The 68,473-nt window shown below is 46.1% G+C and overlaps 2 protein-coding genes across 2 annotated transcripts in view; one reads left to right on the top strand and one right to left on the bottom strand.

Moving 5' to 3' along the window:
- TRMT10B (tRNA methyltransferase 10B) overlaps positions 1–5,729 on the top strand; it is an 11,521-nt gene extending 5,792 nt beyond the window's left edge. The window contains exons 6-9 of the mRNA XM_019555361.1: positions 1,019–1,097; positions 2,251–2,318; positions 3,670–3,793; positions 5,251–5,729. Of these exons, the coding sequence (XP_019410906.1) occupies positions 1,019–1,097; positions 2,251–2,318; positions 3,670–3,793; positions 5,251–5,357 (378 nt within the window). The 3' untranslated portion in view covers positions 5,358–5,729. The remainder of the gene's footprint in view (positions 1–1,018; positions 1,098–2,250; positions 2,319–3,669; positions 3,794–5,250) is intronic.
- A 2,078-nt stretch (positions 5,730–7,807) lies between these two features.
- Positions 7,808–41,277, bottom strand: FRMPD1 (FERM and PDZ domain containing 1). The gene is made up of 15 exons (XM_019555418.1): positions 41,102–41,277; positions 39,644–39,801; positions 35,927–36,029; positions 35,057–35,102; positions 31,774–31,881; positions 28,605–28,700; positions 27,171–27,296; positions 25,818–25,937; positions 24,719–24,855; positions 23,126–23,252; positions 21,707–21,802; positions 18,734–18,916; positions 18,015–18,156; positions 14,093–14,908; positions 7,808–11,898 (listed from the first exon to the last, which is right to left on the bottom strand). The coding sequence occupies exons 1-15, from the start codon at positions 41,200–41,202 to the stop codon at positions 9,428–9,430; spliced, it is 4,830 nt and encodes a 1,609-aa protein (XP_019410963.1). The 5' UTR covers positions 41,203–41,277; the 3' UTR covers positions 7,808–9,427.
- Positions 41,278–68,473: the final 27,196 nt, after the last annotated feature.

The following is a 68,473-nucleotide window of genomic DNA, read 5'->3' as shown; positions in this document are numbered from 1 at the left end:
CTGCTTGTTTCCCATACTACGAGCATTTGTGTAGAGGCATTTGAGGCCTCCTGTGGATGTGTGTACTGGCCCCCTACTTTCAGCATTACTCTGGCTCCTGTCACTTACCTGTGTATATGTTTCGCTCATTGGTCTAGGCTGGGCTGTACTTGTGGGTGTTGCTTGGTCCGGTAGTCCGATGATTCCTCCACCCTCGTCTTCCCCTTCTCCCAACAAGCCTAGTTTAAAGCCCGCCGAAGGAGGTCCACCACCCTAGAAGAAAACACGCACTTACCTTTAGGGGAAAGGTGGAGCCCATCCCATCTGAGCATGTCTCTTGTCGTGATGTGCCCGTCTCGGTTGAGGAAGCCAAAGCCCACCTCGAGACGCCATCCTTATTGCGACCTCTGTTACTCCTGCAAAACGCTGTTGCCATCAGTGGAACTGCAGAGGTGCAGCTGACCTAAACTTTGTTACCGAAATGACTTCCTGTACAGATTGCCACACAGCTGATTGGCTGGACTAGAATTCACATTCTCTTGTCCAGGGAATTGAACCCACCCACAGTACTCTGTAATCTTTTTTGAGCCATGACCATCTCTTCTGTGTTTGTGCAGTGTCTGACTCAGGGAAGATCGCGTCCAAGGCAGGACTGAAAAAAAATTACTTTCGTTCCTACTGAAACCTTTGGAGAGAAGGGGTCGGGGGTGGAATATGAAACTGAGAGTTCCAGCTCGGATGATATTCTAATTATTGGCATGCAGTATTTTTTGTTGTTAAGATTACTGCTGAGACCTTTCCCTCAATACATACCTGCTAATATTGGTCAGGAAAGGACAGGGGAATTATGTGAAAATAGGGAAGCAATCTTGGGACATTATTACCACGGGCATATACGTATAACTAACATTGTTTAGTTTCTTCTGACAAACAATCTTAATCTCAGTTTAAATGACCAAGGGCATTGCCAGTTTTGATACCTTGTCTGCCTCCTATGGCAGTTGAACTTTAGCTGTTTCCCCTATCTTATATTTTCCAGATGGATACAACTCAGGAAAGTTACCTTGATCTGTTTCCTTTAGAGACAATTGTTTTTCTTACTCCAGACTCTGAGACTGGTAATTATTTTGCTTGTTCTTAAAATCTGTAATTAATGTAAGAAAATGCCATGGTTTAAAGCTGTTCTTAAATCGGGTTTTAAACTACTTCAGACAAATCAGTTTCTAACCAGTATAGCTGAGGTCTCAGTTCATAACCCATTTCCAATAATCAGTATTTAAGATATCTGAGCAGTGAATTAAACATCAGAATTAAGGTGCCACATGCTCTTTGTCTAACTCAAGTTACATTTTATGCTATGCATTTTGGAGCAACAGACTCTCTAACCAGCTGTCCTATAATGGTTTAACATGTTAGGTTTTATTGAATTGAATGAGAAATTAACAAACTTGTTCAACAGAACAAGGAGCAATGGTCTCAAGTTTCAGCGAGGGAAGTTTAAGGAAGATAAAAGGAAAAACTTTTTCACTAGGAGGGTAGGAAAGCACTGGAGCAGGTTACCCAGAGAGACTGTAGAATTTCCATCCTTGCAGGTTTTTAAAACCTGATTAGACAAAGGCTAGGCTGGGATGATCTAGTTGGGGATGGTCCTGCATTTAGAGGGAGTTGGATTAGATAACCTCCTGAGGTCCTTTCCAACCCTAATTTTCTGTGATTCCAATACAGTCACGGCAACATCCACTGTGTTAGGTACCTTGATATCAGATTGAAATGTGCTGCAGAATTTTGTATTGAAAATACAGAACTGATTTACAAACATTGAGGAGTGAAGGGGGATGTAGGTTTTGTCAGTGAACAGAGGAAGCTTGAGCTTGGGACTTGTGATCTGAGAAGTGCCATGGGAAGGAGGCTGGAATTGTAGGGTAAGTGAACTAACCCCTTATCAAATCCATCAGCAGTGAAATGGTTAACAACCATGCTATTGTGGCTTCTATAGATTTCTTCATTTTTGGACAACTTTTGAATTACTCTTTCAGGCTCTCTGAAGACTCGGGCAGACTTTAACGTCACACCCTGCTCCCCACCAAAGCAATCTTAGATTTTTGGAGCACAGGTTTGAAGCAGGGGGTTGACTACAAGAATAGTATGCAGTATTAGCCACAGCTTGAGGTCGCACATTTGAGTACTGCAGCTTCACTACTTCCAGGCGGGTTTGGGGTGTATCTTCCTGTGGCACTTGCCTTACCTATCTGTGCTTCATTTTGCTTCTAGTCCTTGAGGATGTCAATTCAAGTAAAGTGTACATCCTTGGGGGGCTAGTGGATGAAAGCATTCAGAAGGTAAGTGTACCTGAGACTTTCCAAATTCTGTCTCTTCAGAGCCTTTTCCTAATCAAGTGCTGCTGGAGCTGTTGGGGACAATATTGCATGCAGCCTGGCCATTTTCTTTTCTTTGCTTGCAGCATGATCAGATCATTGAATGCATCTTGCTCTTTTACCCTTGAATTTCTAAGTGACCAACTTTTTATCTGGTATGTTGCCATGAAACCTGTGGGGCCCATTAATGGTGTCATACAAGGAGGATGGTTTGCCTGAGCCCACATGGAGGAACTAACTTGGTTGAAGCTGCTTGAGAGGAAGGAGCCAGATTCCCTTGAGATCCTCTCCATCCATTCCCAAAACATTTTTTGACAGAATTGTCCAACTCTCTTAGACTACTGATATCTTAGGGCATTTTTACATGTGCTGTGGGATGAGGTGCTGAGCATTTTAATTAGCCCACACATCATGTGTGTCAGTGTCCTTGCACATCCCCGTGCTGAAAAAATGGCGGTGAGGCACTTTGAACTAAAGCTCATTGAACGTGTTGTATTTCAGTGTACCCCACTGCTATTTTTTCAGCGCAGAGATGCTCTGGGATGCTGATACACATGATGTGGAAGGCTGCTGGAGCATGTCAATTTGTGTGCTCCAGTGGACTCAATTAATTGACTCTACTCCGATGCACTGGATTTCCAGCACCTCAGGCAAGCTCTGTGCACATGTATAGAAGCCCTTAGACTTGTGAGTCACTAAGCACATCATACCAATTGAGTCCTTGTGGTATATTCATGCTGAAATGTAGATTGAGATCAAAGCCTTATAAACTCAAGTGCAGTAGGAATTCATCCCTTTCCACTTATTTACCTTAACCCTAATGAGAAGGGGTTGGGAGTGAGAGTAGTTGGCAAGTATTCTCTGTACTGTCTGTGTGTGTGTGTGGGGGGGCCTCATTGCTGTATGTTAAAGCATGACTGGTTGGCAGCTTCCCTCAAAGTTCTGGAAGAGATATATTAAATGCTCCAGGGCACAAGCCAGCTTCTATTCAGTGGGGGACAGGAAAAAATATTCCTTATGAGTACATTTTTCTATAGCTTCTTGTCACAGACTGTGGGTACCAGGCATTGTCAGAGACCATGCCAGACCTGTGGGTTAATCTGGTAGGATGGTTCCTATCGTGAATGGAGGTGTGTAGGACTTTTGACAGGGATGGCTCTGGTGTCTCTATTATCTTCGGCCAGATACAAAGGGCGTAAGTCCATCTCCCAAGCTATGTGTGCATATGTAATGCCCCAGTGTGCAAACAACTGTATTAGCAAGCTGTATGACTGCACAGAAGTGTTTATGTGTGATAATTTATTTCTCCTTGTAGAAGCTGACCTTGCGGAAGGCACAAGAACATTCTTTGCAGACAGCCCGGCTACCCATCCGAGAGTACATGGTGAAGAACATTAATGAGAAGAACTATCATTCTGAGATATTGGCCATCAATCAGGGTAAGGGGCCAAACTGTCCAGTGCAGTTGTGTGGCAACACCATTGCAGGATGTGGGGCCAGCAGAGTTCTGATTATAGCCCAGGGTTGCCCCATTTCCAGAAGCTAGAGGAACTTTTGTTCCCAGTGAACTGCTGGGCTGGGGTGTGCAGTCTCTGTGGGCTCCACCTCTTTACTAGAACTTTTCCACACTCCTAAGCAGCAGCCTTCTGCCCCTTGACCTTCCTAAGAGGCTTGGGGTCCCATGTTTAATTCCTGGTGAGCACTTGGTCTGCAGTGGGGTGGAGGAATGGGAAAGTAATGACTACCTGGTGACTGGTCAGCTGTCTGGACAGACAACTGGCTGCAAATGGAGGTGGCAGATTTGGGCTAGATTAAAGCAAGAAGCAGAATGGAGCACTTACAGCACTTGTTGCTGGTGGAAAAATGGTTTAGCTAAGAATTAGGCTAATGCCAAATTTGAGAGACCTGGGCTAGCACATAGGAACAATACATTGGTTGCCTCAAGTCTGCCTGGTACCCAAACTGGGGTACTGATGGTCAAGGACACACTGTCCAGGAACAGTCTTTTATGACTGCAGAGTGCCACTAGTATTATAGCCACTGTCCAGGTGGTTACAGTGTCTGAAATTCCCCTGCCCAGATGCAGAACAGGGTGCAAAACTGCTTTACTGAGCCCAGCGGGGAGGATTGGTTTGAAGGAAAGAGCTGCTGCTGTCTTACAGGGGTGGTGAGGATGAAGGTTAGTCGACATGGCACCGGGCACAGAGACCTTGACCAAGGTGTGAATATATTACCTTGTGCACAGGAGCCTACATGGCACAGAAGCAGTATAGCTGCAGATGCTTAGGCTAATGCCTCAGTACTATATTGGGTAATCTCTGCATGGCACTACCTTGAGTACCTCTGACTCAGGTGCCTAAGGTGAGTGTAGTGGAAGCTAGGTGCAGGCAGGTGTATATGCAGGCTCCATTGCTTTTATGTGCCTCTCTTCAGAAACCCAGGTTTGAAAACAATGGCCTGGGTTTATGACTGAACATTTTCATGTTTCAAAAGTGTTGGGCAGCAAGGAAACACTAACATGGTGTTGTGGCAGCTAGTGGAAACAGACTGGTATGTTCTTTGATGGTTCTCAGGAGGCCCTGGTTGTTCTGATCTGTGGTGGGTTGCCAGAATGGCAATGTGGCCTTCACTTGGATGTCAGAGTTTCCCAAAGCTGCTGGTTTATGGCAGTGAAACACCTTTGAGACTATGGGGTTGGGGAAGCGATGGACAATGCAAGTTCCTTAAGATGTCCATTCACCAGATCCAAACAAAGGCCAATGCAAAACCCATGGTCACCATGCTGGCAATAGCTTATACTTTTTTCTGACATGATTTTTTTCAAACCAGTGAAAAATGAACCCAGTTTTCCAGTTATCTCTGTATTTGGACTGACCTTTATCACTGTTTTTGACAGTCTTTGATACCTTATCAACCTACTATGAGACCAAAAGTTGGCCAGAAGCCTTGAAAGCTGGAGTTCCTCTTGGAAAAGGTTATATTCTTCCAGATGCTGATAAATGACTGAAACCACATCTGCTTGGCAGTGCACAAGAAGATTCTTTATTCTGTGATGTTAACGGGCTGTACAGACAAGAGGCAAACTCTACCTTGATTATTTCAAGCAGAGGCACCAGCATAAATTTTGTGTACAGGAAAATGCAGCACAATCTAAACCTCTTTAGTTGGATACATTCTACCTCTTTGGTGTATTGCTGGAAAATGACTTTACCTACACCCTGGGACTCAAATGAAGACCAGCTGGGACTCAAAGACCAACTGGAACTTAGTTTTACTTCTTGGTGAGGCTTGTTAGACTATTTTGTAAATGGCTCTCCATTCTGTGCTTGTTCTTTTGTGGAGTCTGGAGAAGATATAAAAACCTTAAGGGACTTATTTGCTTTACTCATGGTTAAATGTAAGCAATGCACGTTTGCAAGGTATAGTTTACAGAACACAGTAGCAAAAGTAATGGTGTCCCTTAATAAAGCACCATGCTGTTCCTGTTTAGGAACACAAAGCTGGAAGGGACTGTCCTAGGCTCACTGATATCACTGTCCTGACACACCACAAGCAACAACATCATCTCATCTTTTTCCTAAACTGGCCAAGTGCTTAGGAAGGCTTTGCTTGTACTCCTGCATGTGTGCTTCCAGGGAAGACACCCCAGGTTGGTATTTTCTCCCCTCTCCAATTCCTATCCTGCAGGCTGAGCAGGCAGGAATGCACCATCAGGAAGTTTTAGAAGCAAAAGGGAAGGTTTTCGTTTGAGCTACAATAGAACATCCAGTGCTGTTGTAGCCCAAATACATTTTTCCCACTTAAATGGAAAAGAAACCCCCTAAACAAATTAGTAGATTGACAATTGGGTATTTTCATTCTCACTAGGGTCTCCTCACTCAGCCAGAGTGCTGTACAGGAGATTCCACTTTACCTTACAACCTTTACACACAAATCAGACCAGTGTATGTAACAGAACTGACATAACAAGCAGCACCTATGTTCTGCAAAGAGCTGGAGGGTTCCCCCTCCCTTCACCTTAAATTCTAGTACTTTTCCTCCACAAATTGCACTTTTATGCTTGCCAGTGGATTTGGAGGCACCTATTGATTCTCATTTAAAATAGAGGGGGAGTTCTTATTTTTAAGGATAGTGTTCCTTCCCACCCAGAAGTGTCACCCACTGCAGCTTTGCTGACTGTGAAATCTGTTTGTTGGGTTTGGGTTTAGATTTATGTTAAGAAACTTTCATATTAGATTTCAGCTGTATCAGATGCAGTCTTTTAAGCAAAGGCCACAGCCAGTCTGCAGTGCTTAAACTGCTGTCAAACTTTGCTCTGAGCTGGTCCATAAGGTCCTGCTCCATTGGGCACTACAGGGTGTGGGGTGAATTGAAGGAAAGATACTATGCATCAGTTGTTACACTATCACTGTTGAAATGGCCCCACTGTAGCTCACAAATGATTGCTAAATCCCTATTGGTTTACAGTGCAATGGTTCTAGGATGCTGTTGCCTTTAACAGTGAAAGTCCTGTAAGGTTGCAGTACCCTATATGGCTGCCTAGGACTACTTTTTTTACCCAGAGTGTTTTCCCAAGACGGCCCTAAGTACAGAGCATGTGCTTGGATTGTGCTGCCTTGCTATAGGTTAGGGGTGTACAAAGTTCAGGTGCTGATTTTGTTTTGGGGGAGATTTCGCCCGATTTTTGGCAGCTGAATCTCCAAATCTGAATCTAATCAGGAGACCAGTTAAAAAGTCCCAATTGGTTTCAAGTTCTCCAAATCGATTTGGAAATTATTTGGAGATTTGGGCAGTCCCTCCTCGCTGCCGCAGAGAGCTGGACCCGGACACCATGCTGGTAAGTAGGGGCGAAGGAGGGGGAGAGGGGACTGGGGGGACCCCTGCCAGGCCCCATCCCCTGCCTGCATACCTCCCAACCCCCACCCCTATGGCTGCCCTGCCCAGCCTGTCATCCCAGCTCTTTTTTTTTTTAAAAAGCCTCGCACTCACTGGATGCTGCAGCAGCTGTCAGGGCTTCCGGGAGCTAGTGGCAGAGCCTCCCTCACAGCACATGGCAGTGGGTATTGCCCCCTGCCTGGCGGGAGCTGGTGAGTGGGGGCTTTAATTTTTTTTTTTTTTTTAAAAGAGCCGGAAGAGCAGGCAGGGGATGGGGGCTCATGATAGCCCCCCACGCAGTGTGGGGCAGTGGGGGCAGTGGGGATTGCCCTGCTGCAACCCCCCCCCCCAAACTTGGCAGCAGCTGGCAAGCGCTGGGCTCTTTTTTTAAAAAAAAAAAGAGACGGGAGCTGGCGCCAGTTGGGGCAGCCATTGACAGGGCTGAGAGAACAGGCGGGGGATGGGGGAGATTTGGCCGATTTGGCATTGGCCGAATCTCCGACTTGGATCTGGCTGAATCGATTCAGGACAGTGATTTGAGTTGCCAGATTGAATCTCTGTCCCCCAAACAGGCTGAATCCAAAGTGACTATTAGCCACTTCGCACAGGCCTACTATAGGTGTCCCACTAGTTCTATATGCTCCTCCTTTGCTTTGGGTTTCAGCTGGAGTTTCATTGATTGCAAAAGCAAAGCTGCCAGTTAGTAAATGTGAAGTCACTACTCTGATTAGCCTGCTGCTTCTTCAGTCATACAGCACTGGGAGGTTGGCCTCTAGAAGGCACTGTTTGTTCACTTCAAGAAACTCCCCAAGCAATACCATGTGGGGATTTAAGCTTGCCACACAGCCCCTTCCATATGATATAAACCTCAACCTAATAAGTTGTGACAGCAGGTGATATAAAGCCTTCACTTCCTCCTCCATAAGATCAAAACTTGTCCGCTGATGACATACTTTGATGTGAGGCACCAAGGGGAGCAGGGATGTCTGCATGGACACAGCCCGGGTCCTGGGCACAGCCATGTCTTCCTCTGTGACCTGGAGGAAGGCAATACCCCATTTTGTCAGATATAGATATCCAAATTGGTGGGCTTTATTGGGGCATTTTCATAGATGCTGACAACGATGACAACTGCAGGTGCTAAAGACTTGTAAAAACCAAGGCCCATAAAGGTACTTCTGCATGTGTCAGCCTTTCCTGTTCCCTGATCATCTTCACTGTAGACTGAGAAAATGATCCCTTATCTCATGGGGATGCTGCAAGGGTGCATTTGTCAACTGATGAGATGGAGATGAAAGGCACCCTTCAGGGCAAATCTGTTGCATGTACAGTTACCCTGTTAGGGAATTGGAGCTATTGGAACAGACTGAGGAATAGTTTTGCATCTCTTTTGGGTGCACTAACAGTCGCACTGAGTCCTTTCTTCTTATCAGTTGGGGTAAAAGCAGCAATACAGTCCCCTTGAAGACTCCTTTTTTGTTTTTACTGGCCATTTTCAATACCACACTTACATGGGTAGGTGAAGTTTCATTACTGACTTCTTTCATAGAGCAATAGTGAAGGCCTGGAGACAAGATTCCCCTGGAATGAGTTAGCTGGCACTGCAATGCCATCCAGAGGGCCTGTTAGGATGGCAAGGACCAAAGCTTTTGCACCCACATCCTCAGGAGAACCTTCCTAGCACTGGAAGCCCTTAGAGAAAGCATGTGGAAATTTGTTTCCACTGCTACTCCTGCATCTCCCTCTCCCCTCATTAAGGACTGGGGACTCCAAATGTACTCAGTACGCTGAAAATTCTGCTAGGTTTCATGTCTTTTTACAAGATCTCAAATATAAAGTAATTTCGATAAGGCAGGAAAAGACTTCAAGATATAAGGGAACCAGATCCCAGGCAAGAGACCTGAGGCCAAGCTAGTAAGCCACTCAATAGCTGCTGTAATCAAGATCATTATTTTTTAAATACAGAATTAAAAAGAACTGAGTGGGTGGGTTGTCTGTGCACCTCCTGACAAGCCAATAAATGCATTTGAGTCTTGTATGGGCTCATTCATTAAAATGTGAGACCGAACCTCTGAATGACTTGACTCATCTGGCTTTTAGACTTAAGATTTTTATTGTGGTAATAGGTTAAAGAGTAAACATTTGTTAGGTGAAACATATGCGAGCGTAACAGAGTCAGCATAATGGAGCTGCCATCTTCACACTAATAGCAGTGCCCTAAAGTGCTGCATGAGGCAGAACACAGCTGCCGTGAGGGCTGTGCACTGGTGTGCCAGCAGTTTTGCACTTAAATCATGGCAGTTTTTTTCACCCAGCTGTTGTGCAGCATGAACAAACTCCTGATAGCTGCAGACCACATCCTTCAGATTGACTGTCAGCTCTCTGTGCCTTTTTGTGCATAGCCCACAGTTTGTGAACTGGAAACACGTAGCTGTCAGTTGGAGGAGGTCTTGGAAAGTCTCCTGCAATGCTTCTTGCAGCTCTTCAGAAGGCAGGTCCGTTTTTAAGACTTCCTGGCAATGGGACATCAGCTTTTGAGATGCTAAACTAAGGGCATTCTTGTTTTCAGAAAACTGTTCTGCACATATCTCTTGAGGATGTCTCATCCTGTTTCCTGAGAACTTCTCAACCAACTCTTGGAGCTTTGTGGTGTTGTCCAGTAAGTGTGAGAACTTTGCTGGTGACTTTTGTGTGCTCTCTCTCAACTGAGCCAGAGCTTCAGTGTGAGAATGCAGACCCTCCCCATCTTCACTTTCCTTGGGTTTAATGTCAGCATCGTGACCACCTTCTGTGGTCTTGAAAGAGTTCTGGCCCACAGACGACAGGCTTCCTGCAGAGGGTGGTCTGGTTAAAGGCCCTGAGGAAATGGTACGTGCAGAACCAATGCACTCATTATCTACTTCGCTTTGGAGCCCACTGAAACAGCTGACATAAGAGAGCCGACAGCTGCACTTGTCTACCTCGGTTTTTGGCAGGTGGGTGTCCTTAACGCTGGCAAAATCCAAAGTAGTATCTGTGCTGCCACTTGGAGATGCTTGTCTATCTCTCTCATGGTTAAAACACAGGAACGATGGATTTGAACCAATGTTTTCTTCTGGATCCTCTGAAACCTCACAGTTGTCTATGGTTGAGGGAGGAGTAGCTGCAGGGTTTAAGTCTAAGGTGCAATCTTGTCTTTGCTCTGTAGCCTCCTCTGTGAGAAGTGTCAGACTGGCCTGGGGCTGCTCGTAGCTACAACCCACATGCGGTACCCTGTTACTGGGTTCTTTTCCTTCCACCCGCAGGTCACCAGCCATCTCTGATGGAGGGCACTCTTTCTGGGAAGCTGCCCAGCTTGAGGAGAAAGGTGTTTCCTTGCTTGGGATGCCAATGCCTGCACACACACCGTTAGCAGAACCTTGACTGCTACTCTGAAGGTCTTGGCCCAGAGCTGTGGGGTGACTTTCCATCATCCCACCTGATTGGCTGCTTGCTTCTTGACAAGGTGTTGTCTGGTCTGTCCTTGTTCCCAATGAAAGCAACGAGAAGCGAGTTATTATCCCAGAGGCCCCATCAAAGTCTGAAAGCAGCTCAGTGGCATTTGAGAAACCTAAGTGATTTTTATCTTCAGCTTTCCTTGAGGATTCTTCATTTACCATCTTGCTGGCTTCCTCCTGAAGTAAAACTTCAGCAGGCTGGCTTACTGCCTTATGGGCAAAATCAGTTGTTGTTTGGTCCAAGGTAGATGATACAAGCTCTTTGCCCATTTCTTCCTGCTCAATAGTGGAAGGAAGATCTGGTTCTGATGGGGCAGCACCTGAGGATAGTTCATCTCTGTAGCATGGTACTGCATGTTCAGTGCAAGAACTGATCAGTCCTTGGCCATGATGTTCAGAGCCAGTGTTGCCTTCACTCTGGGTTTTCAGTGGCTCCAGTGTGCGCTCTGATATTGGCTGGTCATGCTGTGCTGCACATGTTACGTCATCATACTCTGTTTTTAAAAATGGATTATAGTAGCCATCAGGGTTGGCCAGGGTACCTCTGGCTTGTTCTTCAGGAAGGTCTCTTTTGTCTTCCAACTGAAGGGAAGGACTTGCTGAACTCCTTTCATCAGGCACCAGTGCAGAGTGAAGAGGGCTGAGGTTGTTTGCTGCAGAGTCAGACAGAGAGGTGGACTCCAAACTTTCCTTCCCTCCCTGGTCACTCCGGAGACGGATGGCTGAAATGGAAGAAACAACTGAGTCAGTTATGGATTTGGTTTCCATGGTCTCAGGCTCCATTTCCATTAGGTCAGATGAATGGTTTTTTCTTTTGGCTTCCCTCTGAGGTTTCAGCTGGGCAAAGGTCTTGGTTTCCAAGACAGCAGCTTCCTCCTTGGCATCATTCAAAGAAGACACTGTGGGAGACCTAGAGAGGGGTGATAGGTGGGATGTCCTTTCACGGTAGCCTGCACAGTCAGTGCTATTCAGGGAGCCAGATGGAGCCAAGGGGAAGGAGACCTGTGATGTGTAGTCAGTCTGTAGGAAAGATCTTCTCTTCCTCAGGCTCTTGGAATATGTCAGCTCCTTCTCTTTTCTGTATTTTTCCCTGGTTGTCTGTCTTGACATCCAGCTCTCCCCCAGATGGCAACACTTGGACTTCTTTAGGAAGCAGGAGTCATCTGGATCCTCATGGGGTAGAGTACTGAAGCCTGTTGGCAGAGAAGAACATACAAGGGATGAAGTGTTTATACAAATGACAGTTGCTAATGGGGTTTTGTGGGCCAGAGGTAATAACCAAGAATGTGTTCCCAGATACACACAGCAGGTTTCTGTGTCATGTTGATGTTGGGCAAGCACTTACAATCAGCTGCATTAGGAAATTCAGAGACTGAATCTGTAATCTTTATGACCGAAATTAAAGACCGGTCCTGTCTTGGGAAGCAGAATAAAGGTTTTCCCATGTTAGAATAGCCAACTGGGGTCACTTGAAGGGTCTGGAAAATAATTGCAGGTACTTTCACAATGGTCTCCACAATTCTTGCCAGGTTAAATAAGACAGAGTTTGCAGGTGAGATACACAGGAGGTTTTTTGATAGCTATATATTTATTAAACTTGTGTGAAAATATGAATTTTCTAAGTTGTGTCTGTATCTGTATTATAAGTATATACTATGCAACTCCGTATAATTCTATAATTATGCAAAGATAAAATGTTAAAAAATGTTTCCACAGAGAAGCAGATAATAGCTTTTATATCCAAGCTGATAAATTTGATAATTTGGAGTTAACATTAGAAATATCCATTATATATTTCAGCCAGAAGAACAGAATCCTGTAGTTTTCTTACATTTGTGTTTTTTGAGGATAAGACTATAAGAACAAGTTGCTGTAAAGGAAGTAAGGGTGTAAATTTACAGTACACTGGCTACTTCACAGTAACTGCCCATGTGCACACTCTTACCCCACGGTCATTGTGAGGGTAAGTTACTTAGCATTTACACTAAGAACATGGACATGGGCAGTTAGCACAGAGTAGCTGACGTGCTGTGAATTCGCACCCCAGCTTGCCTCATGATAATTTGTTCATGTTGTTACAAGCTCAGAAAACAAAAGTATCAGACAATTGTCTACCCATACAGGCTCTTCTGACTTACAAAACATAACTCTGTAACTTCATTTTAATTAGCCTGTGCAATACATGGCTAAGATTGTTTCTATCAACACTTCTGCCTCTTTTCAGGTTGAAAGTAGGGGTAGAGCAGAGGTAGGCAACCCCTGGCACCTGTGCCGGAGTGTGGCACACAAAGACATCATGCTTTGGGGATGGGGGCAGGCTGTGCTGCCACAAGAAGGATCAGGCCCCTCAGAGGGGCTTGCCAGAATGTTACAGGTTGAGGTTGCAGGTGTTTTTGGCATTGCCCAAAAATGTAGAGAGAAGGCTGTTTGTAACTTTATCTGTGTGCTTTCACACTTTCTAATATTTGGATTGGAGGAAGGCCATGTTAAATGTAGTGTTAATTTGTGATTTCCAGATGCTTTTTAGTGAAAGAAGCAACTGTTTTCTTGCTTGCCCCGTTTGGGAGCTGGATTGTGACAGTGGCTTTCATCTTTGCCTGGGCATTTCCTTAGGTTTTAAGAGTTTTCAGGAATCACTCAGTTAGGCAAACCAGGGGGAATGGGTCCCCATTCTCTTCCACCACATGCTGTGCATTCACTCCCTCTGCCCATGCATGGATTCTTGACCCCCATGGGGCTTCCCTCCTTTGTTTTCTTTCTAATTGGGCCGGTTCACACCTCGCATGAGTTTCCCCCAGCAGTCCTGCATGCTACACACCCATCTGTCTCTGGACCATCCATACTTTGCACAGCATTTGCAGGAAGCCAAGCATGCTTGGCAAAATGTACCATGCGTGGACCATATTCGTATGATGGAGACGTAACATAGCTGCGCTCAAATAGCATGCAAATGACATATGCGGGTGTATACAGTGGTATGTTGGTATTGGTATTCTTGTGATTGCAGGAGAGCTTGCTGAAGTAACTGTGTGTGCCTACACGTGCAATTATGGTGCATGAATAAATTGTGGAGCTTATTGCTCTGCAGTTTCTTGCTCCCAGGTACACCGTTTGAACATGTACTCAGGATCAATAAACTCTGGAGTTTATTCATGCACAGCACGCTGAGCCAGGGAGAGCAACTATGACTGATAAGGGGCTGGGAAGTCAGCTTGCCAGCCCGGGACTGCTCCCTTGGCTCAGTGTGCTGTGGAGGGGCTATTACAGTACTTATTACGGTATTGTAGCAGTGACTAGAGACCATAGTAACAGTCAACCCCTGCCTTGCACTCAGTCCTCAGAATAAGAAAAGGATCCTTCCCTTGGGAAGCTGATCTGCGGGCGCACCTGCTGCAGCTTCTGTTGGGGTGAACCTGTCTGCAGCATCGTAGAACTCGTCCTCTGAACTGGTGTCCCCAAAGCCTGGAGGAGGGTCCAGGATGAGATCGTTCACCTCTGCTGTGTGCTCTGCTCTGCAGGGTCCCTCTTTTCCACCCGCCTCAGCCAGCAGATCTTTTACAGAGCCACCTCCAGGATTGTGGTTCAGGAAGTTCCTCTCCCCGTTGCCAGTGGGGGAGATGTTGGTACAGAGGCTGTAATACTCCATGACACTGTTCTCCAACAGTTTGCACTCCAGTGCAGAAGCTCTTGTTTTGTTCTCCCCTTGCTGCTCAGATGCAGGGTTGGGGGCCTGGGGTATCTGCAGGAAGCAAAGGAAGTCCTCTGCCTCTGCCTGGCTAGTTCCCTCCTCACCAGTGAGGGTGAAGTTCTTGTCTTGGTTGCTGAGTTCCTGCACAGTGGGTGTGTAGAAATGGAAGAACTCTGGTCTACTGGCAGAGCAGGCATCCAAATCGTCCTCTTCCAGCGCATCCATGGAGTCACTTGAGCCACTTGTCTTGCATCCTCTGCTTTCGGTATTGGCTGAGTCTGAAGCCTCTGATGCACTGTCTGTTAGGTTGTCACTCCCATTGCACAGGCCTTTCCCTTCAGGCCTGGGCTTTGTGCTGTCCTCTTCCAGCTCACAGAACTTTCCCTGTTCCTCCTCCTCTTCCCCTGGGGGGTCAGTGATGCTGAATTTCAGCAGGTGAGTATCTGAGCAATGCTCTGCAGAGGAATCCAATTCCCAGGAGTCTTCAGAGTCACTGCAGGCCCTAGACACATACCCTGCAATTTAAAACACAGAATCTATGTCACACAGGACCACCATCTGCAAACTACATCCACATCCCTTCCAGCTGTCAAAAGCCTGGATCACTGTTGGAGGTTTATCACCAGTGCACTCTATTGAAACATGTGGGTATGTGTGGGGGAGAGAGAGAGACTGATTATGCCTCTCATTTGCCTAACACTGATGACTGACACTATAGGGTTAACGGGGAAAGGAAAAGGATCCACGGATGTGTCTAGGGCTACTCTTAAAACCAAATTTCTATATTCATGCAGGATAGATGTGCTGATTAGCACAGCATTAACCTGTGCTGGACAATATGTATCTGTTAAACTATTGCATAGTATTTGCTCAGTTACATCAGGTCAAAGCAATAATCGCATTACAACTGGCTGTTAATGATCACTTTCATGCTAGAAGCACCTAAGGTCTCAAATGTGCTGGGTGCTGGTCTACCACGGGCAGATTTCCCAGCACCCCACACTCGGTGCTCCCACCTCTGCAGGAGCCTCACCCCCACTATCCCTCCCCAGCACACTCACCCCTGCCTCCTCTCCTACCACACCACTAGAGCATGAGAAGATTTTTCTCCTTTTCATAATACTTCCCAAGCAAATCACCTGTACTGTTGCCCAGCCTTCCCTTCCCTATCACATGTGAAAAACTAAAGGTGTATATGTGTGACACCAAGCAGTGTTGTGCAGAGATGCCTGAGCTGGCCCTGAAAAGGTCATGTTGGATACTAGAAGCAGTACAGTTGCATTGGCACTGAATTGCATCCAAGCTAATTAGTGGTGTTGGGTGCATCAGTCTGGGTGCAGCACTACACTAATGTGGCTCTACTGCTTCTGGTACCTGAGGTAATTCATTCAGGACTATCTGAAGTCACTGGGGGTGGGGAGGAAGCGAGGAGGGAGAGAGAAAATCTGTGAATGCAGGTTCACTGGGACTGGAACAAACTTATTTTGCCACAAAACCTCATTCTTAGCAGAGCTGTATGGGTAATGCAGCTTTGTTGGTTCAGCAGGGAAACAGAAATAAGGAAGAAGAATTCTGGAGGTCAAAACTAAGCTCTTGGTTTAATCAACTTAAATGTTTGTTTAGTTCTCAGGTGCCCTTCACATTTTTAAAACGAATTTAACTAGATATTTAAACAGAATATCACTTCAAAATGGGTCTCTGAAGAGCTTCATTTTAAAATGTCAAAACCAGATGTTTTGACTTGCTTTACATTTTTTCCTCAATCTTTTTCACCTGAAGTGGCTCACTAAATTTGACCCAAATTAGGCAACTGTTTTGGTCAACCCTAAACAGCATTTTTGTGCACATAAGCTATCAAATAAATTATGCTCTCCCCACCCCCTCCCCAAGTATCCAGCTACCTGATTATGAGATGCGGGTCACGCTTTTAAATACCCTCAAAATAAAACTTATGGAAATCTCCTTCCCTACCTGCTTCTTTTTGTCCCTGTCTATTATCACCTGCTAAAACCATTTCTTTAAGGTTTCTAGATGCTATACCCTCATTTATCCTACACCTCTGGGATGCAAACATCAATATTTCCAGAAATCCCAGCTACTTTTGCCCTCCCCTCTTATTGTCACAGGTCACTGCAGCCTTAACCTCCAGCTTTAACCTATGCAATGCACCCCTATGGAATGCCTTGTTCCTCCTCTTCACTCTAGCTTTCCTCTTAAAGCCTCTAAGAAGAAAATGTTCTTTTTCTCCAATAGAGATCCATCATCTCTATTTAGGTTAGTTACCTAAAAAATCTGGGTGTTATAGAAAATGTGCCTTGTTTAAAAAGTAGCTCTGTTCAGTTCCTAATTTGTTTTGTGAATGAATCAACAAGAGAAAACAAATTTGTTTCAAAGATTCCCCCTCTCAGCCTGGGAGCATTCAGGATGTGGGCCTCATCTTTTCATAGAGTCATACGATCATAGAAAATGAGGGTTGGAAGGGACCCTAATCCAACCCCCTGCTCAAAGCAGGTCCATCTCCAACTAGATCAATCCCCTTCTCTGGGGATTGGCTCTGATTTTCCCAGTTGACATCACAGTATCAGTGCACACCTCTAGCCGGCTTGAGAAACATTGGAATTTGCACTGATGAAGCCCAACTTTGCATGAAGCTACGGCACTTGGAGGACTTGGTAAGCACAGACTTCCTGTGTGGCCTTAGGCCAGGCACTTTGCTTCTGTCTGCCTCCATTCTTTACCTTGAACATGGGAAAACACTTCTTGCTTGCTGTGTATTTAAATGAGGATGGCATTGAATCTATCAGTACATGGCAGTTTTTAGTGTTCTTAAACAGTTTGCACTCCAGGCCCAACTCCTCCCAATACCCCAGGCAGGGTGCCTGGGAGGGGTCCTTGAGGCAAGGGTGTGGGGGTCCATTCTGCTTAGCCCCCTACTCCACTCCAGCTCTGGCCAGGCAAAGCAGCTGGCAGCTTCCCTGCCCTTGCTTTCTAGGGTGATGTAGGTACAATTACATGGCAGGTCTTTCTGAATCTAAAGAATAATTAGAAAAATCTTTCACAGTAACATGGTAGTGCCTACCAGCCTCTCATGAACCAGATCCTGCTCTACTGGATATGGTGGAAACATAAGAAGATCTCTCCTGCCCTAAAGCATGTACAGTCTAAGGGTGCAGACAGATATTTCCATTGTCACAGGATCTAACGGCTTTGGTATAAGCAATTAGGATGCAACTGTATTGTCTGCATGCTCCGGGGGCAATACAAGTATAGCAAAATATTTAGCAACCTGATCTCTATTTCATTTGGGGTTAAGTGAAATAAATCTCTCTCACCTGTATCACTATTGGAGCATACAGACATAAGGGATGATATATGCTCCCCAGCAGCAGCTCCCTCTCCTATTTTAAAGCACTTCAAAGCTACAACTGTAGCCTGAGGGGACTGAGAATAGTCCTGGTTGTTAGGCTGTAGTTTTGAAGAGTTTTAGGCTGTGAGTCCCATAGCTGTCACTGTGCAGGAAGGGTCACTTTTCCAGCAGGGCACCATGCACCTTAATTATGTTTTTGACTGAAGCTGCTGCATATGTTATTATCTAGGTCATGTCTTTGTAGCAGCTCTTACCTTCTTCAGCAGAGATGCGGTGTTGCTTATCCTCTCCCCACCTGAATATGGAGACACCTGAATCCACAAACAGCCTGTAGTAGCCAGCAATGAGACAGGCAAGATCTTTTGCACTGTTAGACTCGAGCAACAGAGTCAGCAGCTTTTTAAAAAATAAACAGGTTAAAATAGTTAAGCCTTGTTCACAATGTGATCTGTATAAACATGCCCTAACATAAAAAGACCTTAATTCCCCATCCTGCTCCTGGGAGAAAAAAGAGCAATAGATTTTTCTTTTATGCCTGGCACCCTATTGGTAGAAGACAGCAGAATATTTTTAGAGGAACCTGGTTTTTTTTCATTTGTGTTATATAATGGTTTCTTCCCTATCTAGTGACAGCTCCTAAAAGTCTACTACACAACGCTTGAACTTAGAACAATTTTCAGGTGACAGTCAAATTATGACAAATACAGCATGTTACAGAGACCAGTGAGATGGGGGGGGGAGGGGGGAGTCTTAGTTCACATGTCAGGATAGCATGCAATTCACAGCAAAGCAACTAGGAAAAAAATCCCAACAGTACACTTATTATAGCAGCAGCAGAACAAGCACTTCTATGTTTCAAAAATTAATAACACATTAAATTACACTGGAAAATTAAAAAAAGAAGAAAAATCACTGTACCACGCACATAGAAACAAACATAAATGCACACACATAATTCAAGTAGCAGCAGTACCTTCACATCCTGCAGGTAGATTTTTACCATGCTCACTTTCTCCGATTCTTCAGTAAGCTCTAGCCTGCTGATGTTAGCAAACTCTGCCAGGGTTGTTATGATGTTGAGCTTATTATTAATAATCTGGCTGATTCCATACTTGGCTCCCACCAGCAAGGCAACATATGATTCTCTGTCCTGTAGCTGCAGGAGGAGGGTGGATTAGCGGGCAATCTCCACTAAAATCTAAATAAGAACCTATGTCCACCTGTTATGCAGAGGTGGTGCATTCCTGTTCATTCAAGCTGGGCACTCTGTTTTAAGTTGTTCCAGCCCCAAAGCTTATCTTTTAGGAGTCCCTTGCCAGTTGTGGGTGGTGGCTTCAGATGAGCTGTTCCCAACAGCACTACAGAGCTGGTTGCTCAAGTTGCTGGCCTCTTCTACGGTTGGGGGCACATATGGGTTGTGGGCTTTGCACTAGGCACCTATGCAGTCAGTGACAGTATCATGTGAGCTACGCCTTACAGAAGCTGAGCAGCCAAGCTGCAGAGCATCAGCTTGGAGGTTTCATAGTTTCATAGTTGTAGGGTCGAAAGGGACCTGAGAAGATCAACAAGTCCAACCTCCTGCAATGGCAGGAAAGAGTACTGGGGGTAAAATGACCATGGCTAGGTGATTGTTTAGCCTCCTTTTGAAGACCTCCAGGGGAAGAGCATGTATCACTTCCCTTGGAAGTTGGTTTCAGATTCCAGCAGCCCTGACTGTGAAGTAGCACATCCTGATATCTAGCCTGAATCTACTCTCGGTCAACTTATGCCCGTTATTCCTCAGTATTCCCAGTAGTGTTTGGGGGAACAGGGACTCCCCCAATGCCTGCTGGTCCCCCTTGGCCAGTTTGTAGATGGCCACCAGATCCCCTCTCAGCCTTCTCTTGTGGAGGCTGAACAGGTTCAGGTCCTGTAGCCTCTCTTCGTAGGGCCTGCCCTGCTGCCTCCTGATCATGCCAATGGCCCTCCTCTGGACCTTCTCGATGCTGTCCTCATCCCTCCTGAAGTGCGGTGCCCGGAACTGGATGCAGTACTCCAGCTGCAGCCTGACCAGTGTCGCATAGAGGGGGAGGATCACCTCCCTGGACCTGCTCAAGATGCATCTGTGGATGCATGACAAGGTGCGGTTGGCCTTCCTGACTGCCTCCCCACACTGCTGGCCCATGTTCATTGTGGAATCAATGATGACTCCAAAATCCTTTTCTGCCTCTGTACTGACAAGAAGGGAATTCCCCAGCCTGTAGGTCTGCTGCTGGTTCTTCCTCCCCAGGTGCATCACCTTGTACTTGTCAGTGTTGAATCCCATCCTGTTCTTATGCACCCACCCCTGTAACCTGTTTAGATCTAGTTGCAGCCTGTTCCTCTCCTCCAGAGTGCCCACTTCTCCCCACATTTTAGTGCCATCCACAAATTTGAACAAGGTGCTTTTCAGCCCCCTCATCCAAGTCACTGATGAAGATGTTGAACAGTGCGGGCCTGAGGACCAAGCCCTGGGGGACCCCACTGCCCACATCCCTCCAAGTCAAAAATGACCCATCCACCACCACTCTGGAATGGAATGGAAGATGTATCCATTCATGGGATCAATGTTCTCAGCATGCCTTCTCCCTCTCTCTCCCGCCCCTCTTTCTCCCTGCACCCCCCATACCTCATTGGTATGCACCTCCAAGCAGGCAGAGTGTAGTCATGAAGACGGATGTTGTCCTCTGAAGATACCTACTGCTTTCTACACTGTCTCACAAGAAAAGGGCAGTTGGGGAAGGTGAAATGGTTGCAGATATTAACACTGTTGCATTCAGTCTGCAACAGTCCCCTAAGGAAGTTGGGAGTTCACTAATACTTTGGCCTTCATGCAGGAGGAGTGATTGGAAAACTCTCTCTGTGCAGTCACTCCTAGGGTAAGGCACTGTAGAGGTGCTCAGAAGACAGGGTGCCATGCCATGGAGAATTTAAACAAAAGTACATTTTTAAAATTTCCATCAGAACTTTTTGTGGGATTTTCTGATTTTTCAGCAAAATATTCTAGTGTCCCCCTCTGTTCCAACAAAAAAAAGTATGCGTCTTCCCCACTCTGTGAGAGGTTGGACAACCCCAAAGGAGTCTCTGGGTGTGGGTGGATGTCATGGGGGGTGCAGTCCAGCCAAACAGGATGGCCTGGAGAGAAGATGAGGAGCACAGAGACCTGAGGTATAGCACCTACAAGGCATTGCGATACCATTTGGTATTAACGCATAATCAGTATGCAATGTCAAGGGGCTGCAGGTGAAGTAAGTGGTAAGGCAAGTTTTGAATGAGGACAATGTGGTGTCTATATGAAGTTTTACTAGGATCTCCTTGTCTGGGAGTGGAGGAATAAAGGTAGTGGAGGGAAAATGGGACCAGCAGATGGCACGTCCTGGTACTACTAACAGGCCAAAGGCCTGGTGGGGAACACAAACCTCGGTAACAGGTTATACCTCAGTAACAGGTAGCACTGTAACCACGGTCTGAATTATGGGGGAGCTTGTGGGGGCTGAGACCCCCCATAAGAGACAAGAGCCCCCCTGTAAGATCTGAAAATCACAATCCGGGGGCGGGGGGGTGTCAGTCACTTAGGTGGACTTGTTAATCAGTGGACTGGTTTAACTTAGTGTTAGCCCCTCCCCCCAACATCCTCCCAAGAGTCAAAGTATAATTTGAACCCTTACTGTAATGTTTACTTCAGAAACAAGCTTGTTTGGCTTCACTGCTGTTAAAAAATCAGACATCCTGTTTTGAAGAAAGCTTGCTTTGATCAAGAAGTGGCGGGAGTGTTGGCCATAGTGTTAAGGCACAAAGTTGCTCCTAAGCCCTGAATGCTGCTGCTGTTTGCAAAGCATGGTAATGCAAGACCCACAGTTTGATGAACAGTTTCAGAGAGCAGGCTGATTTGCTAACATCATAATACACAAATATATCACACACATACCATTAACGTGGCGTTAAAGATTTTCCCGCCATACATTTTCAGGTCTCCAAGTATTTGCAGGTAGCACAGACGCACCTGTACAGCCGAGAGGACTTGCTTGGGTTTCCAAGAAAAAAAATATTGTTGAGAAAGTGACTAATAAGTCAGTGTAACAGGTCAGGTACGTCAGCAAAGGGGTTTTCATATTATTTTGTCAAAATCAAGGAGGTGCATACAAGGTACAGGACTAGAAGGATTTGAGAGGAAACACACTTTTGACCTGATGGAAGAAGCAAAATTGGCTGAGCAATGTTGTTTATTGGGTGAATGCATAGCTGGGTGAGACATTAGACACAATTTGGGCTGCAAAATTCACAAATGTGTTTTGTACCTGAGAACTTTCCTAACACCGCTCACACTGGTCCAATAAAATGTATTAGCCAACCCATTGCTTCTTGCATACTCCCTGGACCATCATGGCTTCACCAACATTTATGACCCGATATCTACCTTCTGTTCCACCAATCAACAGGCAGACAGACAAAAAACAAAGAGAAATCATAGCAGGCAGTGATTTTCTTCCATTGCAAACTGTGGAAGGGGCCCTGGATCAGTACATCACTGGTAATGTTTTGCTCTGCCTTGCTGGAAAGGAGCAAGCTCTGATTTCTCTCCTCTTTGGGAAGGGACTGGTATATGCCTGCAGAAACAGCACACGGAGCATGCTAAAGGCAGGGAAAATATCTGCAACAAAGGGGAGGAGAGTGTGAGAAGAGGAAAATAAGAGGGATACAATTGAGCCTCCCTCAAATGTAACTGCCATGGTGCTAGGACTTTTGTGGGCACTTCTACATGTGAATATTAATACAATGCAACAAACTGCACTCTGTGCATTGCACTCTGGTGTAGTGTTTACACATGCACTCGGGACCACAGCACACTGAGTTGGGGCAGTGGAGCCCCAGCTGGCAGGGGGCCCCCTGGGTCAGCCTGCCAGCTTGGGGCTGCTCTGACCCAGCTCAACGTCCAGTGGAGGGGCTGGCTGGGGCAGGAAAGTGCTTCAGTGTGAGGCTAGCTGGCAGGCAACCCCTGCACTGAAACACCCTGGTGCTCCAGCCAGCCCCATCAGCACCTAATGTGCACTGTGGTAGAGTAAATAACTCCACCATAGGTTAGCATAGTATTTGTATCTAGCAGTACTAAGCTATGATGGAGTTCATTAGTTTACTCTGGCCTAATAACTCCATATGTCTAGACTGGTGATGCTTTACTGTGGAGCTAATTAGGCAACTGCAGCAAGTGTCTTGTGTATATGTTCCCTGTGTGGAGGAAGCTAGGGTAACATGCAAGGAACCATGCTTGCACACTCTTGGCTCCCTGAAATGGGGATGGCTGGCTTTCTGCATGCTATCCTGCACACATGCAGTACAAAAGCTTTACCTTTTGTCTTGGATCCAGCAAGATTTGATTCCTCTTCATGTGAAAGCTAATGGCTTTCTTGATGTCCTTGCCTCTCATGTTGCGGAGTAGAGTTGGAGATACGAAGTTTTCTATTCCCCAGTCCTTCCTGCCATAAAGACAGAGAAGGGTGTTATTGTTTAAATCTGTACTCTGGATTGAAGCCACAGCTCTTGGGTAAGGGTCTTGGGTTTGTGCCACACAAGAAGAAAGACTAGAGCATCCCAATGGTCTCTTCTGCCATTCTTAAAAGCACTTTGCTTTGCTTAAAGGCCTGTTACATTTTAGCATCTTTTGCATTAATTGTTCTTACAAGTTTAAAATTATAAATGAAAAATTCCAAGGGAGACTACATTTATCACAGTGCTTATCACTTACTTATGAAGCACACAGTGAGGTCTTAAGTTGTTGCTTCTGTACAGTCATATATTACATGCATTTTGGTGTGTTTGACTACAAGCAGTGTTCCAGTGCCAGGGAGCGACACATGCCAGTCACTCAGGTTAGCTGGGTTCTAACAACAGCTATGCATGTCTTAAGATGCCACTGTATGGGCTATAATTCAACAATCAATCTTTTATCAATTTTCACTGATCAAGCTGGTTCTTTGGAATGACCCATACTGTACTAGCAACAAGGTGCTACTGACTTTATCTGTCTAGGGAAAGCAACGGCTCTATCTGCCATGACCATGCAGGTATTATAAATTATATAGAATTACATTTCTGAGCCATATAACAACTCTGACTGGCTGAGTGATGCAATGCCCTAGACATACATGGTGATGATTGTTCTTTCTTAAAAGCTCCTTCATGCAAAATTCTGTATTCTGGCTAGAGTAGCAAGTCTGAGCACTGGCATCTGCATAATCACCACATAGTCGTTTGTTAATAACTGTACAACAATGTTTCCAACTGGCTCCTACATGCATGTCTGTATGATGCAAGGCCAAGGTGGAGATACACCATGCCTGGTTTTGGTCTGCTTGCTCCAAGACCAACTTAGTGTAGCTGCACAGTGTTGCACATGTGCTCAGAAACACTGCACTGACATAACTACACTCCTTCAGCTGTAGGAGCAAGGCATAGCATTACTCTGTGCCATACAGATATCTCCTATGAATCTGTCGCTCCACTTGGCTACTGACCTCAGGCTTCTCACTAGGTGTATCTGTAGCAGGCAGGCTATAAACAGGCTTTAATTTTTTTTTCAAAACCCCACTGCTATCTGAGCAGTTTGGAAGGGAGATTAAGAGCAATGGGTGATTTATGGCTACCTCAAATAGTTACTCAGTTACCCCTAAATGGATCAGCATAAGCAACAGACTTGGGGAAAGAGACTGTCTCTACTCTGTGATTGGACAGTACTTAGCACCATTACAAGCTTATTTCTGGGCACCCCTTGTGTACTACCAGAATAAACACAAGCAATAAGACCAATACAGGGGATTCATATACAGCACATAGGCAGAGCATATGTCAAACTAGCTACTTTGATCTCCTACCTATTCTAGCCACATTAGGAAAGATTTACATAACACAGAGGGACTATAATGGCAGGGAATTTCCCACTTACGCTATGTATTTCAAGGACACTTTTTGGGGCTGAGCACAAGCATAAATCCGCTCTTGTATGTGCAGGGCTGCCAGGCGCAGGGCTACACTGCACTTCATCTCAACAGCAAACCTCTCCTGAAGCACATCGCTGCAGCTCTAGAAGGACACAGCTGGGTTAGCAAAGCAGGGGCAACAGATGCAGATGAGCCAACCACCTCCCAGTCACTGTAGGGGCAGGACATTGGCAGTACCCGTGTCTCCCTTGCTTTTACCTCTGGCATGGTACAGGGTGTGTGTAGTGTGTCTGGTTTTGTGCACTGCAGCTGCATGGGAAGGCTTGAAGTGGGGATTTGGGGATGCCTCCAACTGAACTCAGTGGCCCAGGAGGCCTCTTCCAACCCTGTGTTCCCCAGGAGTCGGAATAACCATGTCATCTCTTTTTAATGAGTACCTTCAGTTGCACCTTCCATGTGCCAAAGTACTGAGCTGTTTGGACATCAAAGGCAGCTGGGTGCGACGCCAGCCACATAACTCCCTTGTGTGCCATTGGCTACAGCAACAGGCCTGCCTTAACTCTGCCAGTCCAAGCAAATCTAGGCTGGGATGGACCTGTTGCCTCCTGCTTCTTGGCCCTCGTTGGGCTCATTTATGAATGGTGCACGTGGTAAACAGGTCAAATCCAAATTTATGAACAGGCTTGATTAGGATCAGTTAAAGCTGAACCTACCTAAGCTAAAATAACACATTCAGCATTTTATAATAACACACTTAGCTCTTAGCGGGCATGTCTACATGTGCCCCCAACTGCGCAGTAACCATTGTCACTGCATAGTCCAGGCAGTGCATAGGTCGTTTCTGACCCTACTGAGCAGTAGCAATGAGCTCATTGCTACTGCACAGTAACATCAGCATTACGGTTCATGCCTGCCAATGCTATCTTGCAGTAGCAATGTCACTCTAGCCCGTTGCTATGGCAATGTAGTGTCTCGTGTAGACACATCCAGTGTCCACTGCACTAAGCTGTTTTAAAATCACAGTTCTGCTTAAATGGGAGGCTAAAGGCCTCAGTTGGGGAAGTTTCCCCATCCTGTAGGAAGCATGTGACACTAAACTTTCACCTGCAGATAGAGGTACTCGAAGGCAACTGGATCCTCCTGCAGGAGGTCTAGTGGGTCCTTTGGGATAAAGCACACCCGGAAGAGGCACCGGTAGTCATGGGATTCCTTCCTTTGGACCACCTGGAACAGACAGAATGCACCAGCATTGAACAGCAAGGCTCTAATCGCCCCCAACTCAATAGTCTGAACCTTGGCTAGTGAGTGCCATGAATCAGTGAAGGTTGTTTACATAAGTGAATGAAGCAGTGGCCTCTGCTACAGAGGCTGCCTCTCTAGTCAGAGTGGGACGTTGCTGATGCTACATTTTCTGGGTATGTTTCTCTCATTCTGTTTGCTTCCCTTCCACACATCACATGGAGGCAGCTCCACTGCTGAACTTGGTTTAAAGCTCCACTTTTCAAATGCAATGATGCCCAGCTTTCGCTTAAGCTTACCAGGGTAAAACTTTGAATGACTTCAGGGTGCAGCAGACCCCTCTCTGCTAACTAGTTCTGAAGATGCCAGCCTGTATTATTTATGTGGTCCAACATAAATGTTCAACCAGGGGTTAGGAAAATAAGGTCCTCCCCAAGGTCATCTAGTCCAGCTCAAGGCAGGATCATTCCTGACTAAACCATCCCAGGCAAGTTTTTGTCAAACCTGCTCTAGAAAATTTCCAAGGATGGGGATTCCACAGCTTCTCTAGGTAGCCTGTTTCAATACTTGACCACCCTCATAGTCAGAAAGTTCCTTCAATCTCCAACCTAGATTTCTTCTGCTGCTGCTTGCGGCCACAAAGAAAAGCCCATCTCCATCTTTTCTTTAATCACCCTTCAGGGGTTCTAAGATTGTAATCAAATACCCCCACAGTCTTCTCTTCTTCAAGTTAGATAACCCTAGTTCTTTCAGCCTTTTGTCATAAGTCTTGCCTCCCAGGCCCCTAATCATTTTTGAGATGGGTGCCTCTAGCAGCAGAAAGAAATGTGCAGCTTCATATCAACCACCGATCTTTACCTGAGCAATGCAAACCCCTTTGACTGTCACCCATGGCAGTCTCCAGGGGCAGAGCAAGCTGCTAAGAATGTGTGTGTTGCATAGTGCTATTTCTGTCACCTCATCAGAACATCTGGAGCAGCAAATCAAAGCTTCGAAGCTGTCACTAGCTGAGGCACATGGAACACGTATAGGAAACAGGATCTGATAGCAATATATCTGTGGAGGTGTAAATCCCAATTTGGGTTTTACTTTTAAATGGAGTTAAACACAGTAGAGCTGTCTCTGTGTTTCTCTCAGGAGGGCAGCCATGGCACTGGGGAGCTTTTGAAATGAACTGCACAACAAATAAGTTTCATAACCTTCGTTGCCAGCACTGACCTGTTCGATGAGCTCATCTTCATGTAGAAGATAGAGCTTAGCAATGTTGTACTGTTCTTCCAAGGCCAGAGCAAAGTGCTCGATGCTCTGAATCGAGAGCTTCTCTTTTAAGGTGAGAATTATGTCCTGGCAAAGACAAATGCAGAGAACCACATTTCAGTACCGCCTACTGCAAAAGCTGAGATGCTAGGCTGAGGGAAGAAGGTGCAGGTTCTCTAATGGGAAGGGTGGGATCTGGCACCTCTCCCCAGGAACTTGTGGCAGAGCAGCAAGTTTTCTTTTGCCCCAGTCTGCTCCAGACTAGGTGGGGGTGATGGGCTTCTCAGATCTGGATGCTGCCTAGATATCTCCTTTTACTGACTTTTGGATACCACTCTCAAGCCTAAGTCTTCATCAGATCCTAATCTTGGCCTGACCAAGGATCTTTTAGCTGTGCCCTAAGGGTCCTTTGTAGTTCATTCCAAAGAGCAGAGCCAGAGATGCAGAGTCAAACCCCTTCTGGCCAAAGGGTGGTCTCTGGAACAGGGGCGCTCAACCCCTGACCCATGGGCCAGATCTGGCCTGCAGGGCTCCACTAGAGTCCAGAAATTTGGCAGTGGCAGAGTGGCAGCATTAATTGCTCTTCCCCTGCTGCCAAATTTTGAAGCCCATCAGGTTGTGCCAATGTGTGGTTGGATCTGGGCACATGGCTGAATCAGGCCACCTGTGGACCAATCCCACACCACTCATTCAGCCTACAGGGCCAAGAGATTGGACACCCCTGGACTAGTACCTCCCTTGGGTTTTCTCCTTCCTTCCTGAGTGCCCACACCACTAGACTAATGAGCTAAAACATGGGAGGCCCCCCTCCCCTGGCATCTAAAATCTGCTCGTCACGGGATTTTGCTTTATTTGGACAGACGCATGTGTACAGAGCCATGTATCTGCCTGGCCAGAGTGCAGCCTATTGTGTGTGCTGGGTAACAATGTGGATGTTTATGTATCCATACTGCACAAGGAACAGACTTGATAAAAATGGTAGTTACGCATTCAAACACACAGAGGCTGCAATCAGATATTGCATTTATTCCAGGATAAATTACTTTATCCTGGGACAAAGTGCAATCATACAGACCTCTGTGTCCATTGTCCTGGGATAAAACCTAAAAATGTTTCCGAGACAAGAGGTAGTAAAAGTTTATCCTGGGATATTACAAAGTACCTCTGAAAGTTATCACAGGATTTCATCATTAAATCAATGGCAGAAAAGCAGCAGTGCATTTAGCCTCTCACTAAATTCTGATTAGAAAGGTGATGTGTGTACATGCCAACCCTGGGATATTTCCCAGGGATCCTGTCACAAGTGCTTTGGTTCTCTGTGGTATATTAAATCTATTTTATCTTCTGTGGAGTTGCAGATTAAAAAGAAAATAGTAAACAATGCAACCCTCATACCTTCACAGTGGTGGTGCTCTCAAATTTGAAAGCCTTGGTCTGTCCATTTTCCAGGTACACCTTGAGTACATTAGGCATGCACAGAAGAGAATTCCCCTGCATAGCAAAAAAACAAGAAGAGTCAGTCCCCACGTGCTGGGCTGCAGCGAACCAGGCTGCTTTAGTGTTCCAGAACTTGCTGTGGTAACAATTTGGTAACACAAGAAATATAGGTATAAGCGAAGAACTTTCTCTATATGTGGCACCTTATGAGGCATCAATAACAGATTATTTCTTCCTTCTAAAAGTCCATTGAGCCATATGGTCCCATTTCTATTTGGGCACCCAAGAGAAAAATGCCTCATTTATGGTAGTGATAGTGAGCTGAAACTGTCTCGTCTCATATTAGGTCATATGTTTGGCTGGGATAAATCAGTGTCTCCATTGATATGAGTGAAGCCATGCCAGTTTTCCCCATTTGAAGAGCCAATCTAAGGATCCCTGGCTACTTGAATAAAGCATTGCAAACTCAGCCCACATTTCTGCTTGGACTCTCTCTCTCCCTACATCTATATAGAATTTATAGACAAATTAAAAAACATACTTGATGATTGAAGCTACATTCAACTCATGAAATGATGATGTCCACTCTTCACAACTGCTGTAGTTTACAGTTCTGTTGGCCCAGACAGGTTGATAATTTTATTCCCTGTTGGCAGGATCTTGTAGACTATTTAAAAATTAATTCTAAAAATAAAGGGCCAGATCCTCAAATGATATAAATGTCAGTAGCTCTACTGACATTGGAAACAAAAATTCAATTTACCCCAGCTTACAATTTGATCCACAGCTTCCAAATATACCAAAATACACTTACTGATACTGACCTTTCAGTAACCCTTGATGACCTGTCTTCTGCATATAGCTTGGCCATATGGATATAAACAAAATTTATGCTGGCAAATGGAGGTTTGAAAGCATTTGGACTCATCAACAATTTATGCTCTAATTGAAGTTTCAAGTTGCAGCTGCATGAGGGAGCTTTTGGGCTTTTTCCAAATGGCGTTTAGCTCAGTTAGCAATGTTCCATTAGGATGACAATAGCAGTACATTTCCTGAAGAAGTAGGCTGCACGATTGTTGGAATTGTACTAACATTTCACATATTGTAATCTTCCATCCCCACTTTCATCTAAAAGGAGGGACAGTTTTTTTGATGGGAACATAAAGAAACAGTTGTCAGGGCTGAACATTGCTCTTCCAGAAAGCAGAAATGTACTGTGAGCTTACATCCTCCAACTATTACTGGTTTGCAAACAACCTGCTTGCTATGATTTTACTTTAGAGACTCAGTCCAGTTCTGATGTGCATCTAATGACTTAACTCTTTTGCTTAATACAGAATATGTAAGTATAGGCTAATTCCATTTTTCCTCAGAGCATGCAAGGAGACTACTGACTTAGTTGTGATTTAAATTACAACATTAGTGGCTTAGGAATTTATTGACTCTTCTACCATTTATCACCCTGAAGAGTCCAGGGGAAGTGTGGGCTATAACTTCACAACCAGGACTCCTGAAGAGGAAGTAGACTGCTGTCACCTTCAAAATTAACCTTGCACTAACAGGATGCTAGCAAGATTTAACACCATGAAAGTAAGAGCTCAGAATGCTTGCAATTAATTTAGAAAGAGTTTAGGTTTCTCTATTTTGTTTCACATCTAAGCCCAATTCAGGACAGTATTTAAGCATACAGTTATTGTAAGCACATGTATAAGTGTCTTGGTAGAAAATAGGACATAAACACATGCTTAGGTGCTGAGCTGAACAAAGATGCTTTCCAGAATCAGGATAAAAATCTGGTTAGAACTTCCTCAGTGGGTGCTGAAAGCTCAGGACTTCTAGGGACAGCTGGTTGGAATGAAAAGGTTTCAGTGTGTAGGGAATCATAATTAACTGGCAGGCTAAGCAGTAGGGACAGTAGCATCCTTGTCCCATTTGCTTGGTTGACCCTCTCCTGGGCAAAGGACAAGCCATCAGAACAAGAACAAGCCTCCAAGAAGGACAGAAGAGACAGGGAAAGGACTAGTGATGCCTGGGGAGTTAGACTGCAGCTGGAGTTTGTCAGGCAAAATGACCAACCTGCTAGCAACATATGCTCTCTGTCCCACTGTGCTGTCTGGGAATCACCAGGTCAGCCAGAGCAAAGAAGGAATCAATTTTCCAGCAGCACTTTTACCTCTGAAGAAAGAAGTGGTTACTACTGTTGTTCACTGTTTTGAGGATGGGGTTGGGAGGATGGGGACTGGACTTCATTCCTGGAATCTCAGATGGCACCCTCTCTACCTCTTAGGCCATGTGTAGACAAAATTAGGCATATCTGTGCATAACACTTTAAAGCGGGCTAAATGCTTTTGCACCGCTCTAATCGTGTTGGTGTTTGCATGCATCAGTGGCATACTGCACGTTAATTACAGCCACTCTAGAAAATCTGGTGGCATAATGCACCTTAAATGACTCAGGGCACAGTAAACTCTGAGGAATTTTAGTTTGCTGCCCCTACTGCTGCAGAGTGAAGTACCAGGCTCTGTGCAGCTCAGAGGCTCTGCAGGAAGCCCTGCAGGCAGCCTGGCAGCATCCTGGGAAGGCAGTCTGCACCCAAGAAAAGTGGCGTGTCTGATTTCCCCCCCGGGAACCAGCCTGCCTGCCTGAGCTGTGCAGGGACCTGGTGCTTCGCTCCATGGCTGTGGTGCCCCCTGGGACTCCTCAAGCTGAGTGCCTACAAGCGGGTGCCGCCGGGGGGGGGCCACCACTGCTGAGAAGGAAGCACCAACCCCCCTTGCAGCCCAGGGACCACTCCACCTGCTGGCAGCTCACCCTCCCCTCCCTGCCACCGGAGAGGCAGTTATATGCTGGGTGTGTGCACGATACAGGGGTTTAAAGGGCCCTAAATTGAAGCGGTGTTTTTAAAAACCCACTTCTGCTCAAGAACAGAGGCCCATTTCAATTTAGGGCCCCTGTTTTCTCTACACACGCCCTTGATTTGTTAGGAAACTCTGTGGCTGTATCACTCCCCATATGAGAGAGAGATGGCATAACATATTTAACTTAAGAAAATTTGAAGGGAAGGAAAGCAGGGAGAACATCATGCCTGAGCAGTTACTGGCAATGACTGTTACAGCACTGCACTGACCTGCGAATGTCCGTTCACCAACACCTCCTCAGCAAAACGCACTTTGACGGGATTTGTTTTGAGCCTTGCCCGCTTCTCTTCTGTCAGGAATGATGATTTGGGCCCACCCTAAAAAACAGCGGCACTGTATTTGCAATTGATCTTACTGTGACTGAACATGAAAACCAGAGGCACGTGCAGTAGGTCTCCATGATCTAAAATGGTCGGACACAGTCCTTTGAGGAACACGTAGCAATCTAACCAGTGCCAGCCACACCATACAGTGATCATACAGCCACACCATTTCACTGGTCTTGTGCTAAATTGTAATTGATTTGAGACTGCTTCCTAGCCCCACAGGATAAAACTTGACAACCAGGGCCTGCTACTGATTGGGGACACTGAAAGGTTAACCATATGACAGTGGTATAGGGACATACTTAAAGCAGCAGCTAGCAACCACTGGCCTAGAATTCAAAGGTGTCACACGAACACAGAGATGTCTTGTTTACTTGTCGACACTGCCTAACAACCAACTGGTCAGTCAGAAGATTGCAGGTTAATGTAAATACCCCTCCATTTGCATTCATTTCAGAAGAATCCTTCAAAGGTATATTTTTCTACAGAACATGCTAAAATTATTCTGCAGCCACACCCCAGTATGAGCCATTCACTTCCAGGCTTTTGGGAAACCTAAAAAGTTAACGCAGTGTCAAGTGCCATCTCTGACAAACAGGTATGTGTTCATGCCAAATCACCGTTCTCTTTTACAAGGTGACCATACCTAAGAAGATGGGATGGGTGAAAAGGGGCACCCATCTGTCGCTGGCCACTTAATTGATTTGATATGGTGTAGAAACTCCTGTGTGTGCTGCTCTGTTCCCATGACACTCAATAAATATAAGCTCTTTTCAGAGCGGCCTTGTTTACTGGAGAAACGCCATTTATAGGGAAGGAAAAAATGTCTTTTCTCCAGCTGAACAATGTCATCCTCCAAACCGGTGGAACCTGTAGAGTATCCTGCTGACAAGAATCACACACAAAAGCAGACACAGTGGAGGATGCCCCTTTTGAGGCCCACATATCTGAGATAATGCTTCTGTCATACTTTCAAGAAGAGAAAGGAGACCCAAGAGAAGAGTGGCATATCCATCAAGGAGGCAGTACCTCTCAGCTGAGAAGTGGGGCAAATGACAACCCCAAGCAACCAAGGCTGATTTGGGTGTTTGTTGGTATCCTTAAAGTGACCTGCAAAGGAAAAACAAAAAGGGGGTTGTGCCCTGTTTCCTCTTTATGATGCATGAAGACCAGAGAGGGGTTCTCTTTCCTCCTCTCTTTCAAAAGCAATTACTTTCAAATTCTTTCTTTGCTTATTTTTAAACATGAGGCATTCAAGTCTTGTCTACCCCACTTTTTTCTGGAGGACATCATGATCAGCTAGAGCACTGGTAGGATCCTCAGGTCCAGGAAACCATGGAAGGGAAACTACTAACTGAAGAGGGAAATGGTCATCTGCTCTAAGTATTTAAGGCATTGGTAGCTCAGTTTGGTTTTAGTAACACCTGATTAACACAAACATCAAGAAATGCTAGGGAAAATATTTTTGTTGAAAAGATTTAACCCCTATCACATCTTCAAGAACAGTTAAAACCTGAGCCTGAGACCTCCAGAAAATCTTCCAGCACAACAAGGGGAGAGGAAACTTGACATTTTTTTTTTTGCAAAAATAAATCTTAGAAATATAAGCAGAAACAACCTAACCATTTGAGGGGGGAAAAAATTAAAATCTCTTTCAGGCCATCTTCACGCATCACAAGAATCCAAAAAAGCACAAGCCCATTTCTGTTCTTCCTTTGTAGCTCTGCTTGACAAACCCACATTAAAATTTGTTTGGATGAATACATCCTGGGAGGCATTACAGCCTTTTTAGGGAACTTCACGTGACATGAATCAGCTATCAGCCCACACATTTTAATACAAAACCTCACTTTTTTTTGTCCAAATCTAGGTTACATACTTAGTGCTCAGCCCCAAGGAAGACATGGGGGCTTCCTGATTTAGGAGGAAACTAGAACTGCAGAGACTTACAGAACCACCCAGGATGAGAGGAAAGAAGATCAAACATTTAGTAGCTTCAAGCAGCAAGATCTGAGATGTGTCAGGTAACCAGGACTTTCAGAATTAACACTCTCTCCCCTAAGGTGCAATAGATGATCATACAGGAGCCTGGAGAACAATGTTTAATCTTCCAGCTGATGCCAACAGCTTCAAAAGGCATGTGGACCCCACTAGAGGGTTAAGAGAGCATCCTATGAGGGTGCTGACATGAAGGACTGCCCTCTTAATAGCCCCTCAGGACACATGCCGAGCAATCCCTAGAGAAGACTGCAGGGCTGTGCTTGGAAATACAGACTTCTGCACATCCAGAAGAGGCCAACACTTCCCAGAAAGAGCTGTGAAAATGTTTCTTCCTGACATTAAAACAGCATTAAAGCTTCTCTGAAGAGTGCCAGATTCTTCAATTAATTTTCTCTGCACCCCAAGGGATGCTGAGACGCCATCACCCCCTGCAGGTGCAGGATGTTACCACATATGTACCAGGCCTGGCTGGCCGGCCCATCAACACCTCCAGTACACCCCACCTCCCAGTTCCAAACTCCAGGAGAGGTGCCTGGGCTTTGTCACTGTAACACAGCCACTTCCCCTGAGCCAGCTTTGTCCCAATGGTCCCCTGAACAGTGCCACATGGAGTCTTGCCTGTATGCGGAAAGAAGGGTGGGTTCAGCCAAACTCTGCAGCATCCTTTTCCAACCCAGGGGATCAGCAAGTGCCAATTAACAGTGCTTGGGGAAGCTCCCTTTCTGCCCTAGGGGCTCTGGGACAGTGCCTAGTAAGAAAATCCATAGTGCTGCCCAAGGGCTAGGAGCTAGATGGTGACTCTGGAGGGCAGTGGTGAGCAACAATATGAACGTACGCGTCTCCCTGACGATGGCCATTCTCTCTGGCAGGCGGCTCTGCTGAGGTCAGTGGTTTGTGGGAAGATGGTCCACATTACAGCTTTCTTAGGCAGTACAGCTATAAGCAGCATGTCTGCAGATATGGCTCTCTGAGGGGCAACATCAGGCCCCCTGTGAGTAACACCTCCTTTATGGCTTTTGCTGTAACTGCCTGCCATTAATACCCAGCCTCACAAACTGAATGTGGCCCATCAGTCTAAGCCAGTTCCAGCTCCTTCCCCCACCAGTGGACTCAGCTCTGCTCCCTGCCTGTGGGGAGCAACTCTAAGGAAAGTATTGAAATTTACCAAGGTGCATCGCAGAACTGTCAGCAGCAGCTCATCTCCGGATTCCCTGTAACAGACAAATATTATCAGCAGATCTGGGAAGCAAGCAAAATGCTGCCTTCCACCCAAGAACCAACACTGCTGGCTTCTGCTGTGCACAAAGCCATTGACCCATGGGATTTTCTGTTTTACACACTCTTGGGAGGGAACAAAGGGTTGGCAATGGTCACAGAGATGCCTGGGGACATGCCCTGTCCTTTAACCCAGGAGCACAACTTTAGCAGGGAGGTGCTTTGCCTGTGAGAGGCAAAGTGACACTAGCTGGCTCTATGAGTGACCTTGACTCTTGGTGTTTTCTATCAGGAGTGTTACACACACTCAGTGTGCTATTGTCTCCTTTTTTTTACAAAGCCAACTGCTCTGCACCTCCAGATGGACTAAGCATGTTCAAACTTCACAGCCTCTTTGTGATCAGTGCATATTTGTGCACGCACGGTACTTCATCCTGTGAGGTTTTGGTTGTGGTTCCTAAGCATTGTCATACAACCAGAGGCATAGCAAGGCATCTCCATGCTCGGGGGAGCTGCAATACACAGGACAACACCAGTTTCCTAGATGGCTGTGTGGTCAGCTGCTGCTGAAGTAACAGCTATTTGTGTCCCTACATTAAACTGGCAGCTGGGGTTACGGCTCTAGTTGTCCCCCCTCAGTTACGCAACTGCAAACGTAGCATTTACAATCTGAGAGACAGAGTGTATCTCTAGTACAGCTGTGTTCAAACTCATGTGCCCATAGCACACACCTATCTCTGATGCACTATCCCTGGAAACAACATGGATAGAATCCATACAATGTAAATCTTTATCTCCCACCCCACAGACAGGCCCATACCTTATAATATCAGCTGTTTTCTCAATTGAAATGCCCTCCACAGCTTCACTATTGATCTTGAGTATCTGATCGCCAGGCAGAATCTTCCCGTCAGCTGTGCTTCCTATCAGAGATCAGTGTCAAGTGAGTACTCCAAGCAGCTCCTCTCTGGCTTGTGACTGAATGGACTTCTCTCTGTCTGCAGTACAGCACTGGGTATCCTGTAGTTTTGGACACCAAGAGCAAACTCTCTCCATTCCCCCACCAGCTCAGTCTGCATATGGAACTGGCTGCTCAAGGCTGAAGGAGGTAGCTGGCATGGGGAGAAGAAAGCTGCTAAGATATCCCTCTATCCCTTTTTTTGGCTTCAGGGGGGAGGTTTTGGGCAGGGCCCGGCTCAATTCAGTGTTCCCTTTCCTTTTCTGCCGCTCTTGGCTAAGAGCTCTGGGTGGGGAGATGCCATGACTCTTACACCTGGCCTTTTTCTGTGCAAGACAAATTTTCCTGGCCCCTAATGACAGCTGACAAAAGACCCACAGATACTTTCATCCTGGGAACCAGTGTCTAGGCAGCTGAGACTACAGCAGGGGAATAGGAGCCAGTTTGGGCTGAAAAGAACCAGGAGAGAAACATTAGTAAGAAGGCATGTTGTTGTGCTTCCTCATGAACACTGGACCAGAGAGGAAGGGTGAGGGAGGCATAAGAAAGGACCCAGGGAAGAGCCATTCCCTGAATATGTTCTCAGAGCAAAAACAGTGGGGATGAATGCACTGGTCTGCTTAGGTTTAAGCCATATTCATTCAAATGTGACACAATTCAGAGTTAGACTTCAAATCAAACCTGCTTACTTCAGGAAATGAACAAGCAACCATAACTCTGGTGTCTAGTGATACCAAAGAAAGGCCAAAGTAAGATGAAGGCATCTGAGAATATGGGGCTCCATTTTATCTTTCATTTATTTTAAAAGCCACCATTCTTTTCCCTGTTGGGGTAGCACCACAGGGCAGAAGTAAAGTTGTTTGGGTGCCTCAAGTTTGTATTTCCATCCCTTTGTAGGTTTGTATTTCTTTTAAGTTTAGTTTTAGCATACCAATGACACACTGTGATGTATTTTACCCTTATGTTAAAGCCCTGAATTCTGAGACTTTGTTTCAATTTAACAAAAGCTTTTATCTTGGAATTTTCTTATGTTTTTCTATATTCATCTTCATACTAAACAAGTTTAGTTTAATCTTCATATTAAACAAGTGCCCCAGAGAGAATGATACCATGCAATACCTCCAGTCATTTGTAGAGATGGGGTATGTACCCTAAATCCTTGTTATCCAAGGACTTCAGAGCAGAGCAGATTCAGCATAACAATGACTCTTAGACTCCCCAACAATGGCCAACATGACCCTTCTTGCCACAAGACAGTGCAGCACATCTTTAACTCTGAGGCTGTAGATTAAGGCCTGTGGATGCATTACATGATTAATCTTAATCAGGTCAGAATGACAAGTGGATTGTCATTTGCAGAAATCTAGGAGTTCAGCCCAGAACAAAGGCTATGTAACACACAGGGAAAGAAGAGCTAGCAACAACTAGGAAACTTTTTTTAAAGCATTTGATACTAGGCAAACCTGAATCTATTAGGAGGGTTTGAGGGTCAGGGGTAGGACACTGCTTGCTGTTTTAGCACACCTAGCTTCAACTTGTGGCTCTGCTACTTCTTATGGGACCTTGGTCAAGTTGCTTCCTCTGATCTGTGCCTGTTTCCAAACTGGAGAAGATGTGGGGAATGCTCCCATAATTTTCAAGGTGTTGTGAGGTAAGCCCACTCACTGCTGCACAGTGCTTAGATGCAGTGGCAAGGGCTGTGCTCCCACCTCTCTGTTCATACTTATTATCTGAATAACAGATGGATCATGACGGTGGCTTAGCTAATGTTTGCAAAACACAGAAGGTGAAAAATGCTACATTATTAAAATGCAGCTTTGGTCTTTCAATCCTGCACCATAGAATAGACAGAAAAAGTGTGAAATTTTGCACCACACAGACATTTGCATGACAAAAATATTCAGCCTTCAACAACAATCACAGACAAATTATCAAATAAAAGAGAAAATTCTCCAAAATCGGTTTAGCTGAAGGTTCCACATACTTCTGACCTACAAATTAAGAGGTAATGGATAATAATAGATATACTTTGCAGTTCTGTACCGCATGTTAATCATCACAGTTTGATGATTGAGTATTATCCCCTTTTCACAGACAGGGAAACTGAGTTACAAATCAGTTAAGTGACTTGGGCCTCCTGGCCAAGCAATGGTACCATCAAGGACCCTACCCAGGGCTCAGGTTTTCCACAATGAGTATGCATGATTTGTGCATGCAATTCATCCAGCTGCCAACAAACATATCATTTTAAATGGTCAGGTCCAATTCCTAGCCCAAGAATTTTGAGGGTACTCTCCAAATGTCAATATTTACAATCAGGATTAATTATTCTTCCCCTTTCCATTTTTCTTTTTCACCCCCACTGTCAGATATGAGTTAAGCTCTGATGTGCGTTTGGTCTGTCTGTAGCGCGCCAATATACATCTCCCTGTCACCGTGCTGACAGTCTCTACTGCAGTTGGGGAAGCAACAAGGGGTTGTTGCAGTGTGACAGCTCTAAAAAAGGATGATTTTTTAGTTACATTTCAAAATAAAATGTTTAAAACAAGTTTACTTTTAAATACCTCTTTCCTGCATATTTATGTATTCCCTGCAGTTACCTATGTAGGATGGTTATTAAGAAGGCTACCATCCTCTTAGAGTCTTAGACTTAGACTTATCTGATAGCTTTGAACTTGAAGGACCTCAAAGCACTGCACACATCAAATAAACAAGTCTCTCATCTGTGATACTAGAGTCCAATGGTTCACCTGACATTCATTATTCAAGGAGGCGCCCTGTGACTTCATAAATGTATGAGTTTACCACAAAGATGCTGGCATACAGACACATGTCTGCCAAGCCATAGAAGTAAGGGATAAGAAGCAAACTACTGTGCAGATCAGTAATAAAATGTGGCTCATAACATCTAGTTTCAATATGCAAAACAATTAGCAGATCCTTCTCTTCAGTCACATCTTTGAAAAGGAGGGAGCCAGCTCACATGTCAAACAGATTTCCATAGCAGCAGCCACTGCAGACTCAGGCAGGGACAGAGGAGGTGTTGGACTATCCAGTTTGGAGTTCACATGTGGCATGTCTACTGTCTCTGACCTGAGTGGGGGACTGCACCAGGAAAACATGCTCTGCCTGTTAACTTCTGCTCCATGTATGCATGGCCAGCACTACCCCTAAATCCCTTAGCTTCATGTCTACTTACTGCTACATGCCTGGCAAGGATGGCCACTGGCCATGCTACATGTAGGACTAATGGGGTGGGGTGTGTTTTCACAGGTGCACCCACTCCCCCAATGGAAGCCAGTGCAGACAAGGCCATTACATCAACTACTTTCCTAACAATAATGGAGAGGAATGGTACCACAGCCCCAAAGGCAAACACCCCTGCATGCTGGAGGAGGTCAGCTCTAAATCCAAGTTGACTGACATGGAAATAACCTGAGAAGGATATATGAACACTACAGGGAGGAGATCTGGCATGGAAGCACTGATGTCATAGCATGGTGGTTCCTTATTCAGTTTACTCAGATTTTACATATGCTGTTCCATGCTCTTGTAGGGGAGGGAAGAAGATATTCCTACCTGCAGCAACTGATGTGATAGTGAGAGGCAAGTTTGGTGATATCTCAAAGCCATAGTGACCGAGAAGCAAATCCTTATGGATTGTGACTGTGAGCTTTACCCGGGTCAGTGGTTGGTTAATGCCATCAGATGGGATGTCCACCACAGATGTTCTCCCCCTGCAGATTCAGTGAGAGTGGGAAAGAAAGCTGGGTGTTAGTATCAGTTGATGCAATAATGATTTCTAAGAACTTCTGGAGTGGAAGTAGAGAATGGTCAAGGTGTTTACCACAGGTTGGTTGGATCGCAGGGGGCCTCTTAAACAGTGGGACTATCTACAGAACTTTAAAAAAAAGAGTCTTCAGAGAACTGTCCTGACTACCTCAGCATGATCAGAGACCAGGAGCAACCCCTCTACTCAGCACTGTCTGTATGCTCAGCATGGAGAGTAGTTAAATGCAAAGCTTGGAAGCAGCAAAAGAACACGTCTTAGACATCTGTGCAGAGCAGTCATCTGGATGTTAGGTGCTGTGTCTTGGTCACCCCCTCCTTTGGAGCAGGAGGATCCATTGGGAGAGAAGAGGGCTCTGTGGTCTCAGTGAGCAGAAGCCTCAGCATGGCTTCACCAGCTAGAAAAAAGGTCTGCAAAATGGAAGGGACCTTTGACTCCCTTCTGAAGCCCTATTCCAAGTCAAGAGGAAGGAAGCAAGAACCAACCATGCTAAACAGGGACTCTGCTCAGTGCCACTGGGGGAGCAGCTCCAGAGTCCTTTCTCCCAGCTGGTAACCACCCAGCCAGCATCCCTGAGTGTAAAGAGTCCAGCTCATTGAGCTATGGTGTTAAGCTGTGCAGGTGACTCAGCTGTAGCTGAGCAAAGTGAAGGAAGAAAGAGGAGGCCAAGGACTCTCTACCTCCATCCCTGAGCTAACATGTAACCTCCTCTCCATTTGCTCAGTGAGGAATGGGAGAACGAGGGATGCTTGGGGGCACCAAGGGACACAGTATGAAAGTAGATGAACAAAGGGGCACTAGACTGAGGCCACTTGTCTATTTCATGGGTGCTCTGGGACAGCTTTTAGAAGGAAGCTGCTTCAGACTGCTACCAACATGAGTCAGCTTGAAAGCAGTGTCCTAAGAAAAGATACTGGATTCTGGTTCCCAGAGGCCATCCTGTTCTGCTCTGCACACACAGAACTTAATAGCAGATTAAGAAGAATGGTTGGGAAGGTTAGCCTCAATTAAATACCATTAATTACCTCACCTAATCCATGGCAGCCCATCCAGAGCTGGGAAAAAGCTTCCAGGACCTACAATCAGCATTGACAACCCAGTCAGAATACAAACAGCACTGAGCTCTAGCCTGCCACTCTGGATCCATATTAAAGGAGACTCTTTCTTACTTGCTGAAAACATGTTTGTTTCAAGCTCTCATCAAAATCCCCCACCAATAGGATTTCTGCATGTGAAAATGTATTTACCTCGATGCACTATCCCGGGATCGGCGGATCCATCTTGCTACCATTTGTTCTATTCTGTAAGATTTGCGTGACTGAAATGAGTTGGTGTCCAAATCTTCCATTTACCTGAAGAAGAGAGAGATTAATTTTCTTAAAACATGATAACTTGCAAGAACCAAAGCAGCAGGAAGGCTAACTTGCCCCCTATCAGCTCTGGTTACCAGAGTGGGCTCGGTTAGCCATAGCCTAACTACCCACAGCTGCCTCCAGTTGCCTGCATGGGCTAGTGCCCAGGAGGCTACTCAACAGAACACTTGTCTCTGTCTAGCTTTGGGCTTCTGGATCTTGTTCTTAGTTCCTAGTCCCTGCCTGTTTAATCTGAGTTTCCTGTTCCTTGGGCCCTGTTTTTTGGTTTCCTGCTTCCTGGCTTCACCCTTGTTCCTGTTTTCTGCCTGTTGGTTCTTGACTCCAGCCCAGAACCCCTTCTTCTGACACCTGGCTCCTTGTTCATGACTCTAGCTTGGTGATTGCCCATGTCCCAGTCCCTTATAGCTATAGCTGGAGCTGTCTGCTCCAGATCCTTTGGCTATTGATTCTGGTCTGCATCCTTACTTCCAGCTCTTGATTCCCATTGCTTGAGGCTCTATTGCAGTGACCCCCCACATCCCAGTATAGAACTCAGTCCCCTGATCTGCCTGCTCCTGATACTTTAGGTACAACTCTTGCTTCCTGACCTTGTCTGTTCTCGATCCACTGCGTTGTGGACCCAGGCTGGGGTCAAGCCCTGACTGATTACATTCTGATTGTGCCCCTGTCAATAACAAACTTAAGAACAGTGCCAGACTGGGTAGGACCAGCCATCCAGCTATACTAGGATCCCCTTCTCTGACAGGAGCCAGTACCAGGTACAAGGGTCCTTAAACTTTGAGGAAGGCAGTTACAGGATAACCCCACCATGGGGGAGTTAATTCCTAGCCCTAGTCTGCCTCACCACATAAGTGTTGCTATCTCTTATTTTAAAAGTTTGTTTATGTGAAAGAGTGAGTACAGTAAGGTTTCTTTCCCAAGACTTTTCAGTTAGTGGGCTAGAATCTGGGAGCTTTTGCACATCTGTGCATTTTGCAAAATAATGTGGAATGGAATTATTCCACCCCAATTCTGTCTGTCCCTGAAGGTGTCTGCACTGCAAGATGGGTAAAGAGTGTGCCAGGAAGAGACATAGGGTACATAGTCTCTATGTTTGTCCTCAGGGCAACTTCACTGCCTCATTTCTAGGATTAGCACATGCAGAATACAAGTGGGTGGGTGGGTTGTGCCAGGGAGCACTGCTCTGGGAAGCATTGTGGAAGTAATACGGACAAAGTCTTTGTGGGAACAGGAAGCTGAAACCAAGTACAAGTAGGTGCCCATTTGTGAACCATGTTCTCTAGGAGGCAGAACCATGGCATTGTGAACCATTTGTGAACCATGTTCTCTATGGGCCCTCTCAGTTTTATCACAAAGCTCATTGTTTCTGTTAATTCTCTTCCTAAAAGCCCCTGGCTTCTGGATGCCTGTGAAGAGGTTAAAGTCTCACCTTTCATTAAAAAAAAGCTTTGAAGTCTCCTGGTAGCAGAGAAAAGCCCCAAAACATAACAGCTACAACACCAGAGAACATGTGAAAAAAAACCAGTTAGTATTTTTCAAATCTCACAATTGCGGGTGACCCCCACTCATAATTATTGGATGCTTGGGGTCAGTCATGCCACAAATGTATTTTTAAACAGGGGTATTATCAGTAGAATCATAGAAAATGAGGGTTGGAAGGAGGTCATTTAGTCCAACCCCATGATCAAAGTAGGGGCATCCCCAGCTAGATCATCCCAGCTAGGTCTTAAAAATCATGAAGGTCGGAGATTCCACAGCCTTTTTGGGTAGCCTGTTCTAGTGCTTTGCTACCCTTCTCGTGAGATTTTTTTTATAATATCCAACCTAAACTTGCCTTGCTCAAATGCTTTTTAGCAGTCGTCCATGCTCAAAAGCTTTTTAATATAATGGTGCATGTTAAATTACCCTGCTTAAACCCACTCCTGGGTGCCTAGATGGGACAAAGAGGAATAACGACTAATAGAAGGACTGATAACCTAGAAAGCTTCCTACAGCTCTGAACTCTTACCTTTCCCTCCCCAGCTCTCCCTTTACCCGTGTGAATTTTATTAGGATGGTTATTGACTGCCAGTTATTGGCTCCTCAGCACAGAAGCTGATTCTGGGTGAGTTGTTGTATCAATCTCCCTTGGTATCAACATCTGTAGTACAAAAAGAAGAGAAGAGCAAGCTGAGCCTGGCAGAACAGGGCTGGTCTCATTGTAGAAGAGAACCATTCCACTGCTCTTGGGGGACCCAAATCCCGCTTCTCAGCACTAAGTTCAGCTAATGCTCCTGGAAGCTGCAAAAACACACAAGTCCAACCCCAACACAGTTATTAGTTTGAATTCAGAGAAAGCCTCACATACAGTAGAGAAAGAAGCGTGAGGCTGCTGGTAACCTCTGAATCATTACAGCAACTGCCACTAGGGGGACCCTGGACTTCTGGCAGTTGCATGGCCAATTAAAAGAGCCACATTAGGCACAGGGCCCTGGGATCTGTTCCAGAGCAGCAGGTCACCCATGTGACATCATCTGACTCTCCTCTGACCTCCCCCCTCCGGGCTGGAGTGATTTGACCGTTTGGAGTGACCTCCCCTACATCCCCACCTGAGCTGGGTGCCCCATACAATTCTCAGGGTCCCCCTGCAGAGTCACTCCCCTGCATTTGGCCAGTGAGCCACAGTTCCATTTCTTCCACCAGTGGTGCTGAAACAGCGGGGACTCAAACTCACTGGGTCCAGTAGCCATGCTTAGGAGAAGGTGAAAGGAAACAAAGGCATTCTGGTACAGAAGGCTACCTTCTCACGGAAAGATGGTACCTTTCTTACCCCTTTCCTGTTCTCAAGCCCCAGAAAGGTGTAGGCCACTGTCTTCTGTTAGTGCGGAGTGGAAGGGAGTAAGTGCTCGATGCGAACATTTTGGGGTGGGTGACAGCAAGGTCCAGAAGGGAGTTGCAGCTGCCTTGGGAAGAGGAATGTGCAGGGCAGTGAGCAGCTGCATTCTCTGTCTGTGACAGGGATTTCCGCTCGGATTAAATGTAGCCATAGAAATTCTATGGAGATTAACAACTGACTGCTGCACGTGTGAGCAGCAATATATCCATGATAGGAGAAACAGCCCTAAAAGTGGCATCAGCAAGCTAAATTCTGCACTGACAGGACCGGATAAAATGTACCTCTGTCTGCTAATCCTAGGGTTATAGGAATGGGGCTGTTTAGATTAACCACCACAGTGGGCAACTAAAACCAGAATCTCATCGAGCACATTCTGATTCAAAACCCTAAATTTCAATATCCTGGAGGTGGGACCTAACCTCTAAAGGCAGCTCTAAACCTTTAGCACTAGGTTTTGTTATACTTGGTCACTGGGCAAGCGTTTTGCATTCAGCTGTATTACAATCTTAATAGTTTGTAATTGCAGTGTTGAAAAATGATGATGAAGTCCCATGATGCATCCTAACCATGTAACTGTCTCATTTTACTATGTAATTACAATAAATTGAACCAACAGCCAGACTGCATTAGCAATTTCAAGCAATAAAAGAATAATATATACATGTGTGGTTTTGCTGGAAGAACTGCCTTCAATTGCTGTGGTTGTGTCATGGTTTAGGGAAACTGTGCCTAGCTCATAACAAAGTAGTCATCTAGAGTCTGAATTGTTTGAAAAGTGAACAGACTTCAGCATAGAAAAAACAAAGCATCCAAAAAGACACTCACCTAAAAATCACCTCTATTTGTGCCAGTTACTTAAGCAGTCTTAGGCAAATTAATATTATGGTCCCTTCTAACAGCTCCAGTTCCCTTCTCTAAAGGTCAGTGATACACTTTTTCAGCTCAACATAACTTTCATTTGTGCTATTTAAAAGAAATTTTGCTACCTAAAAATCGCTACTCAACAAAACTAGTGCTTGTGTCTGAAGACATAAAGCTGCTGGTTTTACTGGCAAAACTAGTAAGTTTTTAGCCTACTTAGTCCTGTTGAGCTATCAAGTATAAAAGGGGAAGGTGCAGTCAGTCCTGGATAAGGCATCATTAATTGAATTCCACATATTCTTTTATTTCTAGGGATAATGCATGAGCCAGCTTGACTTTCAGATCCCAAACAGAGTGTGCAAGTCCATCATTATAACAGCTGTCACACTGTATTTGTTAATTTACAGGTAAGAAATGTATTTTCTAAGACCAGCAAAGTATTATATCCTGCTCTAGTTACTGCTGAGCCAACCCACGCTTCAACACTAGAAAAAGTTGCAGCTACAACTGCATCCTGACTAGGCTGAACTAATGTGGCATTTCAAGCTACACAAGGGGAAAGAGTTTAGCCTTTTAAAATAAGAGGATGGGAAAGTTGCCAGGAAAGATGTTTGAAACATTTGCTCTGAAACCAGGCAAAAGTCAACTGGTCCTGGATGCAATGTGAAACTCACAGATGACCCTTGTGCTGGATCAGGAACTCATCCCAGGAAGAACCCCATCACTACACCAGACTGACGCTTTCCTCACCCCTATTCATTCACATTTTCTTCTGTAGAAAACAGGCAAGGCTGAGGGCTTCCAGTGCCTTTGCTCCTGGCAACCCCCAGGGAATGGAGGCTGGTTCTTCTTCCCTTCCCAAACCCCTCCTGTTCCTTCATGGTCACACAGCACAAAGGGGTAGCACACCCCTTTGTCAACATGTGGTTTGGTAAACCTGTTCTGGGCTGGCCTGCTGTTCATATGCAGCATGCTGTGGAATTGCTTCTCCAGGCACACAACTGCTGGTCCATCTGCCTCTGGGCAAGGCCCCTGAGTCTCTGGTGGAATGAGGTGTGCTAGCTGTTATGCAGCCACTCCTGAAATGAACCAGATCTTGTGGTATGGAAAGGTTATTAACTTTCCAAACCCTCCTTGACTATGCAAGGATAGGGCAGCTGAATGGATGGAAAGCATGTGCTGCCGTTTGGTATTTAGGAAAACTACCTACCTGGGAAGCAGTTAAAAGCCACGAATCTGTGCCATAGAAGATGGTCTGTGGTGTGCTTGCTCGCTATATAGGATGAGTTTGTTCTCTTTCAGCATATGCTACACTTGGTGCCTGTTGCTTCTGGACTAGGAGCCTGCTGGGGCATTACAATGCCTGATGAGAAGAACAGCTGCAAGGATCACTTTCCTGGGTCAGGGCTTTGACCACATCACTGTTCTCTGTGCAGCCCTCTACTGACTTCCCTTCTCCATCACAACAAAAAAAAACTTCTCACCTCCCATGGCTGACTTCCTCTGCCACCATCTCCCATACCCCCTGGAAACATGAACCTTGGCTCTGACCAGCCAGTGGAGCCTGGCTGCTTTGGCTATTTGCCAAAGGTTCCAACAAACCCCTTCCAGTCACTTGACCTGCTACCCCTCACACTTGGGCAAGCTCCCCGTGACTATCACAAAGCTATCTCAGTGCCCTTCCTAAAGTCCTCTGCTGTTGTGCCGACTGCAAAATGGCTCCAGCTGTTGGCCTGTGGAGCCTGCAACCTCTCACATTAACCCAAGGCTGCCTGATGTTGCCCCTGTATTGCCTTTCATTTCTTACTCAGATTGCAATGTCTTTGGGGCAGAGATCATCATTTTTGTTCTGTTTGTTCATAAGCCTCTGACACCATGGGGTCCTGATCCTTAATCAGGGCTCCTTGGCACCACATTGCAAATAAGCGAGTAAATAATATGGTACCTTCCACAAGCATGAGCGTGGCTCTAATGGCCCCACCTCTAGCTTTCCTGGGACATTTAGCTGACGATAGACACTATCATTGAAGCTGCACAACATGCAGCCTGTTGGACCACTGTCTGGTCTGTACAGGATTCCAGCTAGCAGAAAACAGGTCCAACTGTATCAATCACTTAAGGATGAATGCACAATATATTTTAATAAGTGGTCAAGCCAGAAGGGACCAATATGAACACCTCGTCTCAGTGCTGACTGGGCCTTGAACCCTGTCAAATTTGTTGTTTTTCTTAAAACTCTACCTCTCAGAGTCATGTGAGTTCAGTGGAAACTCACTGGCCATTTAAATGGAAAGAGAGGGAGATCTGGGTCTGCTGCTAAAAGGAACAGACACATTCCCTCCTGGCAGGCTAGAGGGAATGAAAAGGAAACAAAAATTAGGGTGAGGTGGCCAGAGAGCATCCTTGTATTCACTTTACAAGCTGTAGTTCAGAACCCCACTGCATATGGGGCTAGCAGGGACAGTCCTCTCCCAGAAAGCACAGGCCCCCTGCTTACTCCATTGCACTCATATGGATTTTACAAGGAGGGAGCTGCTTACAGCTGGGTCTGGGGGATGTGCCCCTGGCCCAGACTCTTGCCCTGCCAGTCCTGCCAGTGCTAATGGCTGTACCCACTGCCTGCAGTAGAGGCGGAGCAGGAGCTGCAGGCCCCAGTGACACTACATAGATCTGTTACCAGGTTTGGATGGACACAGCAGGATGCAGTGAGCTTTACAGCTGTTCTTCCCTGATTGAAGCCTGGAGATGCCTGGTAGGAAGGAGTTGAAGGTCATTTTTTGCCCAGCCCCTTATTAGGCTTCCCAAAGGAGTGTGAGGTAAAGAGCAGGGACTACCACAAATCTTCTCTTTTGGACCACCCTGGGTAGCTAACAGTTCAAAGAGAGTCTGGATCACAGCTCTGAAGGCAGTGAAAGTGATGCACAGTATGGCCCCCTCTACATGTTACAGGTAGTGTAGACCACCTACACATGCCAAGTACTTATCACACAATAAAAAGCTCCAACCAGCTATAAAGTTAGACCTTTAAAAGGTGCACTAACTTTATAGCTGGTTGCTATCAAGCTTTAATTTGCATGTGTTCCAGACTTCCCCTGTGGCTGGGAGCCACCTCAGCTGACAGGTCTCCCAGCTGCAGTGGTGCACCATGCCCAGCGTGAAATCCCCAGGCCCTGTGAACTGGGCAGCCATGATCACACCACTGAACCTCAGGAATTGCAAAAGCTGTGACCCCTCAGGCCTGGGATTTCATGCAACCCTGACCCTGGGAGATAGCAGCTGCTGTAAACCCCAGCCTTGGGGAGTTGCGTGGGGCGTCCGTGTGGCTGGGAGCCCCTCAACTCAGGTCTCTCTCTGCACCATAATAATAGGAATAAGACATGATAGGATCTAATGCACGATCCCACAGTCGCACCTGCTGCCATGCATGTGTGGCATAGCAGAAGGTGCAATTACATGGATCCTGCATTAGGATCCATAGTGCCTTTATCTGAATGTGTAGAGGGGACCTGAGCCACAGCAAGCCCTGCATGGATAAGTACATCTCCTTTGACAGGCTAGTTGCAGCCTTGCCCTGTTCCCCAACCTGAGCCTCCCATATCACAGCCCAGCAAAAGGGGTGGGGTCAGCCTTTTGCACAGAAACATCCAATTAGCTTTTGGCCCCTCTGCACTGTGGGCGCAGACCGAAGTGACAATTTTCGCCCAGTCTAGTCCTTGAAAGTGTTCTACAGCTGTGACCAAACGGAAGTGTGCAGCTGCAGAGCACTTTAAAATGGCCCGATCCTGTGACACTCTTGGGGGGGGGGGGTTCCAATTCACCCACCCCACCCCACCCTCCACTGCTGACTGAAAAAAACCCAGACCAAACTCCCTCTGCTCCCTTCCCTGCCTCCCAGTCTGAAGATAGAGCAGGGGCTGGGAGGGCAGAGAAGTGGGGGGGAGTGGCTGGGAGGGGAGAGCAGTTGCAGATTTGCTGCTGCTTCAAACTGTAGCTGAATCCCAGCACCCAATAGCATCATACTTAGACTCCTGGTGGCCCAGGGCAAACTTTTAGTATCAGGCCCCCCTTTGCCAGAGATAATGATAATACTAATTTTAAAATTACCATTTTTGGGTTCCCTTTCTGTCTGGGCCCTGGGCTGCTGCTCGGTTCACCCATGCCTGTGTCCAGCCCTGGTAACAGGAGCAAACATTTGTTGGGTCTAGGGGATTGCTGCAACTCATAGTACTTCCTGCAAAGTGCTCTGAGTTACAGCAGGGAGCTGCACTTCTGTCTGCACCTTGTGTTCTTCTCTTAGGATAGAATGGATTTGAAGCTTAGGCCCCATTTTGCCCCCAGTTACACCAATGCAGCTCCCTCTCCGGGGGTGTAACTGGGAGCAGAATGTAGCCCTTTCAGTCTAATTTTGCATTTGAACCTGTGTGCGTGTCACTAAGAAGCTTAGCTCTCCTGGGATCCTAATACTCAAAGATGCTTAAATACTATTTAAAGAAAGAATGACGAATTCTCCCTGGGTGTTTGTTATCAGAGGGCAAGGGAGCTCTACATGGAGCTGATTAAACAGTTGCTGGGGTCTCATGGAAGACTCAGATGCTGCAATACTTCTGAACCATGTTTGGCCAACATCAGACCCTGATGGGAGGGTGGGAAGGGGCTACAATCCACAGGTAAAGTCTAAAGGATGAGCCCTGTTTCTCACAATGTCTATTTGAGAGTGGGGAGCAGCTCCCAGGAGCCCTAAAAGGGTAGCACATCTGTCAGTCTCTAGCTGGGAGGTCAAAGAGGTTTTGAGAGCCCCCTCACCCCAACCCCTTCTGGCTACTGGCACGGAGAAGCAAAATCCCGTCCTTCACCCCCATCAACATTCTGGATGCATGTGGGAAGCTCCTAAGCTCCTGAAGGCTTATGGGGACTGGGAAACCCTCCACAATTCTATCTTCCTCCTCTGCGTTCTGGTTGCTGGGATGGTGAATGAGGCTACGAATACATTGCCCCTGCCACAAATCACCATCGGAGGGGTGGGGTGGGGAAGACACTGTTTGCTCTCTGGCCACTGCTCTCACTTCAGTCTTAAGTCTTCTTCCTCTCCCTTCCCCAGGGTGGAGGGTGCAAAATGAGGAAGAATTGGACAGCGACAGACACACAGATGCTGCTGTCTCAGGCAGACTCCTCAAAGGCAGGGCACATTCAGAGCCTATTCATGTTTGTGGCTGGCTGGAAATTTTCCTGGTGAATATATGTCTATTGGATTCATCATCAAATGGAATTTTTTGATAATATTAAAATTGAACGGGAACTGAACAAAGCAATTTGGTTGCCCAGAAATTATTAGTTTTTCTGAAAATGTTATTTCATGGGAAATTTCCAAGTTTCTTGCTTTTGATCCACTTGAGAATTGAAAACAATGTCTGAAACGTTGGATTTTTCCACCCAATGGAAATTCCAGATTTCATACAGCTGAATTCTCATGAATAAGGGATAGAAACAATTGTAAATTTGAGCTTGCCTTCTGTATTAGTCTCCTCCTGGAAATGACCAGTGGCAAGTAGGGTAGTAGAAATGACCAAGTCCTGCTTATCAGTGTGTTTTTTTGCTGCTTTATGGAATGATTTGTTTTCTGGTTTTCTGTTACTGAGATCTAAAAATGTGACTTCTTTCTTTAGGGAGTTTGTCACAAGTCAATATCTGAACAAGCCCCAGCTGTTCACAAGCTTCCTGCTACTCCCATGGCCCCCAAGCTGTAAACACTGAAGCATATGCTCAACTTTGCCATACACAAGTCAAGCTGAGGTTGTGTAGGCTTGCAGAACGAGGGCAATGGGTTTTAGTAGCTAGTGACCTCAATGGCATTCTGTAAAAGAATGATGCCTGAGACTGCACAACAGTATCCCACTGGAGAAGGGGAGACAGAAAGCAGTGAAACATAGAAGAACTCAGTGAGATGTTTTATCAGGTTGTGACATGAAGGGCTTGTGAGCCCTCCCACAAAGCACACCTAACCTCTTGGCCTCAGTCGATGTATACCATGCCCCAGGAATGAGGCAATGCCTTAGAGCAGCCCTGAGTGTGTGCCAGACAGCCTGACAGTGTGCTGTGTGCATGCTCCAGGCTGCTCTGAGGTGGATATATCAGCAGGTGCCAGCAGACAGGTGCACTCCATGGAGTGGATCTTGGTATCTAAAATGGTTTCTCCACCACTAACGGTGGGAGAGACATTGTTCGAGATTAGAATCTGATTCTATCCCCATTACTGATATGAACAGATCCTATAAAGACAGTGGGGCTACTAAGGCGAACATGGGACTGTAGGATAAATTCTCTAGATCAGTGATTCTCAATCAGGGCGCTGCAGCACCCCAGAGTACTATAAAATTCTTTTGAGAGCGCCATTAGGTGCAAAAACCTACAAGAAATGAGTAAAAGCTAAGAGCTACCATTTTCTGAGGGGTGTGTTTTGAGTCTAATGAGGGTGCCTTGAATCCAAAAAGACTAAGAACAACTACACTAATGCCTACAGAAGAACATGTAGCCTACATGATAGGATCTTAGCCTGGTACTTAGAAGATCTAGGTTCTATTCCCAGCTCTGCCACTGGCTTGTTGAGTGCCCTTGAGCAGGCTTCTTTCCCTTCTTTGTGCCTCAGCTTCCTATTTCTAAAATGGAAAGTGATACTGACTTCCTCTGTAAAGTGGTCTCCAGTTTAGACATGGGGGAGGTAGCTATTATACCATTTTTGACTCATGAATTGTCTCCAACACCCTGGCTTCTAGTACAACTTGCCTGGCACTTTGGAGACATCTACATACACTTCCCCAGTGTTGCCTGCTGTGCCTGAGAAGAAGCACTGACTTTCTTCCTACATGTTTGGCCTTTCTTTGAGGTAGGCTGTGAAATGTGTTTACCTCCTTCCTGGTCATAAAGAAGGGTCACTCTATCATATGGGGACCAGATACTGATTTGCTTTCCTTCTTCTTGGATTACAGCTACCACATAATGTTCTCTGCTCATTGGCTCATTATTATTTGAAATAAATAATTAAAAGCAAACACATTTTGTTGTATGTTTTACACCCCCCCCATACATAACTCTTGTTGCCAGAGTATAAGATGCTGAATTTCTATGAGGCTTTCAAGAACAGCTATATCTGATAATGGTGCTACTTATGCTTGTTGTTACTTTTCTATGCTACAAGTTTGTTCAAGTTTTATTGATACAGAGTAGTGGTCAGCTACCTACAGCCCACTGGCTGGATCCAGCCCACAGCACAGATCCAGCCCACAGCACCACTGTATCTGGATAGGGCTTTGGTAGCATTTGGCATTGGGGGTGCTTCAGCTGCCGGCACTCTCTCTGTGACTGTCCCTGTGATGGAGACAAGCGATGGTGGTGGTGGCCACGTCCTAGTCCCTGCCCGTACACCCACCTCTGACTCAGGGGAAGTAATTCTGGCTCTCAGCTGGAAACGATTGCCTACCCCTGACACAGACAATTAATAATCAGGAAAGAAAAAAGGGGGAGAAAAAAAATGTGAAAGAAAAACCAGGCCCATGTCAGCCATTTTTGGTAACTTCTGAAGAAAATATAGTACTCCAGTCATAAAATTAACTTCTTCTTTACCCAGATTGACCTTCCTGGAAACAGGAACTAGCAAACTGCAAGCAACTTTGTGCAAACAGACTCTCATTGGATCCTAGGTTATGGGGAAAGCTTTTGTATTTAAAACAAAAAAATAAAGGCCCTGGTAGATTTGAAATGGACAATTACAATTCATGTAATAATAGTTAAGAGAGTTCTCAATCAAACCCAGGGTCCTCAGCTGTCTGCCAGAAACACAGCCAAACTCTGAAAAGCTCCAAAAATAATTCCCATTCCAGGAGAATGGGAAAGATGCCAGATGCAGTGGTATAATACCCATAGAAACACTGCACTTCAAGAAAAACAGTAAAGTCCTCAAAATAAATTCATTTAAAAATAATGTATGGTTATGTAAATACCAGGTAATTATTATACCTGCCCTGACATCATTTGCATACTGCACAGCCAGCATAGACAAGTCAAAATCACTGTACTGGAGCTCAAGCTGCATATTGTGACTGGTGCATTTTTTAAAGTAATTACCATTTATGCTTTAATGTATCTGATGTGGGGTAAGTTTAATAGCATGCAATCGGTATGGAAGACATTGAGTCATCTTAAGTGTTTTGCGGTGGTGAGCTATATATGAAGGCAGTCTTAATTTCCAGAAGCACCATCTTTTTTCTGGATGAACCTATTCCAGGGTGCAGTGGCTCTGTGTGGAACCCAGAAAGATCCTACAGGGAAATTCTCAATACCACAGCATAATCAGCAAGGATCCTGATTTTCTCTGATTAAAAAAAATCCCCAATTTTCAGAGTAAAAAAAACAAACCCCAAATCCACAATTTCCTGCAATTAAAATGACACACCACTAATATATATATAATTTTAATCAAGGAAAAATGTGGATATTGGGTTTCTTTTTAAATCTGAAAATTAGGGATTTTTTTTAACAGAGAAAACCAGGATCCCTGGCAACCAGGAGGGTGATTAGGACCTCATAACCATTGCTGGTGCAGGTTCTAACAAGAAAAGTCCTGTACGAATCATGACTGCTTTGCCTGTTCTTGCTACAGAAACAGACACCTCTTCTCTCACTTCAGAGGGTGAAGCAAAACAGCACTGTCACAAAAGGTGATACCATGTGCTGGTCCTGGTCTCTCTACACTGGCTTTGACGGATCCCACCACTGAGTAACCGGGTTGTGAAACCATTGCTGCTTTGGAACCATTGGTGGCAGGCCTGATAATTGGCCAAATCTGGGGTAAATGCTTGTGGTTATCTTCTGTCATTATTTATAATGCGTATAATGTGCACTGCTTTTTCTGTGACATGATTAAATGTGCTGGCAGGTAAACAAGGCACCAGAGAGAGAACACAGTCAGCCAGCCAGAAAAGCCCTTGTGGTACAGCAAAGCTTTGCTGAAGAAATGACCATAAGACCAGCTCTTTCATACAGGAGACTCCAAGATTTTCCTGGAGGGAAGGATGGGACCATAGTGGTCCATGCATTTAGATTAGGAGGTCTCAGCTCAAGTCTGCTCTGCCACAGACTTCCCATGGAACCACGAGCAAAAGTGACTTAGCCTCTCTGTGCCTCAGTTCCCCATTTGCAAGACAGAGGGTGCATCTACATGTTCATTAATGCACTTTAGGTAATGCACATTAAATCTAGTACCTCCATTGTGAGGTACTAGAAAAATGTACATTAGCCTATTTTAATGCACATTAGCTAAAGAGCACATTTTTGTGATGCTTTAATGTACATTAAAAGAGGCTATGCAGAGTTTCCCAACCTTTTCCGTCCCACAACACACTTCCATGGCCTTTTCCATCCCACGGCACACCAGGAGGTGGGGGACGGTGAGTGGCCAGACACGGAGTGGCGGGGGGTAATTGGGTATTGGTGTGGAGCTGGCTGGGGTGTGGTGATGGCGCAGGGTGACAGTGGCGGCACTGGCTGTAGCTATGCCCCGCCAGGAGCCACACCCCCCTAAAATTCTGTGGCACACCTGGACATGTCCGATGGCACACCAGTGCGTCATGGCGCACAGGTTGGGAAACGCTGGGCTAATGCTCATTAAAGTGCATGTGTAGGTACACCCAGAGACATTAGCATTGCTCTCCCTCACAGAGCCATTAAGAGGAGAAACAAATTAAGAACAGTGTGACACTTGCATATGGCAGAGAGACATAACAGGTTAAGCACTTCAAAATACTTTGGGCTTCTGGTCTCCTGGTTTGCAGGAGGAGTGCACTCCAGGAGAACAAAGGCAGACTGCCCAGGAATGTGCTCATGAACAGTCTGTCCCACGCTCCCCCTTCCCACAGTGGTGTGGGGGTGGGTGAGAGAAAAGAGCAGAGCACTGTGGGGTGCTGGAGGACCCAGCCCTTCCTTGTCATGTTCTGCAGGGAGTGCATATTTAACAGGAAGTGCTTCATTTTGAAATGTTTCTTGATAATCATTTTATACACGGTTATTTTAGGAGGGCTTCCTGTTTCTGGAGCACTTTAAAAGGGTTTGAAGTGTTTCAAATATTGTATCTGTCCAATGCCATACTGAAGTAATGTGAACCGCAGGCATACCTAAGACAAGGAGATCATAAGGGTAGAAGGGACTTACTGTATCATCTAGCCTGACTTCTCTGTAAAAACCCAGGTCAGCAAGTGGCAGCTACACAAATAATTACAAAAAACATAACTATGGCTATGGCACTTCATTTGACTGACGATACCCAACAGAATGCATTGTTGCAAAATAATCACTATGCTGCATTAAGTGCATGCTCCTCAAGAGGCCCCACAGAACATAGCACGCTAATGGGTATTGATCTACAGCTTGGTCTTTCCAGAGTTTTTCTGGGGTCAAAAGGCAGGCCAGCTGCTCTTTGTTTATAGTGCAAATATTCAGGCCAAGATCCTGCAAACACTACCCCATGCCAGTAATTTTATGCATACTGAACTCTGCCAAGGGTTAAACGGGACTGCTCACATGTGCAACTGTTTGTAAGACCAGAATCCAGTCTCTTTTTAACACACTGATCATTTTGTCCCCAACTAGACATTACTGATGCGGAGTTACCAAACTCAGTCTGGGTAACCCTAGCACAACCAAAGGGCAGAGAGAAATAAGTGGACAAGCTGTGAAGTGGCTGTACTTCACTATAATTCTGCCTTCAGGCTTGGAATGGTATATTCAGTTCAGCACACTGGTTTTCTTAAATACACCATCATCACCATATCATAGTGCTTAGGGTCAGAAGGGACCTAAACAGATCATCAGGACTAACACCTTGCCCCATGCAGAAACGGGTGCTGGGGTCATATCACACCAGCCAAATATCTGTCCGGAAGCCAGAGAGCTTGAGCACCATTTACGTGCCACAATGAGTCTACAGATGGGTCTGAAAAGATTGCTAGGTACAAATTGGAAAGGATGTGGCAGGGATAAGAAACTGGCACCCCTAGCTCCGAGTCTCACGAGAGCACACTGCAGCTCTCGGGTCAGCACAACACAACCCAGCCCAAGACAGAACCATTATCTCTCACTCAGTCTGCCATCTGGGAATAGACCTCCCATGCTCTGCAGCTCTACACACCGCATTTCCTTTCAAGCCTTTCACAGTGCTCTAATTTCTCCTTTTATTTTTGCTGGAAGATAAGAGACGAGAGAGGAAGGCACAAAAACTCTCATCCTGCAAACATGTACACACATCAGAACTTATGAGTCTGTCAAGAGGCTCCCAATACCTGCTGGTTTCTCAGCGCTCCAGCTCCTGGAGTCAGGTTACTGCCTGGGAACCTCAGCTTTCATTTTGTTTGAATTTATAAAAAAAGGCTTGAAAATGCAGCTCTCAAAAGGCCTTACCACAAGAACACCAAAAAGAGCAACTCCAAATTCATGGAGCAACTGGTGCCATATGAGTCAAGGGGGGACATGCCCCCCCTCCAGCGGCCAGTCAGTGCCTGGGGGGTGTGGGGAGTGTCCCCCCCATGGCCAATCACACTGTGGCACTCCTGGAAGCAGCCGCAGCGCTCCCAGAAGTGCCAGCGGTGCTTCACCTGGTGCCTGCACTCCCTGGCTGGCACTCGCAGGGTGTACACTGGTGCTCTCGCCTGCCCCCCGTCTGTTGCAGGGAGTGCTGGCTGTCAGGGGGTGCACCAGTGCTCTCAGGGGGTGCACATGAACCCCCCACGCATCACCACTGTTACTTTTAAAATGCCATGATATCCCAAGCTCTGGCTCATTTCAGAGCACTGGGATTACGCCAAGTGTATGCTTCACTGGAAAACAACTTTTCCAGTTGAAGTCAACAGGGGTACTTGTGCTTCCAGTCTAAGCAGGTGTGTGAATCTTGGCAGGATCAGGGCTAGATCAGTGGTAAAGCGAGGAATTGAGCATACACAGGCTGGAAACCCCCAGATGCCTGCTTTAAATATTAAACAGCACTTCTCCAACACTTAGTTCCTTGGGACAGGACCCACATTCCCCTCCATCATGTACAGCACAGGGCAATCTGTCAATAATTCATACAGTGCTGTTGTGAGACTAGACACAGCCAATTCTGATTGCACATTGCTTTCTTGGGCTTTACTTTTGGCAGGGGAAATATAAGCTGCAATCTCATTGGAAAGGGCACTCTGCTAACAGGCAAAGAATCAATAGACCCTCCTGAGTCTAGCAGCCCGTCAGTTCAGGTAGGGGCATGACAGGCTACTTTCTGTAGCTGATGGCACACAAGGGAATGATGTGGGCAGCATTACATCTGGCTGTCTTTGATTCCCTATCACCTGAATGACTAGGTGACCATAGCCATCTTTGACAGAAATCCAGAGCAGAGCTTGAACTCCTGGCTCTGGAGCTGTAATAAGGTACGCTGATTGCTCTACCACCTTGCTGCCAAACTGCAGGGGGTTCATTGTTTGGGTGCAAGATGTTGAGTTTTGTTGGGGAAAGTGCTAAGGAGCGTTGAGGAAACGTGTTAATATCACAAAACTGTTACACAGGATGGCATGCTCCTTGGATTCTTCAAGGTGATGCAGGTGACAGCATGGGACAAGCAGCAACTTGCCTGGTTATAAGTAATGCCATTGGGTCCCCAACTATGTAATGCCCACTGAATTCAATGTGCCACCTCTGGAAGGTGCTGAGGGTGGGGGCTTTCCAGACATTCAAGCAAGGTACCCGTCAGATGCTTCAAGCATTTCTGCTGCAGCAGATAGCCCCATGAGCTTGAAGCTGGGAAGGCCTGGGCACACACACAGCCTTAACCAATAGGCAAGTAAGTCTCAGGCTCTATCTTCACACTTGGCAAGAGCATCAAGGCCTATTAGGTCTCATCACGCCTCATTTTCCAAAGTGCAGACAAGTTCTAGTCCCTCCCAAGCTCACCCAGAAAGAAACTGAACCTGCATCTCATTTCCCAGCACAATGCTTTAACTGCCGGGCCATGGGCCATTGTCTGCCTTTCGATCCCATGTTTGTCTAGCACGTAGCACAGACGGATCCTGACCCAGGACCTAGAGCTCCTGGGCACCATAATAAAAATAATAGTCTTTACAGGACCAGCACATTAAGGATCCTATGATCTTTATGATGCACTTCCCAGTAAGATTGCCAACCCTCCCAGATTGGCTAGGAGTCTATTGGAATCGGCATCGGTCATTTGGTGGCTATTGAAAGCAATCTGGGAGATTGATATGGTGAACAGGTTGAACAGTACAATTAATGACATTATGCCGTGTTGGGAAAAAAATCTCCTGGAATAGCTTTAGTCAGGCTTGGAAATCCCACTTCCCAGTGGAAGTCATACAAAGCCCTTTAAGAGACAGCAGTTTTCCTTACATCCCATTCACCCTTCCCTTCAACACCAACCCAGGCATGAAATCCTAGACAGCCAAACAGAGAGATACAAATAACCCAAAGGCACTGACAGGCCCTCCACATTCTCCAGGAGTAGGCTGCCTGCAATAATTACTGACACAGTCAGTGCTTTTGCCTCAGCCCAGGGAGGCACCAGTGAGCCTTTTGCACAGCACTGTTAGCACTGGAACAATGCTGCTGGGCTGATGCCCACCTTGGCCATGCTGTCACCAGGGACACACGAGCTTTTTTGAAAACAAGTGGTCTGCGACACAGGCCTCACACAACAGGTCATTTTCCTTTGGCTTGGCACCTCGGTTGCCTGGCCTGAACAGAACATCTCTGTCCCTGTCCATTGCCTTGGTGCATGAGATGGACTGAGGCAATGGACAGGGACAGAGATTTTCCGTTTACCTCGCTGAGTCCCCTGCCTGCTAATGGATAGCTCGCTTCTTCATCACTGCCTGCGAATGGAAGGGAAGAACCACTTGCCCTCATTGTTGACAATCCCAGAACAAAAGCATGAGGTAATTCCCCAAACACAGCAGCCCACATGATGCTGAAACCCACATTGATCTGGCTGAGTTGACTATAGCTGTGCCTGTGCCAGCAAGGGGACTCAAGGGGTCTCCTGTCCTCCTTAGTGAATGGTATCAGTGTAACATAGCCACATTTCATTTCACTGGCTTAGCTGAGCACCTTGCAGTGTCTAGGGCATTTATGTTTACACCCCCTCTGGGAGGCAGGGCACTACTATTACCTCTGTGGTGGCAATAGGAATCAAGGCACAAAGAAACCAAGTTAAGGCATTTAGCTTGCCCCAAGAATTAAAATCCTCGGAAACTACATTTATCTGCCTCCAAACCCAAAGACAACTACATCGCACAGGCACTTACGTCTTCACATGTAAAATCCCTGGGTGCTTAAAGCCACCCAGGGCCTAGTTCACATCTAAGCCTGTTGGGACCCACAGACTCATCGTCCCTCTGCTTATCCCATCTGCAGAGCCTGACCTGGCACTTAGGCTTAGAGCATACCTACTGGGCTAGCACCCTTTCCTCTTGCATGGAGATCATCACCCCTTTCCCCAAGTGGTTCAGTGGTTCGGCATCTAAGCAGGATGTTAGAGGCAGGGGTTCAATTTCATCCTCTGCCAGATGGCACCTAAACCTACATCTCCTTCTGCTCAAGAGAGCATCCAAGTGCTGGGGTACACAGCAGTAGTGGCAGGGGTACTCTAGTGCCACTATGCACAGAAGAGCCAATCACTGGTCCAAAGAAAGAGAGGGGACTGTGGGGGATTTTGCCTTCCTCTGTAGTGGGGGGCATGCTTCTCTTCCTTGAATCTTTCAAGTGTATTTTAACAAACTATTTTTGTCCTTAGTGGAAGGATATTGCTAGTATCCTTGTCCAACTGTTTTACTTGTAGCAGGTTAGGGTGTTGGTGTTTTGAGGCACTATGCCTGGTAGTTTGGCAACAAGGCTGCTTGTGGATTTTTAAGAACAGGTTACACACACACTTGTATACAATAGTTTAATTAGGGAAGATAGAGAAGAAGTTGGATTAGATGACCTCCTAAGGTCCCTTCCAGACCTACTTTTCTATTATTGTATACCACTCTCCAGCCAGCGCTTAGGATACTCACCTGTCCTTGCTTCACCAAATGCTTTAAGTAAAACATTCAGTGCAACTAGGACTGGAACTCAGGTCTCCCCACATCAGCTGAGCTTGTTACTGCCAGGCCATGGTGCTTGCTTGATGTTTCTCTATAACTGTATGAGAATGTATTATTCTACACATGGTGAGAACAGTTCCCACAAGAAGGAATATGCTGCATAGTGCCAAAAACCTGGAAGATAAGGCAGGCTCCTCAGAAGAGATAGGGGAAGTGTGGTTCCACATCCTCTTCAGGAAGAGTAGGGACCAGAACCCAGATCTCCTATACCCTGGGAGAGTGCTGACCGCAGAGATATTGGATAAGGGATGGAGGGGGGCCACTGGCACCACTATGAGTCATGTTCTGCAAGGAAGGAAAGGACTGAAGCACCCAACTACAGGTGTGGGCTTTGGGCTGTGAATCCTGAATGGACAGAACAGCATAGAATCAAAGAATCATAGAAGTCGGGTCGGAAGGGACCTTGTAGATCTTCAAGTCTGACCCCCTGCCAGGGCAGGAGAAAAAACTGGGCTCAAATGATCCCAGCTAGGTAGGCATCAAGCCTCCTCTTAAAGACCCCCAAGTGTCCCCTGGAAGGCTACATCCTGAATAAGGCAGAGAAATAAGACCCATCCCTCTCCAGTATTTCATGGGTGGCTCCCAGTCTATGTGTTAGCTTCACAGAGTCCCTTTCTGATGCCCCTAGCTTATGGACCTAGCTATGGTCTGTGGATTTCATGAGCCAACTAGAAGTGAGGCGACATGACTGGGGGCACTACACCCATTACATCAGGGGTGTCAAAATATGGCCCACAGACCACTATAATCTGGCCTGCACTGCTGCATAGGGGTCTTGGATTGGTGTGTTGCATGCAGCACATGCTGGCTCTGGCCTTTTTTGGTGCATGTGATGTGCAGAGCCCATCTGGCAAAGGCTGCATGTGGCACAGGGGCTGGGGCTGGAGTTGCATCTGGTGCATGCCCTGCACACTGGATCCAGGGCTGGTCTGGATCAGACCCACAGACCAGTTCTACATGCAGGGGCAATCAGGCATCATGTGAGATCAGGGCTGGTGTGTGCTCCATGTGGCGTGTGCACTTGAAGCTGGTGCACATGCTGCAAGCAGCACACAGTGGGTTGGCAATCCAGGCCCATGCCGCTTACCCGGCCAGAGGAGTTTGACATACCTGCACTACATCCTTCCACACTTAACTAAACATGACTTGCTTAAGGACAAGCAGTGAGTCTGGAGTGGCAGCCAACTGCACCCGCATTTCCTGCTTTCTTAGACTAGTGCCCTGCTCATGAGGCCATATCAAATGTCCCATATGCACACACTGCACAGCCCCTTCCCTTGTTTGCCATGCCAACCAGTGTCTACTGTACCCAATTCCAGTGAGCTTGTAATTACACAGGGTGCGCGGAGGTGACATCTACTAAGGCTGAATTAAAGGCTCTTTAGAGCCCGGTCCTCCCACTTACCACAAAAGAGAAGCCCGGATCCAACAGGGCCACATTCTTCAAAGGGAGCAGGCACAGTTTATTTTCTGATGACCCCACTGGCGATGTGTAGGGGGTGCATTTGGGTGCACATACACCCTGAGCTTGGTGGTGCACCCCCTGCAAAAAAGTCCACCTGGTCAATCACCCGCTAAGGAACTGAGAGGGGAGGGGGCGTCTCCTGCAAACACAGCTGCAGGTAAGGGAAAAAAGTGGTGTGTGCACAAGAAGGCCACGTTCTAGACTGGTCCCTGCAGCAGAAGCAGGAACCCACTGTTGTAGCCTGTGCTGTGGTCTGCTGTTCTCTAGTGCCACCTGCTTCTTAGAGACTCAGTAGAGCCAGCAGAGGCGTTGCACAGACTGCTGCTAATAAACACATGGGAGGGTTCAGCTGCTTCTTTTACAAGGGTCTTCTAAACGTGGGGCTCTCCTTTCTTCATTACTCAGGCAGGTCTCAGAGGGCTAATCTCCCCTTTCATGAAGATAGCTTCAAAATGGGCCAGCTTTCAGTCTGGTCTGTACAGATTACACTACTGGTGCCTGTTCTGGGCTCAAACTTCAGCCAGCATCTTGCACTGTAGTTCTGCCTTCAGAGGCCAGCCACTGTTGACTGCATCTTGGAGACAAAGCATTACCTCTAGGGCCTTTCTTGTAGATGAAGAAAAGATACATTCTTCTGGAGACTCCCCAAAAGATGGTTTTAACCCTACTGCTCTGGCTTGCTTCCCTTTAAGGAACTTTCGGTTCCATCTCAATGGAAACAGTCTGTGCCCCAGGAAATAACTTTATAAATCCCTTCAACTGTGTTTTTGCCAGGCATACACAAATGTACCTCTAATTTTTCCAGAGATGCAATATGCCTTATGTGACTTCACAAACTTGCTTTGCAGGTGATGCAGCCAACATGTGGACATCACAAAGAGGTTGGTGAAAAGGGTTACATGCCATCAGAGATCCCAGATTCTCCCTGCTGGCAAAACAAATGCACCAGCACGTCTATCGATCTACCTCAGCCATTACATTGAAAATCTGAGTGAAAGAGGTCTACAAGTATGACTTTTTTTGATGGTTCCTCTACAGAAGGAATGCAGGATTCCACTTGATCTCACCCATAGGCAGCTTGGGCATCTCAGCATTATTATTAGTGTCCATAGGCCCAAGCTGCATTCAGGACCCCACTGTGCTAAACGTTGCTCCCATATGTAGTAAGAGAAGCAGTCTCAGTGAGAAACCCAGACAAAGAATGGAAGAAAGGAAGTACTATCCTGATGTTATAAGTGGGGATCTGAAGACCGACACATACGTGGTCACACAAGAAGTCTGTGGCAGCCAGGAATGGAACCCAGCTCTCCTGTGTGTCAAGTCAGTGACTTCACTGCCAGGTCCCCCTCCCTCTCACAGCATTTGTAGTCACAGAGGTGTCCATTTCTGTATCAGTCACCAAATTACTACAATGCAGACCTACGTACCAGAGGGAGCTACCCCATGTAGAGAAGTTTATGAAGCTACTACAGCTATGTCCTTTCAACTTGGTTTTAGAGCCAGAGACCTAGGCCTCCACTTCCCCTGCTCAGCTACCCAGCAAAGGGCCTTGCTTCACTATTCCATCCTCTGGACAAACACAGGCAACATACTAAGGCAGTACTTCCCAAACTTTTCCTCAATATGACCCCATTTATGGCACCATTTCCTCAGCATGGCCCCTCACTCCCAACCCACAGCCCCCCACCCCTGCAACCCCATCCACTGGTGCTGAGACCCCATTTGGGGCTGTGACCCACAGTTTGGGAACTGCTGTACTAAGGGATATCAAGCATACAACCCACAAGCCAGGTCCAGCCCCTGAAGCCTCTCTATTCAGCCTACTGGGCCGCCAGTGAGCTGCCGGAAGTTGGGGGACATGGTCTGTTTGCAGGATCCAGGGTCCTTTGGCCTTGTTGGGAATGGTCATTGGTGGCAAGCATGGGTCACTGCTGCCACCACTGGAGTTGTTCTCTGGATTCACTGCCACTGCTGGACCCCTCAAGCCATCATCACAGTGGCCACCGTGACAGCCCTCACACCCTGGGCTTTATTCAGCCCACAAGGAGACTCGTGGTCTGGATCTGTCCTGGGACCCCAGGTGAGTTTGACACTCCTGCATTAAAGGGATATGCCAATAACCCTAGATGCTGCTGGAACTGGCAACAAGAGTTTCTTGAATGTCAGGAGCTCTCTGAATGATGCCTCTGCTGCTGATGCTTTTCCTTTGCAGGAGACCATAAACATCACATGCAGGAGTGATTGTAAAACAGTATTCTTAAAAAAAAATCACAACAGACCTCAGTCCAATGCAAATGAGCAGGATGTTTAAAAAGAAGCTAATGGTAATAAGATCTTATTTTATTCAGAGGCCCGAGAAGGACTGACAGGCTGCGAGTCAAGGTTCTAATTTCTGTTACACCCCAGTAAGTCCATAATGACTCCCCCACCTTCTGGGGGGACTGCCATGCTTTCCTGGGTCTCACTTGAATCAGAGGCCGGAGTGGCAAGATTAAACCAGTACCTCCTAGAACAGGCAGCATGGACCTGGGCTCATCCATGTCATCACAGAAAGGAGCTACTTTTTCAACTTTCTTTGCTCTCTTCTACTTACTGGGGGATACAGCCAGTACTTCAGCTTGATGGATGAATAGAGGTGATGAATTTTGGAAGAAGAGTCTATTCCATGTTCAGAGCTGAGAGGTTAGAAATGGCCTTATTCTCCACTCATTCAGGCCCCTTATGTTCTTCAGGTGCAAGGGTGCTGCTCACACCAGGGAAGCCACCCCCCCGGAACACATGGCTCAGACGTTACCAAATCTCTCTAATAGGATTAGCATCTATTTAGCATAGTTTAACCTCTGGGTGATTACGTCAGTCACTTATCTGATCATTTCTGATGGCTTTACTTCAATCGCCTCAGTATCACGAAACAGTTGGTTTTGAAAGTGTGGAAGCTGTGGCTGTGATCCCCTGTACTTCAAACTGGCTAATTATCATCAGTCTTCCAGCCCAGCTCATTTTCCTATAAAAAGAAACGACGCAGCTAAAGATGAAAAAGCTTCCATTTGGCAAATAGCTGGGACAAGATAGCTCTGAACTACAGGAGATGGTCACCGAGCCGTTGTCCCAATTATGAGGAAGAGTTAATGTAGTTCATCTTCATTACAGCTGTCAAAATCAGCAGCCTAAAATCCCAATGCAATTCCGGTCATTGAGGCCATCTGTTAGCAGTACTGCTTCTGCTCTGTGCAGTGTCCACACTGAAGTCACATGCATAGCACACATCCACACCCTCTCCCAAGCCAGTTCTAAAAGAAGGTGGCCTTAGAAAAATATTGCCTTATTGGTGTTAAACAGTAGCAGTGTTTGTGAATTAAGTACTGTTCCTGCAGATCTCGTTATACTGCATACTCCTCAAATAGCTGGCAGAGGCCCCTATGACAGAAGACTCTGTAGCTGCATAAAACTTCATTGTTGTCCTGTTGGAAGAGGAGGAGCCCAGATGTGTGCAAGCCAATGGTGGGAGGGCTCTAAAGAAATAGGTGCCAACTCTGAGAGGAGTCAACATACGTGAAAGCCAATTATGGGGGAGGCCTCTGGGTGGGCTTGAATGGATTGGCAATGACTGGAATGAAACAAGAAAAAGATATGATCATTCTTCCCCTGGCATTTACAATCCTTTTTTTTTCCTCCAGGGGACAAATGTGCTCCCTGAAACATCCAAAGCAAATCAGCTTTAGGTAGGTAGGTAGGAGGAATCTCATGGACAGCCAACTATCCAGAAAGTCTTCCCCATGCAGGGAAAGTGAGGCCAACAGTGATGCTGCTGAAAAGCAGGGAAGGTCACTGCTGAGGTCTTGCATTGGAGGGTACATTTGATCAGACCCGGTATGCATTGGTGTCCGATAGAGGGGCAAGTGAAGGTCTGAAAGAGCATGAGTGTATGTTTCTGGCAGTGTCATGGACAACACAAAGGTGGAAAGTAATGCACAAGTCTTTGCTATTCCCTTCTGGGTTTCCTGCTGTTCAGTTGCTATGTGGCTGGGGCATGTCGTGCTGTAACCTGAACCGTCACTGAGGGCAGGGTTTTTTTTTTTGCTTCATAGAAATAACAAATTCTCATTTCAGTGGAAAAGTACAAATCCCTGTTGGAACAGACTACTGAAGCTATGGGGCGGGGAGAGGGAAGGGAGACAAGGGACACTTTATTTCTCATTTCTTGTGGGGCTAAACTATAGCTAGCCACACGTGGGCTTGTTTACGACTGTTGCTAAAGAAAGCCTTGTGGTACCTGCCTGCCGCCAAGTAGGCAAATCTGGGTTTAATTAACTGTACTGTGCAGGCAGCAGCACAAGGCAGTGGCATGTCAGGGCAGTAGCGACTTCCAGTTGTGCTGCCACTGTGATTGTGTGGCTGCAATGGCAGCTGCTATTGTTCTGCCCTCCTCCAAGTCAGCACTCAAGCCTGCTGGCCCAGTCACTCTACCCTAATATGCTACTGCTCCAGGTGTGGGGATCCTCGTCTGATGAACTCTGTCACATTCAGCCTGAACCACCCAACTGACTCCCCTAGATCTAGCATAGTGGGGCAAAACTGCCTCAGAGCTGTTTTATGCTTCAATAAAGAGGAATGTGCTCAGCACATGGGGTGTAGTTAAGCTCCTGCCCAGTTCCTTCCCCCCCACCCCCAGCCCCACCAGTGAGAATTAACTAACTGTGCTTTGGTAATCCTTAGGAGGCATCCAGAAAGAGCCACCAAAGAGTCACAGAGTTGAAGATGTGAGGCCAGATTCTGGTACAGTTCCACTGAAAACAAGAGGGCCAAGCAGCTTCCCACCCTCTGAGGAGTTGACCTTGAGTGCTTGAACAACACTGGTTACAGATTCAAAATAATATGAATTGAATAGAACCGATCTGTGTGTTCACTGGTGAGTCAGGGCACAAAGCACCAAGTCAAAACACTCACACAGGTTCAAGTGCATAGGGAGTGACCACTTTGTACTGGTTGAAGTGTCCTGGTCACATGCCCTCTTTCCTAGCTATGAGCTGCAATAATCAAGCCTGGAAGTTAGAAACCAGGCCAGCTGATGGCAGGGAGTGCAGGGTTTGCGTGGAAGAGAAACCAGCAGAAGTAGAACTGTGCTGTGGGAGGGCTTGGAATGTGAGGGTAGAGGGATGCTATGGGAAAGGGGGGTGCTCCAAAGTGCTCCCTTAGGTTGGGCATGGCCTCAGCAATTCTTCATCCAGATGCTGGTTTTAGCTGGGAGAAGTACCGTTTCTCCTGAGAACGTCCTAAACAAGGGAAAGCCAAGAAAATAAATGGCTTCCATATGCTTTTCACAGCTGCAAGGACTTCTGTAGCCCAGCACCTATACAGCTCTCTGGTTGTGAGACTCCTATATCCCTGAACCCAATGTGCTTCTGACCTTCCAGGGGGGTACAACATATGCTTGGTGAGAGAAACACCCCCCCACGAACTATACCCCCATACTCTGCATATAATACAACTCCACAATAATTAGATTCCAACAAAATTTATAAATTTGTTATAATTTTCTAGGAAAAGAACTTAATTGTTGGAAGTCTGCTTTGAATTTGTCCCCCTCCTACTACTATAGCAGGGAAAATAAATTTGTGTGTGGGGGGGAAATCAAGTGGCTCCCTTGCCCTGTGCCCCCAGCTTCTTCCTTCACCCCTTACTGTCAGACCCTGCTGTCCCTGAGCACATGGAAATGACAGCCAAATTTGAAGACAGTGAGTTTGAAATAAACATGCTTGTAGTAATTTTCAGATAGAGCTAGTATTGAGCCAAAAGCAGACATAATCTGCCTACAAAAATGTGGTATACCAGAGGAGAAGGATTATAAACACTCTGAGAATAGGCGGAGATGGGAACCATCTTGGTGGTCAGGGATAAATGAGAACAAAATGGCAGCAATATTAGTCAAGAAATCAGAGCTGAGAGCAAAGCAGGTTGAAGTCATTAGTGACAGTCATTAGAAATTGTCAATATATAAGCACTACGGGAGAAGGAGGGAAGGAACATGCTACTCAGAAACTTAACAGTTTATGTAGTTGAAGGGAGACCACACATAATAGCAGGGGATTTCAGTTATATCAAAGTGGGCAACAGAAATGGGGAAGGAGGAAATGGAGCTTTAGACAGGTCATCCAGACTGTTAAGAAATATAATAGAAGAGTTGGTAAGAGATGTGAGGGCAGGGAAGAAAGTTTTCACTAGGACTGACCCCAGTGGAAAGAAACACTCAATAATTGACTCTGTGTCTGTATCAAAATAAATATGGATAAGGAAGAAAGAAACCGTACATGTGGTTTTTAGTGATCACTGGATGCTGAAGGTGGAAACAAGCCTTGGTAAGAGTCCCATGAGAGGGATGGGGCTGTGGAAATAATGTGTGCAGCTGTTACAAGATGAAGAGATGTCAAGCGTACATAAGACCGTATGAAAAGTGGCAAAACACTGATGAGATATTTCAGAAATACCAGAGAATGGTGGATGATTGTGAAGAAGAGGACAGGAGAATTCATGAGAAAGGAAGGCCAAAGTTGCATGGGGAAAAGAACAAAAGAACTGCACAGAAAGATGCAGGAGCTGCTCAAAAAAAAGCTGCGGAAGGAAGACAGGTATGAAAAGAGCTAAAAGAAATGACGCAAGAATTAGAAACTTGGTTTAAAAGAAAGACAGAGCAACCATTCTTAGTACAAGCATCCTGGGCAGGGAAAAACGAAGAGTGCTCCCGATACTTTTTGGCTAGAGTGAAGACAGCAAAAGGAGAGCTTAAAGCAGTACAGGAAGGTGGTGGTAGCCGGGTGGAAAAGCAGGAGTGCTGGAGGCGGTGAGAAAATTTTGTGTAGACCTATACCAGA

Source organism: Crocodylus porosus, unplaced genomic scaffold (genome assembly GCF_001723895.1).
Source record: "Crocodylus porosus isolate Cpor-Errol unplaced genomic scaffold, CroPor_comp1, whole genome shotgun sequence".
Classification (NCBI taxonomy): Eukaryota; Metazoa; Chordata; order Crocodylia; family Crocodylidae; genus Crocodylus; species Crocodylus porosus.
The sequence above is the reverse complement of the archived record's forward strand: the minus strand, read 5'-3'. Positions and strand labels throughout refer to the sequence as shown.

What these genes read in the sequence shown, in the direction of transcription:
- FRMPD1 (XM_019555418.1), bottom strand. Translation starts at nt 41,202, where the DNA reads ATGGAAGATTTGGACACCAACTCATTTCAGTCACGCAAATCTTACAGA. An exon ending in AAAACAGCTGATATTATAAG is followed by an intron (nt 35,103 to 35,926) that starts GTATGGGCCTGT and finishes TGTCTGTTACAG; the next exon opens with GGAATCCGGAGATGAGCTGC. An exon ending in CAGTTCTGCGATGCACCTTG is followed by an intron (nt 31,882 to 35,056) that starts GTAAATTTCAAT and finishes GCTGTTTTTTAG; the next exon opens with GGTGGGCCCAAATCATCATT.